Consider the following 64277-nt stretch of genomic DNA (forward strand, 5'->3'; position numbering starts at 1 on the left):
TTCTACCATATTGCAAGATCTAAAATAGACAAGCACAACAAAGAATGTTCTTTCTGCATTAACTCGGAAAACTCAAAACGCCTCAAGGAGCTGCTGATACAGTTCTACAGAGGAATTATTGAGGAATTACTGGGTCTGTCTCTGCACCTCTATAACTGTCTGGTTTGGTTCTGCCATCACTGACCTATATAATCGAACATCTCAAAAAGTCCCTTATAGTTTTGGGGTTTTTTAAAAACAAAGTGCTAAGTTACTCACAGTTGAACCTGGTTTATATATGGATGGGGTACAAATAGGAAATACTGTGCTTGTTGGCTAGACATAGAAATTTAAAAAAAAAACTCAGAGCAGATGAAGATCATTCCATTGCCAAGAAAAAAATGCAGGTCCATTACAAAATAAGAGAGTTGGAAGGGAGGTCTCTAGTCCAATCGCTGCCCAAGCAGACTTTATATCATTCCTGATTAATTGCTGTCCAGTCTCTTCTTTAAACCCTTCGCCTCATTGAATATGAATTAGAACTAAAACCTGAGACTTATTTATTGGGAATAATTAGAGGTCAACATGAAAAGGCTAATTATTGTTTAATAATACATATACTAAGTGGGCTCAATTGGTTTTTGCTCAAAACTGGAAGAAAGAAAACGCACCATCAGAGGATTTACTAATTAGGAAAATATTTGAATGTGCAAAATGGAGTAAACTTACTTTAGAGTTACAGAATTAACAGGATAAAGAATACTGTACTGTGTGGGGTAAATCCTATAATTGGATTGATGGGGAAAAAAAGGAAATACTGTAGAATGACTGTAAATTTAAAGAAAATGGAGAAACCGAAGATGCAGGAATGTAATTATAAATATGTTTTTCATATTTGATGCTTTTGTTACACGTTGCTTTTCTTTTTGTTGTTCTGTTGTTTTTGTTTTAAAATAAATAAATAATTTAAAAAAAAATCCTTCAACTCACAACTTTTTGAGGCACGCTGTTTCCAAGGAATTTACCTAAACTTGAAGGAGACTTTTTTAAATCTGACCACCAGCCTTGAACACCAGTGGACTGAAAATTTGGAAAGGGAAGGGACATGTAGCAGCAGTTGCTTCTCTGCTTCCACATCATGGGGGAAAACAAACAGCACTACTTGCTCCCAGCCTCTCCTCAACTCACCTTCCAGATGTCGTTTCAACACGAGCAGAAAAACTACTCTGCACACCTCTTCCTCCCACGAGTGATACGATCCGGAAGAAGTTCCCCTCTTCCCATCCTTTCTAGCAATGCGCTACTCGGTGGTTTTAACTCCTTTAAGTTCAACTACCGTATGTAGGTCTATTAAGGACTTTTTAGCCACTGATATGTTTTATTTTATTTTATTCATTTTTTTATTTATTTTGTCCAATACACAATACATATAGAAGAGACTAGACATGTAGTAATATATATAAAGAAAAGGGTAGAAGAAAATATATAAAAATAGAGGAGAAGATATACGAAAGGAAGAAAATATATATGATATATGAGATAAAGGAGAGACAATTGGACAGGGGACGAAAGGCACACTAGTGCACTTATGTACGCCCCTTACTGACCTCTTAGGAACCTGGAGAGGTCAATCATGGATAGTCTAAGGGAGAAATATCGGGGGTTAGGGGTTGACACTATTGAGTCCTGTAATGAGTTCCATGCTTCGACAACTCGATTGCTAAAGTCATATTTTTTACAGTCAAGTTTGGAGCGGTTAATATTAAGTTTGAATCTGTTGCGTGCTCTTGTGTTGTTGCGGTTGAAGCTGAAGTAGTTATTGACAGGCATATGTGACTGCAATCTCCCAATAGGGGGCAGAAGAATGTGCTTATGTTTTCACTGATTAAATGCTAAATCATTTTCGACTCCTAAATAGCTTCTGAAAGTTAGCTATGTGCTGAGCTCTTAATGTTTATGAAGTTCTTACAAAATTACATAGAATTGGTAGAGACCAGTTCTCCAAGCCAGGGGACCCTGTAACGTTCCAGACAAATGGCAGTCCAATCTCTTTAAAATAACAACAACAATTGAGCACCCACAACTTCTAGAGGCAAAGAATTTCCACTTATTCTCACTGGAAGGAAATTTCCCCTTTATTCTAAGTTGGATGTCTTTTTGATAAGTCAACCTCTGTTAATTCTTGTCCTGCTCTCAGGTGCATTGGACAATAGGTCCCCTCCCACCCTTTTTTCTGTGTTAACCTCCCACCCTTTTCCACCCTTTTTTCTGTGTTAACCTCCCCTGGTCTCCGGAGAGGAGCGGCATACAAGTCTAATAAATAACAACAACAACAACAACAACAATAATAACAATAATAATAATAATAATAATAATAATAATAATATTGTTTGTTTAGTCAAGTATGCATTGGTAATATACAAAGATATGACTGTAAAAAAATAATAATAATAAAATAATAAAATAAATAAAATAAATAAAATAAATAAAATAAATAAAATAAATAAAATAAATAAAATAAATAAAATAAATAAAATAAATAAAATAAATAAAATAAATAAAATAAATAAAATAAATAAAATAAATAAAATAAATAAAATAAATAAAATAAATAAAATAAAATGGCAAAAAGGCCCAAGAGAAACTTTAAAAATAAAATAAAATAAAATAAAATAAAATAATAAAATAAAATAAAAATAAAATAAAATAAAATAAAGTAAAGTAAAATAAAATAAAATAAAATAAAATAATAAAATAAAATAAAATGGCAAAAAGGCCCAAGAGAAAATTTAAAAATAAAATAAAATAAAATAATAAAATAAAAATAAAATAAAATAAAATAAAATAAAATGAAATAATAAAATAATAAAATAAATAAAATAAATAAAATAAATAAAATAAATAAAATAAATAAAATAAATAAAATAAATAAAATAAATAAAATAAATAAAATAAATAAAATAAATAAAATAAATAAAATAAATAAAATAAATAAAATAAATAAAATAAATAAAATAAAATGGCAAAAAGGCCCAAGAGAAACTTTAAAAATAAAATAAAATAATAAAATAAAATAAAATAAAATAAAGTAAAGTAAAGTAAAGTAAAATAAAATAAAATAAAATAAAATAAAATAAAATAATAAAATAAAATAAAATGGCAAAAAGGCCCAAGAGAAAATTTAAAAATAAAATAAAATAAAATAATAAAATAAAAATAAAATAAAATAAAATAAAATAAAATAAAATAAAATGAAATAATAAAATAATAAAATAAAATAAAATAATAAAATAAAAATAAAATAAAATAAAATAATAAAATAATAAAATAAAATAAAATAAAATAATAAAATAAAATAAAATAACATAACATAAAATAACATAAAATAACATAAAATAACATAAAATAACATAAAATAACATAAAATAAAATGGCAAAAAGGCCCAAGAGAAACTTTAAAAATAAAATAATAAGATAAGATAAGATAAAATAAAATCTATCCTGGTGCTATGTGACCTCTCAGCAGCATTCAATACCATTGACCATTCTATTCTTTTGCAACGATTAATTTCCGTTCACAATTCAAAGTGTTGGTTATGACCTATAAAGCCCTTCATGGCATCGGACCAGAATATCTCCAAGACCGCCTTCTGCCGCACGAATCCCAGCGACCGATTAGGTCCCACAGAGTTGGCCTTCTCCGGGTCCCAGCGACTAAACAATGTCACCTGGTGGGGCCCAGGGGAAGAGCCTTCTCTGTGGCGGCCCTGACCCTCTGGAATCAACTCCCTCCGGAGATTAGGATTGCCCCCACCCTCCTTGCCTTTTGCAAACTCCTTAAAACCCACCTCTGCTGTCAGGCATGGCTGGGCCGTTTCTGTTTTATGTATGGTTTGTCTGAGATGTATGACTGTTTTTTATATTAAGGGGTTTTAAATTGTTTTTACCTATTGGATTTGTACTGTTTTCTTGTTGTGAGACGTTCCAAGTTTCGGAGAGGGGCGTCATACAAATCTAATTAATAATAATAATAATAATAATAATAATAATAATAATAATAGAATAATGATAGATTGTATCCTAATATAGATGTGTATTGTAATGGGAATTTCCTAAGTTGATTGAACATAATAATAATTTGTTGGAAAAATCAAGGGGTTATTGGATCAAACTTTGGACACTTGACAAGTTAGTTATGATGGTGGCCATGTCCCAGGGTTATGTGAGCATCTTTTGGGATGTTCAAGCATCTGCAGGGATTCACTTAACAACTGTGGCAAGAAAGGTGGTAAAGTGAGGCAGAACTCACTGAATAACCGTCTTACTCAGGAGATAGAAACGTTGGCCTCATTTTTTCATTTACTGACCGTTCAAAGTCGCAACGGCCCTGAAAAAAGTGACTTATGGCCCTTTTTAACACTTAGCACCTTCGCAGCAGCCCGATGATCGGAGGATCAAAACTTTGCTGCCGTTTCATTTTTATGACCGTTGCTGTGTGTCCCGAGGCCCTTTTGTTTCTAACCGATCCACGGCCAGGCATGGAAATGTGCCACTCAGACATTATACTTTTCTGCTCACACCGAAAAAAAATTAGAGGGAACACTGGTCCTCCTAGACTCACAGCTAAGATTTATTTATTTATTTATTGGATTTGTATGCTGCCCCTCTCCGTAGACTCGGGGCGGCTAACAACAATGATTACACTAACATCTAGCAGCTGTGAGTAGGAGGACCTTTGTACTGGTTCGTCTGCTGCACCAATTGCAACCTCACTTGGATCAGGGTCTCAGCACAGTCACTCATTATTTATTATTATATTAATATCTCCAGGACTGCCTTCTGCTGCACGAATCCCAGCGACCGGTTAGCTCCCACGGAGTTGGCCTTCTCTGGGTCCCGTCGACTAAACAATGTCATTTGGCGGGTCCCAGGGGAAGAGCCTTCTCTGTGGCGGCCCCGACCCTCTGGAACCAGCTCCCCCCTGAGATTAGAACTGCCCCCACCCTCCTTGCCTTTCGTAAACTCCTTAAAACCCACCTCTGCCGTCAGGCATTGGGGAATTGAGACATCTCCCCCGGTCCTATGCAATTCATGTATGGTATTTTTGTGTGTATGTCCGCTTTGATAATGTGTTTTTTTAAAATGTTTTTAAATTATTAGATTTGTCTTGAATCGTTTTATTGTTGTTGTGAGCCACCCCGAGCCTACGGAGAGGGGCGGCATACAAATCTAATAAATAAATAATTATTATTTATTAGATTTGTATGCTGCCCCTCTCCGCAGATTCGGGGCGGCTTATCACCTCATGGTTGGATTATTGCAGTGCCCTCTACATGGGGCTAGAAACATAGAAACATAGACGTCTGACGGCAGAAAAAGACCTCATGGTCCATCTAGTCTGCCCTTATACTATTTCCTGTATTTTAGGATGGATATATGTTTATCCCAGGCATGTTTAAATTCAGTTACTGTGGATTTATCTACCACGTCTGCTGGAAGTTTGTTCCAAGGATCTACTACTCTTTCAGTAAAATTATATTTTCTCATGTTGCTTTTGATCTTTCCCCCAACTAACTTCAGATTGTGTCCCCTTGTTCTTGTGTTCACTTTCCTATTAAAAACACTTCCCTCCTGGACCTTATTTAACCCTTTAACATATTTAAATGTTTCGATCATGTCCCCCCTTTCCCTTCTGTCCTCCAGACTATACAGATTGAGTTCATTAAGTCTTTCCTGATACGTTTTATGCTTAAGACCTTCCACCATTCTTGTAGCCCGTCTTTGGACCCGTTCAATTTTGTCAATATCTTTTTGTAGGTGAGGTCTCCAGAACTGAACACAGTATTCCAAATGTGGTCTCACCAGCGCTCTATATACCGGGATCATAATAGAAACATTCGGGGCTACCCCTGAAGAGTGTTTGGAGACTACAATTGGCCAGAATGCAGCCACATGAGTGGTTGTGGGTGCACCTAGGTACACTCACATTACACCAATCCATCGCAAGCTGCACTGGCTCCCTATTGGTCTCCAGGCTCAATTCAAGGTGTTGGTTATTACCTTTAAAGCCCTACAGGGCTCAGGGCCAGGTTATCTTCAGGACTGCCTTCTACCTCATAGTTCCCAGCAACTGGTAAGATCACAGAGAATTGGTCTTTCCAGGTCCCGTCAGCTAAACAGTGTCGGCTGGCGAGCCCGCAGGGAAGGGGCTCCTTTGTGGCTGCCCCAGTTCTCTGGAGCCAACTAACGTCTGAGATCTGTCCCCCTTCTATTGCCCTTCTGGAAAGCATTGAAGACCTGGATTTTCTTTCTTTTTTAAAAAAAATATTTTTTATTAAATTGCAAAGACAGACAAAACATACATGACATGTAACATTTAGTGGAGCAACAATCGCTCCTCTCAAAGTAGAACTCATCTTTATATTTATAATAAGTAAAAAAGGAAAAAAAACCCTAACTTTATCATTAATTTTAAAATACTTGAATATATCAATTGTAAGGTAATAAGTAAAAAACACATCTAAAACATTTAAAAATATATAGAAATTTTAAAATTATAACTTGAAATAAACTATGAAGAAAGAGAAAAGAAAAATGGTAGAAGAGGAAAGAAGGAGTTTATCTTTATATTGTTAATAATCACTATCTAATACAATATAACTACTAAGTACAAATATGTTTAAAATAATGTAAAAATAAGGTTATCTCTGTTTCTTTGTATCCCACCAGATATATACCTTTTGCCAAACCTCATAAAATTCTGATTCTTCTTCATTTTTCAACCTTCTTGTCATCATGTCAAGCTCAGAGCATTCTAAGACTTTCTTAATTATACAGTGGAACCCCGACATAAGAGCTGCTCGACTTAAGAGCTACTCGAGATAAGAGCTGGGAGAGGAGAGACATTTTTTATTTTATTTTATTTATTACTTGGATTTGTATGCCGCCCCTCTCCACGATACGAGCCGAGAAGAGCCGGGCTGGCTTACTTTCCTTCCTTCCCGCGCTGATGCAGAGCCACTCGAACAAAGCGTCGCGCCCCTCTGATGCTTTCGGCGGCTTCCGAAGCGACGCTGGGCTCTTTTGCCGCGAAAAGCGTCAGGGGGGTGTGACGCTTTGTTCGAGTGGCTCTGCATCAGCGCGGGAAGGAAGGAAAGTAAGCCAGCCCGGCTCTTCTTGGCTCGTATCCCGGCACTTGGTGAGTGGAGAGGCGGTCGCCTCCCCTGCCGCCCCACTCTGGGGGTCCTTGGCTTCTGCTGGGGGTGGGGGGATCCGAACGCTGTTTTGAATTTCACATTCCGAGTGGCCCAAACGCCAAAGGCGAACTTCCGCACCTCAGGAGTTAGCTCGCAAACGGCGCGGCTGTTTTAAAACATCGCTGCCGGCCTGGGGGGGGAGAGGGAAAGAGGAGAGGGGGGAGAGAAAGAGAGAGAGAGAAAGAGAGAGGGAAAGGGGGGGAGAGGGGGGAGAGAAAGAGAGAGAGGGATAGAAAGAGAGAGAGTGAGAGATGCTCAGTGAGCCTTTCTTTGAAGTTGCCTTTCTTTCTTTCTTTCTTTCTTTCTTTCTCTCTTTCTTTTTCTCTCTTGCTCTCTTGCTCTTTCATTCTTTTTTCTTTCTCTTTCTTTCTTTCTCTTGCTTTCTTTTTCTCTTGCTTTCTCTCCTTCCTTCCCTCCTTCCATTTCTTTCATTCTCCCTCTCTATTTTTATTTCTCTTTCATTTTTTTTCTTTCTCTCTTGCTTTCTTTCTTTCTTGCTCTTTTTCTTTCTCTCTTTTACCTTCCCTTCCTCTATTTCTTGCTTTCCTTTTCCTTCCTCCCTTCTTTCCTCCCTCTACAGGATTGGGTGGCAGTGAAGTTACTCTCCCCTTTCATAAGTTTCCTTGCTTCCTTCCTCTGTTCCTGTCCCTTCACCCTTTCTTTCTTCCTTCCTTTCTTTCCTTCCTTCCTTTCCTCCCTCCATTTCTTGCTTTCCTTTTCCTTCCTCCCTTCTTTCCTCCCTCTACAGGATTGGGTGGCAGTGAAGTTGAATAAATAACTACAGTTTAATGAATAAAAATAAAAGTTTGCCATGTTGATTGTTTTGGGTAAAAAGAGGAAGGGAAGGGAAGCTCTCAGCTTATCATCTTATTAATAAGTAAAGTTACATTTATTCTTGCAATGTGTTTTTGCATAATTTAGACTAACTTTGTGAGTTTTTTGAGGGCTGGAACCAATTAAAATTATTTACATTAATTCCTATGGGGAAAAGTCGTTCGAGATAAGAGCTGCTCGACTTAAGAGCCCAGGTCCGGAACGAATTAAACTCGTATCTCGAGGTACCACAGTTTCTTTTGGGGTCTCAAGGTCTTTCCATTTTTGAGCAAAAGCTATCCTAGCTGCTACTAAAATGTGGATTATTAAATAATATATGTCTTTATTGCATTTCTTATTTGAAATGCCTAATAAAAAGAAGACCTGGATTTTCTGACAGGCTTGGGGGCGTTAATCTTGCAATTTGCAAAGTCCGGCATGAATGCTATGCATTCATGTGATTTTTAACTGTATTTTATTCTTTTGTGAGGTTTTAAAATGTATTTCCTATATATCCTGTTGTAAGCCGCCCAGAGTCCTTCAGGAGGTGGGCGGCATAGAAATACAATAAATTAAATTAAATTCAAAGAGTCAATTTCTCACCGAATGAGATATGAAAAAATGAAATCAAAGCCTACTGCAACTCATTAACTATTCCCTTGTGTGGATTTCCTGATGGGCAATAAAGAAATGCTTGAGAATTATGGACTGTCAACTACAAACTAATGATGGCCACTTCATTATAAGGAAAGTCATTACAAAATGTTCTACAGATGGCACCTGCCACCGGCTAGACTTGCAAAAATGTATCCAAACTTATCGCCACTATGTTGGAAGTGCAGGGGAAAACCAGGCACATATTACCACGTCTGGTGGACATGTGAAACCACCCAAAAATATTGGTATAAAATCAAAACGATACTAGAACAAATTACCTCCCAAACCATACCTGCAAAACCTGAACTATTCTTATTAGGAACCATAAGACAAAATTTTAATAAAGAAAACAGATACATTATAATTCACATTATTACAGCCGCAAGGATTCTATACGCACAATATTGGGAACAGGAAAAAAACCCAACCGTCTTATCTCTTTTGATTAAAATAATGTACAGAATGTACAGAAATGTCCAAGCTAACAATGGAACTGCAAAATAAGGATGAGACAGATTTCTACAAAGCATGGGACAAATGGTACCATTGGTTAAAAAAAAGAAATTACTTAAAAATTATACATCAAGAAAAATGTCTTTTTGTAGACCTCACCTACAAAAAGATATTGACAAAATTGAACGGGTCCAAAGACGGGCTACAAGAATGGTGGAAGGTCTTAAGCATAAAACGTATCAGGAAAGACTTAATGAACTCAATCTGTGTATTCTGGAGGACAGAAGGAAAAGCGGGGACATGATCGAAACATTTAAATATATTAAAGGGTTAAATAAGGTCCAGGAGGGAAGTGTTTTTAATAGGAAAATGAATACAAGAACAAGGGGACACAATCTGTTTTCAATACAGCTCCATCGTATACTCGCCCACCCCTTTATCTTCTCTCTTTTTTATTTCCTTTGTTTTTTCTATCTTTTTCTCCCCTTCTTCACTCTTTTCCTACTTACTTTTCTACCCCTTTCTCTACAAGTTTTTATGTTCATAAATTGTTATACTATACTCTAAGATTTAACTGTTATTTGTTTTGATTATTCTTTTATGTTTTGTACATTTGTAAATAAAATTTATAATAAAAAAATTAAAAAAATTAAAAAAAAAGAACAAGGGGACACAATCTGAAGTTAGTTGGGGGAAAGATCAAAAGCAACGTGAGAAAATATTATTACACTGAAAGAGTAGTAGATCCTTGGAACAAACTTCCAGCAGACGTTGTTGGTAAATCCACAGTAACTGAATTTAAACATGCCTGGGATAAACATATATCCATCCTAAGATAAAACACAGGAAATAGTATAAGGGCAGACTAGATGGACCATGAGGCCTTTTTCTGCCATCAGTCTTCTATGTTTCTGTGTTTCTAAAACAACATGTAAAACCAGTAAACTACGACATGAATCATAATACCAAATTGAAATGATAAACTATAAACATCGATCGACACAAATGTTGAACTACAAAGAAACGGAATGAACAAACCCTTAAACTACTGATAAATGATGGCACTAGCCACTACGTCAAATACATATGGATAAAAATTCAGGAAAATCTACAACACCTACATCATAGTTCCCTCTAAGCTGAGCAGTGAGCAATCGCTCACTTAAAAATCATAATCAACTCAGAGTTTTCCAAACCTGCCCAGAAGCCGAGAGGGAAAGAGTGAGAGGGAAGGAGAGAGAGAGGAAGAGAGGAAAAGAAAGAAACAGATAGAAAAAAGAGAGGAAGGAAAAGAGAAAGAAAAAGAATGGGAGTAAGGAAGAGAGAAAGAAAATCAAAATCTAGTTTGAAACTAGCTCAACTATTTAAGTCGCATTTTGATATTGATAGAGTTGCCCTATTATGAGCTCACTGTTATAGACACACAGTACAGTATTTTATTTTGAAATTATCTGAGGCAAAACAGGGTGGGTTTTTTATTTGTTTGTTTGTTTGTTTGTTTATTTATTATTTCTGTGCCGCCCAGTCCCAAAGGGACTGCAGCTCAGACACTATACTTTTCTGCCCACTCCCCCCGAAAAATTAGAGGAAACACTGACCTACATGCTTAAACCACAGGCCGCAAAACATAGAAGCCCCAGCTCTAACGCTGGCCCCACACACTCTTCTTACTACTCTTTTCTTACTCTATTTTTCCATCCTTCCTCCTCTTGTATTTCTTTCCTTTCTTTCTAAATCTTTTTCCCTTTCTTTCTCTCTCCTTCCCCAATCACGCATGCTATATAAGTAAACTATAATTGTTAGAATGTGCATTATATATATTCCCTTTATTTTTCTGTACCCTGTTTTTAATGTATATAACCAATAAACATTTTTTATAAAAAAAAAGAATTATCCACAGACAAGACATTTAAATGATTTATCTCCAGTGTGAGTCGTCCAGTGCCTCATTATGTGGAAATTTTTAATGAAACATTTCCCCACATTGTGGACATTCATAAGGTTTCTCTCCTATGTTGAGTCCTCTGGTATTTCACCAGGTTCAAATTCTGAAAGAAACTTTTGCCACAATCAACACATGCAAATGGTTTGTCTCCTATGTGAATTTTATGGTGTTTGATCAGATAGGAATTCTGACGGAAATATTCCCAAAATCAGGATACTGGACGGGTTTCTCTTGTATGAGTCCTCTCTTGAGTCACCAGGTCAGAATTCTGACTGAAATAATTCACACATTCAGGACATTCCAAGAGTTTCTCTCCTGTGTGTGTGTCCCCCCCCCCCTGATGTTTCACTAGGTCAGAACCATAACTGGAACATTTACCACACTCTAGACACTAATTTAATTCTTCTCCTTTGTGAGTCCCCTGGTGTATCACCAGATTGAAATTCTTACTGAAACATTTCCCACAATCAAGACATTCATATGGTTTCTCTATTGTGTGAGTCCTCTGGTGTTTTGCCAGGTGAAAATTCTGACTCAAATGTTTCCCACAATCAACACATGCAAATTATTTCTCTCCTATGTGAGTTCTCTGATGTCTTACCAAGTTGGAATTGTGATTGAAACCTTTCCCACAATCAGGAAATTCAAAGGGTTTCAACTCCTATGTGAGTTCTCTGGTGTTCCAACAGATGAGAATTCTGATTAAAATGTTTCCCACAAACAGGACATTCAAACGGTTTCTCTTTTGTATGGGTCCTCTGGTGTATCAGCAAGCTGCAGTGCCATCTGAAACTTTTCCCACAATCAGGACATTCAAAGGGTTTCTCTCCTGTGTGAGTTCTCTGATGTCCTACCAGGTTGGAATTGAGACTGAAACTTTCCCCACAATCAGGACATTCAAATGGTTTCTCTCCTGTGTGAGTTCTCTGATGACTTATCAGGTTGGAATTGTGACTGAACCTTTTCCCACAATCAGGACATTCAAAGGGTTTCTCTCCTGTGTGAGTTCTTCGATGATTCCTCAGATGGGAATTCTGACTGAAACATTGGCTACAATCAGGACATTCAAAGGGTTTCTCTCCTGTGTGAGTTCTCTGGTGTCTTACCAGGTCATAATACTGACTGAAACATTGGCTACAAACATGACATTCAAAGGGTTTCTCTCCTGTGTGAGTTCTCTGATGATTCCTCAGATGGGAATTCTGACTGAAACATTGGCTACAATCAGGACATTTAAAGGGTTTCTCTCCTGTGTGAGTTCTCTGATGACTTATCAGGGTGGAATTGAGACTGAAACTTTTCCCACAATCAGGACATTCAAAGGGTTTCTCTTCTGTGTGAGTTCTCTGATGACTTACCAGATTGGAATTCTGACTGAAACTTTTCCCACAATCAGGACATTCAAAGGGTTTCTCTCCTGTGTGAGTTCTCTGATGTCTTATCAGGTGGGAATTGAGACTGAAACTTTTCCCACAATCAGGACATTCAAAGGGTTTCTCTCCTGTGTGAATTCTCTGATGATTCCTCAGATGGGAATTCCGAATGAAACATTGGCTACAATCAGGACATTTAAAGGGTTTCTCTTCTGTGTGAGTTCTCTGATGATTCCTCAGATGGGAATTCTGACTAAAACATTGGCTACAATCAGAACATTCAAAGGGTTTCTCTTCTGTGTGAGTTCTCTGATGACTTACCAGATTGGAATTCTGACTGAAACATTTCCCACAATCAGGACATTCAAAGGGTTTCTCTCCTGTGTGAGTTCTCTGATGTCTTACCAGGTGGGAATTGAGAGTGAAACTTTTCCCACAATCAGGACATTCAAAGGGTTTCTCTCCTGTGTGAGTTCTCTGATGACTTACCAGATTGGAATTCTGACTGAAGCTTTTCTCACAATCAGGACATTCAAAGGGTTTCTCTCCTGTGTGAGTTCTCTGATGTCTTACCAGGTTGGAATTGAGACTGAAACTTTTCCCACAATCAGGACATTCAAAGGGTTTCTCTCCTGTGTGAGTTTTCTGATGACTTACCAGATTGGAATTCTGACTGAAATTTTTCCCACAATCAGGACATTCAAAGGGTTTCTCTCCTGTGTGAGTTCTCTGATGTCTTACCAGGTTGGAATTGAGACTGAAACTTTTCCCACAATCAGGACATTCAAAGGGTTTCTCTCCTGTGTGAGTTCTCTGATGACTTACCAGGTGGGAATTGAGACTGAAGCTTTTCCCACAATCAGGACATTCAAAGGGTTTCTCTCCTGTGTGAGTTCTCTGATGACTTACCAGGTTGGAATTGAGACTGAAACTTTTCCCACAATCAGGACATTCAAAGGGTTTCTCTCCTGTGTGAGTTCTCTGATGACTTACCAGGTGGGAATTGAGACTGAAGCTTTTCCCACAATCAGGACATTCAAAGGGTTTCTCTCCTGTGTGAGTTCTCTGATGACTTACCAGGTTGGAATTGAGACTGAAACTTTTCCCACAATCAGAACATTCAAGGGGTTTCTCTCCTGTGTGAGTCCTCAGGTGTCCCATGAAGTGGGAATTTCCAATGAAACGTTTCCCACAATCAGGACAACCATATGGGTTCTCCATGGTGTGAGTCCACTGGTGTATCACTAAGTTGTTATTTCCACTAAAGCATTACAACATTGGGAGCATTTGTACTGCTTCTCTCTTTTTGGTCCTTCCATGAACCAAAACTGACTTGTTCTGACCTGAGTTTTTGCCACATTCAGATAATTGTGCTTCTCCGGAGTGGGTTCTCCCTTCACCTGTGGTTTGAAGTCTGCTTTTCTCACAACTTATGGAGTTTTTCCGCCACTGATGAGGTAGAAAATATGTCTGATCCCTTATTAATGGGTGCTTTGATTTAAGCCCTTTTCTTTCTACATTACTATCTGCCCTAATGATTATCCAATTTACTTTCTCCTACTCGCTGACTTCCAGATAGTTCTCTCTTTTTGGGTAATGGAAAAACAATCTCCTTAGACCTTTTTGTGTAATACATATTTTCCAGCTCGAAATCACTTCTTCATTTTCTTTTCTTTGTCTTTCATGTACTGAGGACGAATTGTGGTTTTTCTGAAGGAAATAGATATTTTCATTACTGCCTCAATTTGCTTTGCTTTTCAATGTTGCTTGTTATTCTCACTTTTCCATAGTGCTCTTATTGGCATCCTCTTTGCCTGTAAGATTCAAGTAAAAGGACAACTTTAATTATTTATAAAGTAATTGCATAAGATGTCAAAAGAGGAAAAAAAGCAAACATGATAAAATAATCACCTACGTTAATTGGGACATTTGACTACCATGATCCAAGTTCCGTTATCCATTCTATTATTAAATTCACTTGTTTAGTCAGTCACAAATTCTAGCCTTGCAAAGGCTAATCATCAAATAACAGTTATGTGAAAAGGAAAGTACATCCTCTTTGAGTTATGCAATATACATAACACAACGTAGTAGGAATCATCTGGTTTTTGCTAACACAGAACTGCCAATGCAATATTCAGATTTAGGATTCCTTTTCCCCAAGTGCATTATTTTACATTTGGAAACATTAAACTGCAGTTTCCATTGCTTTGACCATTTATCTAGTAACGCTAAATCATTTACCATATTACAGACCCCTCCAGGAATATCAACCCTATTGCACACTTTAGAGTCATCGGCAAATAGGCAAACCTTCCCTACCCAAAAATAGGATAAAACCTATCAGGAAAGACTTGATGAACTCAATCTGTGTAGTCTGGAGGACAGAAGGGAAAGGGGGGACATGATTGAAACATTTAAATCTGTTAAAGGGTTAAATAAGGTTCGGGAGGGAAGTGTGTTTAATAGGAAAGTGAACACAGAACAAGGGGACACAATCTGAAGTTAGTTGCGGGAAAGATCAAAAGCAACATGAGAAAATATTATTTTACTGAAAGGGTAGTAGATGCTTGGAACAAACTTCCAACAGACTTGGTTGGTAAATCCACAGTAACTGAATTTAAACATGCCAGGAATAAACATATATGCACCCTAAGATAAAATACAGGAAATAGTATAAGGGAATATTAAATGGACCATTAAGTCTTTCTCTTCCGTCAATCTTCTTTGTTTCTATGTAAACATATCCTCAGATGAACAACATATGATATATTACACCCATGTCATCATTTTTTTTTATAAAAAGAAAGCTTCTAAGAAGGAGCCCAGTGCTGCTAATCAAGTGTTGCTAATCACACTTGTGACAGACTACCTCAGGATGGTTCTGTGTTCCTGACCATCTTGTTTGCTGTGAATATAAATATTTTATATAAATCTAAATTCCTAACAAACAAGAAGCAGCAGGTGAAGCTAAGCAGAATCACTTCTGATACCTGTACAATTAGCACAGCCCCCATCAAGACTGTGTGTTCTCTCCACTTGTCTTCTCTGTATATACCAATGACTGTATCTCTAACAAATTGAACTACAGTGGTACCTCATGATACGAACCCCTCGCCATACGAACAACCCGAGATACGAACCTGGGGTTCGGATATTTTTTGCCTCTTCTTACAAACGTTTTCTGTCTTACGAACCCGCCCCCGCCGCCCGGCTATCACCTTTTGAAACAGCTGGGAGGGTTTCCCAGCGTCCTCCAGAACCCGAACGCCAAACCCGAACTTCCGGGTTCGGCGTTCAGGAGACCGCTGAGAAGCCTTCCGGCTGTTTCTAAAGGTGACAGCTGGGCGGCGGGGCTTCTCGGCGGCCTCCCGAACGGCGAACCCGGAAGTTCGGCAAAAGTTCGGGTTTGGGAGGCTGCTGAGAAGCCCCGCCGCCCGTCTGTTGCTTTTTGAAACAGCCGGGGGGCTTCCCAGCATCCTCCTGAACCCAAACGCCAAATCCAAACTTCCGGGTTCGGCGTTCGGGAGGCCGCCGAGAAGCCCCCCCGGCTGTTTCAAAAGGTGACAGCCGGGCGGCGGGGCTTCTCAGCCGCCACCCGAATCCGAACTTTTGCCGAACTTCCGGGTTCGGCATTGGGAGAACGCTGAGAAGCGCCCAGCTGTTTCAATTGAAACAGCCGGGCGGCGGCGGTTTTTTGCGTTGTTTTTTTTGTTGCACACCTTAATTCATTTTTCATTGTTTCCTATGGGAAACAATGTTTCGCCTTACAAACTTTTTGCCTTATGAACCTCCCCCGGGAACCAATTAGGTTCGTAAGACGAGGTATTACTGTATTTAAGTTTACAGATGATACAGAAGAACAGGAACTGGGTATGTCTAGTTTAATGAAAAGAAGGACCAGGGGGAGACATGATAGCAGTGTTCCAATATTTCAGGGGTTGCCATAAAGAAGGAATCCACCTATTCACCAAAGCACCTGAGGGTACAACAAGAAGCAATGGATGGAAACTAAACAATGAGAGAAGTAACTTAGGACTAAGGAGAAATTTCCTGACAGTTAGAACAATTAATCAGTGGAACAGCTTGCCTCCAGAAGTTGTGAATACTCCAACACTGGAAGTTTTTACGAAGATGTTGGATAAACTCTACACTACTATCATGAAGTAGTGTAAGGTTTCCTGCCTAAGCAAGGGGTTGGACTAGAAGACCTCTAAGGTCACTTCCATTGTATTATTATTATTATTATTATTATTATTATTATTATTATCTACAACTACTACTACTACTACAGTGATTGGTCTCATTCGAGACAATGATGAATCCGCATCCAGACTGGAAGTTGAACAACTAACCTTGTGATGGGACCAGAACAATCTGGAACTGAACACACTCAAAACCATAGAAATGGTGGTAGACTTTAAGAGACACTCTCCCATACTTCCACCTCTTACAATAGTAGACAACACAGTACCAAGAGTAGAGACCTTCTACCAACAGGTTCTACCATATTGCAAGATCTAAAATAGACAAGCACAACAAATAATGTTCTTTCAAACGCCTCAAGGAGCTGCTGATACAGTTCTACAGAGGAATTATTGAGGAATTACTGGGTCTGTCTCTGCACCTCTATAACTGTCTGGTTTGGTTCTGCCATCACTGACCTATACAGTATAATCGAACATCTCAAAAAGTCCCCTATAGTTTTGGGGGTTTTTTTTAAACAAAGTGCTAAGTTACTCACAGTTGAACCTGGTTTATATATGGATGGGGCAGAAATAGAAAATACTGTGCTTGTTGGCTAGACATAGAAATAAAAAAAACTCAGAGCAGATGAAGATCAATCCATTGCCAAGAAAAAAATGCAGGTCCATTACAAAATAAGAGAGTTGGAAGGGAGGTCTCTAGTCCAATCGCTGCCCAAGCAGACTTTATATCATTCCTGATTAATTGCTGTCCCGTCTCTTCTTTAAATCCTTCGCCTCATAGAGTATGAATTAGAACTAAAACCTGAGACTTATTTATTGGGAATAATTAGAGGTCAACACGAAAAGGCTAATTATTATTTAATAATACATATTACTAAGTGGGCTCAATTGGTTTTTGCTCAAAACTGGAAGAAAGAAAACGCACCATCAGAGGATTTACTAATTAGGAAAATATTTGAATGTGCAAAATGGAGTAAACTTACTTTAGAGTTACAGAATTAACAGGATAAAGAATACTGTACTGTGTGGGGTAAATTCTATAATTGGATTGATGGGGGAAAAAAGGAAATACAGTACTGTAGAATGACTGTAAATTTAAAGAAAATGGAGAAACCGAAGATGCAGGAATATAATTATAAATATGTTTTTCATATTTGATGCTTTTGTTACACGTTGCTTTTCTTTTTGTTGTTCTGTTGTTTTTGTTTTAAAATAAATAAATAAATAATTTTTAAAAAATAAATCCTTCAACTCACAACTTTTTGAGGCAAGCTGTTTCCAAGGAATTTACCTAAACTTGAAGGAGACTTTTGAAAATCTGATCACCAGCCTGGAACACCAGGGGACTGAAAATTTGGAAAGGGAAGGGACATGTAGCAGCAGCTGATATGCTTTAGCCTAGTTGCTTCTCTGCTTCCACATCATGGAGGAAAACAAACAGCACTACTTGCTCCCAGCCTCTCCTCAACTCACCTTCCAGATGCTGTTTCAACACGAGCAGAAAAACTACTCTGCACACCTCTTCCTCCCGCGAGTGATCCGATCCGGAAGAAGTTCCCCTCTTCCCATCCTTTCTAGCAATACGCTACTCGGTGGTTTTAACTCCTTTAAGTTCAACTACCGTATGTATGTCTATTAAGGACTTTTTAGCCACTGATGTTTTATTGATTTTTTTATTTATTTTGTCCAATACACAATACTGTACATATAGAAGAGACTATACATGTAGTAATATATATAAAGAAAAGGATAGAAGAAAATATATAAAAATATAGAAGATATATGAAAGGAAGAAATGATATATGATATATGAGATAAAGGAGAGACAATTGGACAGGGGACAAAAGGCACACTAGTGCACTTATGTACGCCCCTTACTGACCTCTTAGGAACCTGGAGAGGTCAATCATGGATAGACTAAGGGAGAAATATCGGGGGTTAGGGGTTGACACTATTGAGTCCGGTAATGAGTTCCATGCTTCGACAACTCGATTGCTAAAGTCATATTTTTTACAGTCAACTTTGGAGTGGTTAATATTAAGTTTGAATCTGTTGCGTTCTCTTGTGTTGTTGCGGTTGAAGCTAAAGTAGTCATTGACAGGCAGGACATTGCAGCATATGTGACTGCAATCTCCCAATAGGGGGCAAAAGAATGTGCTTATGTTTTCACTGATTAAATGCTATCAAGTCATTTTCGACTCCTAAATAGCTTCTGAAAGTTAGCTATGTGCTGAGCCCTAAATGTTTATGAAGTTCTTACAAAATTACATAGAATTGGTAGAGACCAGTTCTCCAAGCCAGGGGACCCTGTAACGTTCCAGACAAATGGCAGTCCAATCCCTTTAAAACAACAACAACAATTGAGCACCCGCAACTTCTAGAGGCAAAGAATTTCCACTTATTCTCACTGGAAGGAAATTTCCCCTTTATTCTAAGTTGGATGTCTTTTTGATAAGTCAACCTCTGTTAATTCTTGTCCTGCTCTCAGGTGCATTGGACAATAGGTCCCCTCCCATTTTTCTTTTTTCCACTCTTTTATCTGTGTTAACCTCCCCTGGTCTCCGGAGAGGAGCGGCATACAAGTCTAATAAATAATAACAATAACAACAACAACAACAACAACAACAATAACAACAACAACAACAACAACAATAATAATAATAATAATAATTATTATTATTATTATTATTATTATTGTTTGTTTAGTCAAGTATGCATTGGTAATATACAAAGATATGACTGTAAAAAATAAAATAAAATAAAATAATAAAATAAAATAAAATAAAATAACATAAAATAACATAAAATAACATAAAATAACATAAAATAAAATAACATAAAATAAAATGGCAAAAAGGCCCAAGAGAAACTTTAAAAATAAAATAAAATAAAATAATAAAATAAAAATAAAATAAAATAAAATAAAATAAAATAAAATGAAATAAAATAAAATAAAATAAAATAAAATAAAATAATGAAATGAAATGAAATAAAATAAAATAAAATAAAATAACATAAAATAAAATGGCAAAAAGGCCCAAGAGAAACTTTAAAAATAAAATAATAAGATAAGATAAGATAAGATAAAATAAAAAATAAAATGAAATGAAATGAAATGAAATGAAATAAAATAAAATAAAATAAAATAAAATAAAATAAAATAAAATAAAATAAAATAAAATAAAATAAAATAAAATAAAATAAAATAAAATAAAATAAAATAAAATAAAATAAAATAAAATAAAATAAAATAAAATAAAATAAAATAAAATAAAATAAAATAAAATAAAATAAAATAAAATAAAATAAAATAAAATAAAATAAAATAAAATAAAATAAAATAAAATAAAATAAAATAAAATAAAATAAAATAAAATAAAATAAAATAAAATAAAATAATGGGCTCTGCCAAGTCTCATGAAAATCCAGCTGGTAACCGCTGCCAGATCCTTCAGGGTCACAACTGCCTTGTAGAGGCAGTGAAGGAAGGAGAAGTGCAAATTCCTTGTTAGGACCAAAGCAAGATCTCCCCAACTGACATAGGACACAGCTGCCATTGCTGGCAGTCATGTGGCTGGGACAATTGGGAATCAAGATTGTGCAGGAGTGGTGTAGGTTTATTATCAATCGCTGCCAAGAATGTTGAATGCCTGTCTGGCTGATATAACCAAGCCTCATTGAACAACTATAATCCTATCTCCAGCCTTCCCTTTGTGGGAAAGGTTGTTGAGAAAGTGGTGGTGCTCCAACTCCTACGGACCTCGGAACAAGCAGATTATCTAGACCCATTTCAATCTGGCTTCAGACCCGGTTACAGCACGGAAACCGCTTTGGTCACACTGGTGGATGATCTCTGGTGGGCCCAGGATAGGGGTCACTCCTCTATCCTGGTGCTACGTGACCTCTCAGCAGCATTTGATACCATTGACCATGCTATCCTTTTGCAACGATCAATTTCCGGTCACAATTCAAAGTGTTGGTTATGACCTATAAAGCCCTTCATGGCATCGGACCAGAATATCTCCAAGACCGCCTTCTGCAGCACGAATCCCAGCGACCGATTAGGTCCCACAGAGTTGGCCTTCTCTGGGTCCCAGTGACTAAACAATGTCACCTGGCGGGGCCCAGGGGAAGAGCCTTCTCTGTGGCGGCCCTGACCCTCTGGAATCAACTCCCTCCGGAGATTAGGATTGCCCCCACCCTCCTTGCCTTTTGCAAACTCCTTAAAACCCACCTCTGCTGTCAGGCATGGGGGAATTGATTCCCCTGGGCCGTTTCCGTTTTATGTATGGTTTGTCTGATATGTATGACTGTTTTTTATATTAAGGGGTTTTAAATTGTTTTTACCTATTGGATTTATACTGTTTTCTTGTTGTGAGACGTTCCAAGACTTTGGAGAGGAGCAGCATGCAAATCTAATTAATAATAATAATAATAATAATAATAATAATAATAATAATAATTTGGGATGATGATGTACAAGATAGAAAGTCAGAATTTGTTATGTTAGCATACATACCAGTTGAAAATCTAGAACTAAGACAGGCTTTCTTATATTTTATGTTTGGTATGTACGTGCTATACGGTTTTTAATTGTTGGGGTTTTTATATAATTTTTATTATTAGATTTGTTCCATTGTTATACTGTTTTTTATTACTGTTATGAGCCGCCCCGAGTCTTCGGACAGGGGCGGCATACAGATCTAATTAATAATAATAATAATAATAATAATAATAATAATAGAATAATGATAATCCTAATATAGATGTGTATTGTAATGGGAATTTCCTAAGTTGATTGAATGTAATGATAATTTGTTAGAAAAATAAAGGGGTTATTGGATCAAACTTTGGACACTTGACAAGTTAGTTATGATGGTGGCCAGTGTTCCCTCTAATTTTTTTGGGGGGTGGGCGGAAAAGTATAGTGTCTGAGTGGCAGTCCCTTTAGGACTGGGCGGCACAGAAATAGATAGATAGATAGATAGATAGATAGATAGATAGATAGATAGATAGATAGATAGATAGATAAACAGCAAACAAACAAACAAATAAAAAACCCACCCTGTTTTGCCTCAGAGAATTTCAAAATAAAATACTGTACTGTGTGTCTATAACAGTGAGCTCATAATAGGGCAACTCTATCAATATCAAAATGCCACTTAAATAGTTGAGCTAGTTTCAAACTAGATTTTGATTTTCTTTCTCTCTTCCTTACTTCCATTCTTTTTCTTTCTCTTTTCCTTCCTCTCTTTTTTCTATCTGTTTCTCTCTCTTCCTCTCTCTCTCCTTCCCTCTCACTCTTTCCCTCTCGGCTTCTGGGCAGGTTTGGAAAACTCTGAGTTGATGATGATTTTTAAGTGAGTGATTGCTCACTGCTCAGCTTAGAGGGAACTATGATGGTGGCCATGTCCCAGGGTTATGTGAGCATCTTTTGGGATGTCCAAGCAGCTGCAGGGATTCACTTAACGACTGTGGCAAGAAAGGTGGTTAAGTGAGGCAGAACGCACTTAATAACCGTCTTACTCAGGAGATAGAAACGTTGGCCTCATTTTTTCATTTACTGACCGTTCAAAGTCGCAATGGCCCTGAAAAAAGTGACTTATGGCCCTTTTTAACACTTAGGACCTTCGCAGCAGCCCGATGATCGGAGGATCAAAACTTTGCTGCCGTTTCATTTTTATAGAAACATAGAAACATAGAAGTCTAACGGCAGAAAAAGACCTCATGGTCCATCTACTCTGCCCTTATACTATTTTCTGTATTTTATCTTAGGATGGATATATGTTTATCCCAGGCATGTTTAAATTCAGTTACTGTGGATTTATCTACCACGTCTGCTGGAAGTTTGTTCCAAGGATCTACTACTCTTTCAGAAAAATAATATTTTCTCAGGTTGCTTTTGATCTTTCCCCCAACTAACTTCAGATTGTGTCCCCTTGTTCTTGTGTTCACTTTCCTATTAAAAACACCTCCCTCCTGGACCTTATTTAACCCTTTAATATATTTAAATGTTTCGATCATGTCCCCCCTTTTCCTTCTGTCCTCCAGACTATACAGATTGAGTTCATTAAGTCTTTCCTGATACGTTTTATGCTTAAGACCTTCCACCATTCTTGTAGCCCGTCTTTGGACCCGTTCAATTTTGTCAATATCTTTTTGTAGGTGAGGTCTCCAGAACTGAACACAGTATTCCAAATGTGGTCTCACCAGCATTCTATATAGCGGGATCATAATCTCCCTCTTCCTGCTTGTTATACCTCTAGCTATGCAGCCAAGCATCCTACTTATGACCGTTGCTGTGTGTCCTGAGGCCCTTTTGTTTCTAACCGATCCACGGCCAGGCTCAGACATTATACTTTTTTGCTCACACCGGAAAAAAATTAGAGGGAACACTGGTCCTCCTAGACCCACAGCTAAGATTTATTTATTTATTTATTGGATTTGTATGCTGCCCTTCTCCGTAGACTCGGGGCGGCTAACAACAACGATTACACTAACATCGAGCAGCTGTGAGTAGGAGGACCTTTGCACTGGTTCATCTGCTGCACCAATTGCAACCTTACTTGGATCAGGGTCTCAGCACAGTCACTCATTATTTATTATTATATTAATATCTCCGGGACCGCCTTCTGCCGCACGAATCCCAGCGACCGATTAGGTCCTACGGAGTTGGCCTTCTCCGGGTCCCGTCGACTAAACAATGTCGTTTGGCGGGTCCCAGGGGAAGAGCCTTCTCTGTGGCGGCACCGACCCTCTGAAACCAGCTCCCCCCTGAGATTAGAACTGCCCCACCCTCCTTGCCTTTCGTAAACTCCTTAAAACCCACCTCTGCCGTCAGGCGTGGGGCAATTGAGACATCTCCCCCGGGCCTATACAATTCATGTATGGTAGATTTCTGAGTATGTCTGCTTTAATAATGGCGGGTTTTTAAAATGTTTTTAAATTATTAGATTTGTCTTGAATCGTTTTACTGTTGTTGTGAGCCGCCCCGAGTCTACGGAGAGGGGCAGCATACAAATCTAATAAATAAATAAATAAATAAATAAATAATTATTATTATTTATTAGATTTGTATGCTGCCCCTCTCCGCAGACTCGGGGCGGCTTATCACCTCATGGTTGGATTATTGCAGTGCCCTCTACATGGGGCTAGAAACATAGAAACATAGAAGTCTGACAGCAGAAAAAGACCTCATGGTCCATCTAGTCTGCCCTTATACTATTTCCTGTATTTTAGGATGGATATATGTTTATCCCAGGCATGTTTAAATTCAGTTACTGTGGATTTATCTACGACGTCTGCTGGAAATTTGTTCCAAGGATCTACTACTCCTTCAGTAAAATAATATTTTCTCTTTATCTTTCCCCCAACTAACTTCAGATTGTGTCCCCTTGTTCTTGTGTTCACTTTCCTATTAAAAACACTTCCCTCCTGGACCTTATTTAACCCTTTAACATATTTAAATGTTTCGATCATGCCCCCCGTTTTCCTTCTGTCCTCCAGACCAGTGTTTTTCAACCGGTGTGCTGCGAGATATGGTCAGGTGTGCCGCGAGGCGGCTCCTACAAGTGGGAGCTCCAGGGCTGAGGCTTCAGCCCTAGAGCTCCCACTTGCAGAAGCCGCCCCCCGGCTATTGCCCGCCGCCACCGCCGCCACTATTGGCACCCTCCCACGGGACGCCGGCAAAGGTTGCTTTGAAAGTCGCCCCCCTCGCACTCATGGCTTCTCGTCGCTAATAGCAGCGGCGGGCAATAGCCGGGGGAGGGGCGGCTTCTGCAAGTGGGAGCTCCAGGGCTGAGGCTTCCACTTGTGGCTGTCCCCGCCCGCCCGATCCGTCCTTCTCTCCGGCTTTCTTGGGGTGCGGCTCCTCCCACAGCGGTGGCTGCAGCGGCGCTGGCGATCCGGCTGCTAGCCGCTCCGAGCGCTGTGGGAATGCCCAACCATCTCACAGTCCCGTCCCGGGCTGTCAGTAAAGGGGCTGCTTCCCTTCCCCCTGCCAGCTTGCTCGGAACATTCAAACTAAGGAAAACCTTTGCCGGCCTCCATAGAGAAGAAAGGAAGAGAGAGAACGAGAGAGAGAGAGGAACAGAGAGAGAGAAAGCACAAGAGAGAGAGAAAGAAAATAAGAGAGAGAACAAGAGAGAGAGAGAGAAAGAAAATAAGAGAGAACGAGAGAGCAACACAGAGAGAGAAAGAACAAGAGAGAGAGCATGAGAGAGAGAGAGAAAATAAGAGAGAGAACGAGAGAGAGAAAGCAACAGAGAGAGAGAGAGAACAAGAGAGAGAAAGCATGAGAGAGAGAAAGAACAAGAGAGAGAAAATAAGAAAATAAGAGAGAGAACGAGAGAGAGAGAGAGAAGGAAAACCAGAGAGACAGATAGGGAGAGGAAAGGAGAGCAAGAGAAATGAGAACAAAAAGGGGGGGAAAAAGGAGAAATGAGAAAATGATTGAGGCAGAGAATGAGAGGAGAGAGAAACAAAAGAGAGAGAGAGAGGTGATTCTTGAAGCATATGGTAAAAAGCACCCAAATAATAAGAAACCCCCCCCAGCCCACACCTGTTTTCGAAAAGAATAAAAGAGAAAAAAAACCCCAGCCCTCAACTGGTTTTGGAAATGGTTCGAGTGTGTATACACACACACACACACATAAGGGGGGGAGAGAGACAGGGATGGAAAAAGAGGAGAAGTGAGAGGGAGAAGGAATGAGGGAAAAAGGGAGGAAGAGAGAGAAATGAGAAACATGAGAGAGAAAAGGGAGAAAGACAGGAGAAGTACCCAGAAATGAGACAGTGGTATAAATTTGAGGAGGGATGATTGATGATTGACTGTATTTATAAGGGGATGTTACATGGGATTGTATATATGAGGGGGTTATGTATGCATGTATGTATGTATGTATGTATGTATGTATGTATGTATGTATGTATGTATGTATTTATTTATTTATTTATCTATTTATTTATTTATTTATTTATTTATTTATTTATTTATTTATTTATTTATTTATTTATTTATTTATTTATTTATTTATTTATTTATTTATTTATTTATTTATTTATTTATTTATTTATTTATTTATTTATTTATTTATTTATTTATTTATTTATTTATTTATTTATTTATTAGATTTGTGTCATTTTGGTTGGTGGTGTGCCCCAGGATTTTGTAAATGTAAAAAATATGCCGCGGCTCAAAAAAGGTTGAAAATCACTGCCCTGGTGCACCAGGATCTTTGAATGGCATAGTTCAGTAGTTCTGAGATCTCGTCTGCCAGTTCTTTCACAACCTTGGGGTGTAATCCATCCGGTCCTAGTGATTTGAATTGTTCCTAATCCGTTATTTGTGGTGCTGTTTTAGATAGGCTGGGCTTTTTTTTTCGCCCTTGTGTAAAGGTAGATGGAAAAAACAAGTGAAGGAGCTCTGCTTCCTCCCTTTTGCTTGTCACCTTCTTGCCACTTTCACCAAACAATGGACAAATCCCTTCTTTTTTTCTTGTTATTAACATATTGGAAAAAGCTTTTTGGAGGTTATTTTTTGCTTTTTTCGCTAGCCTTTATTCATTGTGTGCTCTCTTGTCATTAAGTGAACCTTGTGGTCATTAAGTGAACACTGTTAACCTAGTCCATTTTCCGTTATGGGGATTTTTAACCGGAAACCAGAAGAAATTGTGCACACATGTGGTCATTCTAAGCCTAGTTCTGAGAGAGAAACTGCCTTGATGTTAGCTAGCCTGGTCATAAAACCTCCATAAGCAAACATGCACGCTCACAAGCACCGTTCCCCATAGGCTGCGTGCCTGCGCACCCACGCGCCCCAAAATACCCCCCACGCGCCCTTTTCCATGGGTGCGCAGTCCCCATCCCCCTGCCAGCCCGCGGGGGGGCGGGGGGGGGGAGGCGCCGGCAGCAGAAGGGAAGGTAGCCGCGGCCGCCCCTGCCTCCCCACGGTGCCTCTGGCCCCCTCGGCCTTTCCGCGCTGCCCACTGCCCGCCCGATCTGCCCCCTCTGCTCCTCCGCCACCTCCTGCCTTTCAGTGCAGCTTCTCCCGCACCCGGAACGCATGCCCTGCCCGTCTCACCTTTGCCGAGAGCACTTTCGTCCCTGGCTCTCAGCAAGGGGGGCAGTCATTCTCTCAGCGGAGGCCGGCAAAGGTGATATTCAATGTCGGGGGCACGCAGGCGGTTGCGCGTGCTCCCTATCTCCCTGCTAGCCCACTCGGAATATTTAAAATAAGGAAAACCTTCGCCGGCAAAGGCTTTTCTTATTTTGAATATTCCGAGTGGGCTAGCAGGGGGATAGGGAGCGCGCGCAACCGCCCGTGCACCCCCGACATTGAATATCACCTTCGCCGGCCTCTGCTGAGAGAACGCCTGTCCCGTCTCTCCTGCAACCCCCTTGCTGAGAGCCCGGGACGAAAGTGCTCTCGGCAAAGGTGAGACAGGCAGGGCGTGCGCGCGTCACCGCTGAGAAGAACGGAGAGAGAACGAGAGTGAGTGAGAGCAACAGACAGCAAGATAGAGAGAAAGTGAGAAAGAGAGAGAGAGAGAAAGGGGGAGAGAAAGAGATAGCAAGAGAGAGAGAACAAGAGAGAGAAAGAGTGTGAGAAAGAAAACAAGAGAGAAAGAGTCTGTTGAATCCTATGTAAATAGTTGGTTCCATGAAAAAACGCTGTCTGTGCTGAAACGGAAGTCGCGCCTGATTGGCTCAGACGCTGACTGCTCTCTTTTGGCGGGAGCCGCAAAAGTATAAAAGAGCGGCTGCTCTCCATGTAAAGCCAGACGTGTTCCCGCTGATTGTCACTTGCCTTTAAGAGCTGAATAAAGGAACCGTCTTTGCTTAAGCCTTTGTCTCTGGACTCTTCACTGGCGACGACGGACGGAAGAACCACGCATGCAAGATGAACAACCTTCAAATCGGCCGGGCTCCTGAGTACTTCGATCCGGAGAAATCCTCCTGGGATGCCTACATGGCCACGTTCGAGATCTTCCTCGAAGCTACCGGAATGAGGGACGCCGACACCGAATGGAAGCGGGCAATTTTCCTGAATTACTGCGGCCCAGAGATATTCGATCTCGCCCAGACTCTCACCGATCCGCTTCCAGCCAAATCCGTCGCTTGGGACGTCCTGCAAACCAAGCTCGCGAGCCACTTCAAGCCTACGAAACCAGCCGTCGTTTTCCGGCACCAGTTCTCAAGAATGGCCCAGCTCGAATCTGAATCCATTAACCAGTTCGCTACGCGTCTTCGAACGGTGCTTTCAAAATGTAAGTTTGATAGCCCGGAAGCTCGCCTCACTGATGCCCTAATCTTCGGCATGAGAAATGCCATGGTCCGAAACAAGCTCCTCACCGAAGACGAGCCGTCTCTCCAGGCAGTAATCAAGCTGGCACAAACCGCAGAGGTCGCCGACGCTGCTGCCAAAGAGCTGAAGGAGCATGACAAGCGGGAAGTCGTCGCCAAGATCGACTCCACGGTTTCCCGCGCAGAGGCCCCAGATGACCTCAGCCCACCTGCCCTCAACGAGGACAGCTGTTTTCTGCTGCAACAGGACCAGCCAAGACAACCCAGATACCCTCGCCCCGTCGCCCCCTGCTCCGGCTGCCGAGGAAACCGTCCGCGCCAACGCTGCCCTTTCCGGGACGCCATTTGCCGCCGCTGCAACCGACGCGGCCACATCGCCGAAACCTGCAGAGCACCCTTGCCTGAGGAATCTTTTTCCACACCTCGTCCTCCTCGGTTCCAGACCCAAACACCTCAACCGCGCGAAAACCAGTTTCCTCGGTTTTCCGGCCGCAAGAACTACTCAACCGCTAACCGCGACTACTCAAGAGGTAACAATCAATTTTCTGTAAATAGCACGGCAACAAAAAATGGGAGCAAGATTGTAATCTCACTGCTCCTAAACAACAAGCCATGCACTATGGAACTTGACACGGGGTCTAAATATTCCATTATGCCATGGGAAAAGCTTATAATGTACATGCCTAGCCTCTCAAAGTCTGACCTTTTACAAACTTCATTGGTAATTAGAGATTTTCAAGGGGGGATAATACCTGTTCTGGGCCAAGTGAATGTACCTATTATGTTTAAAACTGTTAAATGTACCCTTCCTATGGTTGTTGTTGCAGGGCTAGACACTCTTTCTTGGGGTTGGCTTGGATGGAACCATTGGGAATTGAAATTTCTGGTATTTGTACTGTTAACTCTGATAGCATTCCAAATTTCTTACAGGAATTCCCAGAGGTGTTTAGCCCCACCTTGGGATCGTATAAAGGGCCCCCTATCTCCTTTTCTATTGACCCCAAGGTTCCTCCTGTCCGGCTCAAACCACGCAGGGTACTCCTCCCGCTCCTTCCCAAGCTTGACCTACAGCTAGATAAGCTCATAAGCCAGGGCATTTTAGTTCCTGTAGAGCAGGGCCTTGGGAAACACCCATAGTCACGCCTCTTAAACCTGATGGCTCTTTGAGGGTTTGCGCTGACTATAAGTCAACGCTCAACAAAGCCCTCCAACATCACCCTTACCCCATTCCAGTGGTACAACAGTTCTTTCACTCCCTGGGGGAAGGGAAAGTGTTTGCAAAAATCGATTTAGCCCAAGCTTACCAGCAACTCCCTGTCGATGAACTGACAGCACTCGCACAAACCATTGTCACCCACAGGGGTGCGTTTAAATGTACCAGATTACAATTTGGAATAAGCATAGCCCCTGGGATTTTTCAAAGCATAATGGAATGTTTGTTGTCAGGAATTAAAGGGACCATTCCCTATTTTGATGACATTTTAATTTCAGGAGAAAACCAATCTCAACTCAACAAAAGAATAAGAGAAGTATTACATAGGCTACAAGATAAGGGGCTAAGGATCAAACCTGACAAATGTGTGTGGGGAACCAGCAGTGTAGAATTCTTAGGATATAGAATCAATGGGGAAGGCATCCACCCCACTACTGAAAAATTAAAAGCCATCAGGGAAGCCCCAGAGCCACAGAATAAAACAGAATTGCAGGCATTTTTAGGCCTTCTAAACTTTTACTCTGTTTTTTTAAAACAGAAGGCAACAGCAGCAGAGCCTCTACACCGGCTGCTTCAGAAAGGAACCCTTTGGACATGGGGGAGAACTGAGCACGAAGCCTTTTTACAAACAAAGCAGTTGTTAACTTCCACAAGTGTAGTAGTCAGGCTTATGTGCGATGCGTCCCCATATGGCGTGGGAGGGGTCTTGGCACATGTTTTGCCGAATAATACAGAGGCCCCAATTGCTTTCTTTTCCAGAACAATGACCAATACTGAGAGAAATTACAGCCAACTAGATAAGGAGGCTCTAGCGTTAGTGGCTGGGGTGAAGAAGTTTCATAACTATCTTTTTGGCAGGAGTTTTGAATTGGTTACCGACCACAAGCCTTTACTAGCCTCCTAGCCCCTAACAAACCAACTCCCCCATTTATGTCTCCAAGACTAATTAGGTGAGCCTTGTTTCTCTCAGGGTACCAGTACGAGCTCATTCACAAAGGGGGTAAAACCATCAACCACGCAGATGGTCTTAGTAGGTGCCCAATGGCAGAGTTAGTAGAGGACCCTGCCCCATCTGCTGATGTTTTAATGATAGAACTCGAAGATAACCCACTAACAACAACAAGGGAGGTGGCTGTGCACACGCAGCAAGACCCAATTTTGAAAAAGGTGGTAAACTGTGTACTCAAGGGGTGGCAAAATGACTCTGTAGAAACAAACTTAAGTGAATTTAAAACCAAAAGATTGGAATTGTCATATGTTAAAGGTTGCCTGTTGTGGGGTGATAGAGTAATCATTCCTGAAAGTCTAAAGACCAAAGTACTCACCATGCTACATGTGGGCCACCCTGGTATTGTCAGGATGAAGGGTCTAGCTAGGGGGCACTTATGGTGGCCAGGTCTGGATACTGATATTGAAAAGTGGGTAGCCAAGTGTGATCCATGCCAAGAGTCTCGGCCAAATCCCCCCCAAAACAACTCCAGCTGAGTGGGAGCAACCTGCAGGGCCTTGGTCCAGGGTCCATATTGATTTTGCAGGGCCAGTGGGGTCACAATATTTCTTAATAGTGGTAGATGCATTTTCCAGGTGGGTTGAAATCATTGCAATGAATAATATAACCACTAGTGCTACAATTAAGGTTCTGCGCCATTTGTTTGCCACCCATGGCAGTCCTGACATCTTAGTGTCAGACAATGGGCCCCAATTGACAGCCAGGCAATTTGAATTGTTTTTAGATAACTTGGGGATCAGACATGCTCTCATCTCGCCTTACTCGCCCTGGGCTAACGGGTTGGCAGAACGGTACGTTCGGGTTGCAAAAGAAGCTTTGCGCAGGTCAGGCCCTGGAGATGTACAACAGCATCTGGACCAATTTTTGTTAACACGACATATTACACCAAATTCCCACACACACATAAGTCCTGCTGAAATACTAATGGGAAGGAAACTTAGATCCCCACTGGATAGATTACACCCAAGGTATTGTACTCATAATTCTATGTATGTAAATCCTGAAAGACAATTGTACTTGGGTCAAAGTATTTTTGCAAAGAATTTTGATGGGGGTTTGAATTGGATGAAGGGAACAATTGTACAACAAACTGCTCCTAAAACATATATTGTAAAATTGGAAGATGGTCGAATGTGGAAGCGGCACATTGACCATTTATGAAGGCGCATTGAAACCTCCCCTGTGCAAACCGCTAATACAGACTCTTCCCCTCTAATAGACTGTAACGCGCAACCCGCTTTAATGGACATTCAAATGGACTTACCGAGCCAGGAAAGGTCCTCCAGCGACGCCGAGCCATCTTCGTCCTCAGAGGCCGGTGTTGTGCCTACCCACTCGACTCAGCGGGCTGGAGCCCAAACTCGGCCCCAGCCGCACTGGGGAGGTACAGGCGAACTGACCTCCACCGTTGGAAGCGAGGACTCAAATGATCTGCGCAGGTCGGAGAGAACCCTGCGTAGACCGAGCAGATTGGAGGATTTCGTCACATGGCTTACTTGATTGATGTATTCTTGACTAAGGAGGGAGGGGTGTTGAATCCTATGTAAATAGTTGGTTCCATGAAAAAACGCTGTCTGTGCTGAAACGGAAGTCGCGCCTGATTGGCTCAGACGCTGACTGCTCTCTTTTGGCGGGAGCCGCAAAAGTATAAAAGAGCGGCTGCTCTCCATGTAAAGCCAGACGTGTTCCCGCTGATTGTCACTTGCCTTTAAGAGCTGAATAAAGGAACCGTCTTTGCTTAAGCCTTTGTCTCTGGACTCTTCAGAGTGAGAGAGAGAAAACAAGAGAGAGAAAGTGAGAAGAAGAGAGAGAAAGAGGGGGAGAGAGAGAAAGAGAGAGAGATGAGAGAGGAAGGAAGAGAGTGAGAGAGACGAAGAAAGCAAGAAAGAGAGAGACAGAGAAAACAAGAGAGAGAGAAGAGTGGAAGGAAGAGATAGAGAGAAATAATAGAAAAAAGGGGAGAAAAGAGATATGAGAAAATGATTGAGGCAGAGAATGACAGGAAAGAGAGAGAAACAGAGAGAGAAGTGACTCTTGATTTAAAGCATATGGTAAAAGCACTTAAATAATAACAGAGAAAAAACCCCAGCCCTCACCTGTTTTTATTAATAGTTATGTTTTTGGTTTTGCTGGTTGATTTAGTTTTAATAGTAATGGATTTTGGTTTTTTAAAATTATTAATTTCTTTTAATAAAAAAGAAGGGATTTTTTTCTTATTTATTTATTTGTTTGTTTGTTTGTTTGTTTATTATTCTGTGCTGCCCAGTCCCAAAGGGACTGTCGCTCAGACACTATACTTTTCCGCCCACACCGAAAAAAAATTAGAGGGTACATTGCTCACAAGAGCATTAAAATACCCACAGTTCAAATTAGGGCTACTGTACATATATTCTCTTCCATCAATAAGAAACAGCTTGATCTTTCATTCCTAGATTTTTCTAGGGGTGCTTAAAAACTCTAGACCAAGGAAGAGCTGATTATTAATTTCAGTTACTGTGGATTTACCGACCACGTCTGCTGGAAGTTTGTTCCAAGCATCTACTACTCTTTCAGTAAAATAATATTTTCTCACATTACTTCTAATCTTTCCCCCGACTAACCTCAGATTGTGCCCCCTTGTTTATGGTCCCTAGGCAGACTCATCAGATCAAACACTTTCTACCTTTGTAGTACCTGGAACTCTACATCCCTGGCCTTCTTCCATTGTCTCACTTCTTCTGATGGTCTGGTTAACATTTCCTCATAGCTCTGTGGCTGACATATTACGTTGCATGATACACCCGGTGTATATCCGAAACTTTCTGGTGATTTTCTTTTACTAGTTCTCTCTGACCTTCTTGGTAGCGGTCTCTCACAATCACTACTTTTTCTTGGCTCTGACTGCAATACTTTCAGTGTGTATCTTAATGCTATCCTGCAAAGCCTTTGAACTTCCACCTTCCTTATTTATTGTGGCCAAAATCGGTTTTCTCCTGGCTAAAGAATACTTCAGTGTTGCAATGTATTCTTTCCCCTCCAATGTGCACTCCTACACGCAACCACTTTAACACATGTAACATTCCCCATATTACCTTTGTTAAGCATAAAATACAGTACGTCTTTTACAATTCCTTCAGCTCAAACTATAAATGGGTGAACAGTGCGGTCTGGTGGTAGGGAAAGCAAGTAGAACACTTGGCTGCATAGCTAGAGGTATAACAAGCAGGAAGAAGGAGATTGTGATCACGCTATAGAGCACTGGTGAGACCACTTCTGGAATACTGTGTTCAGTTCTGGAGACCTCACCTATAAAAAGATATTGACAAAATTGTACGTGTCCAAAGACGGGCTACAAAAATGGTGGAAGGTCTTAAGCATAAAACCTATGGTACCCAGCTTTTACTTAACGAGGACAAGAAGATGTATGTTTTGTGTTCCTCTGGAAATGTCAGGCCTCGGCATTCTAATTCTGCAAACAAACTTTTTATCTTATTCACTCATTCAATTTGGTACATCACCAGAGGATTCACACAGGAGAGAAACCTTTTCAATGTTCTGATTGTGGAAAAAGTTTCAGACTAAATTCCCACTTGGTGGCACACCTCCGGACACACACAGGAGAAAAACCATTTCAATGTAGTCTTTGTGAGAAAACTTTCCATCTCAATTATAGGTTGGTGATCCACCAGAGGACTCACACAGGAGAGAAACCGTTTGAGTGTCCTTATTGTTGGAAAGGTTTCAGTCTCAATTCCCAGTTAGTGGTACAGCAGAGAATTCACACTGGAGAGAAACCGTATGAATGTCCTGATTGTGGAAAAAGTTTCACTGAGAATTCCAGCCTGGTAAGACATCAGAGGACTCACACAGGAGAGAAACCCTTTGAATGTACTGACTGTGGGAAAACTTTCAGTCAGAATTCCACCCTACTGGTACATCAGAGGACTCACACAGGAGAGAAACCATATGGGTGTTCTGATTGTGGGAAAGGTTTCAGTCAAAAATCTAGCCTGGTGATCCACCAGAGAACTCACACAGGAGAGAAACCGTTTGAGTGCCCTGATTGTGGGAAAGGTTTCAGTTGCAATTCCCATTTGGTGACACATCTGAGGACACACACAGGAGATAAACCATTTCAGTGTAATCTTTTCCCACCTTCTGATCCATCAGAGGACTCACACAGGAATAAAACTATATGAGTGTCCAGTTTGTGGGAAAAGTTTCACTGAGAATTCCAGCCTGGTGACGCACCAGAGGACTCACACAGGAGAGAAACCCTTTGAATGTTATGATTGTGGAAAAAGTTTCAATCAAAATTCCCACTTGGTGTCACACCAGAGTATTCACACAGGAAGCCCTTTTAATGTCCTGATTGTGGAAAAAGTTTCAATCACAATTCCAACCTGGTAAGACATCAGAGGAGTGACATGGAAGAGAAATTATTTGAATGACTGTGGAAAGGTTTGCATTTCATTTGGAAAAAGGTGGCGCGAAGAATGAAGCTCTCCTTTTCCCCGCCTTCCTTCTTTGGGGCCCAGCAGGAGAGCGCCGGAAACAGTGGCATCAGGCAGTAGCCGGGAGACAGCTGCGAGTGGGAGCTCCAGGTCGGAGGCACCAGCACCGGCAGCGCCCCGCCCAGCTCGAGCTTCCCTGGTATCGGCGGTAAGTGTCCTTTGGGGCCCAGCGGGAGGGCACTGGTGGTGGGAGCGGGAGGGTGCCGGCTGCAGCGGCCCCAGGCAGTTGCGGGGAGATGGCGGCGGCAAGAGGGAGTCCAGGGTGGAGACACCGACAGTGGCGGTTGGACGAGCTGCTGGAGACGTACATGCTGGCGCTGTGGGGCTGGCACTGGCTGGCTGGCTGGGCCGGAGGTGCCAGCCCCACGCCCATGCCCAGCGCAGCGCCAGCATATACAGCGTCCAGCAGCACGTCCAGCTGCCGCCGTCAGGGCTCCCGCTCCCAGTCAGCCGCTCTGCTGCCACCCTTGGCTACTGCCTGATGCCGCTGTTGTCGGCGTGGTAGAAAGAGAGAGAGAGACAGAGAGAGAAAGAAAGAGACATAGCAAGAGAGAGAGAGAGAGAAAGAAAGAAAGAGATAGCAAGAGAGACAGAGAAAGAGAGAGAATGAAAGAGAGATAGCAAGAGAGGCAGAGAGAGCAAGGGAGAGAAAGACAGAGGGAGGGAAGGAGGGAGAGCGAAAGATCAAAAAAGAGAGGAAGAAAGAAAGAGGGATGGAGAGAGAGAAAGAAGGGAAGGAAGGAGGAGAAAGAGGGAGGGAGAAAGAGACATAGCAAGAGGCAGAGAGAGAGAGAAAGAAAGAGACATAGCAAGAGAGACAGAGAAAGAGAGAGAATGAAAGAGAGATAGCAAGAGAGGCAGAGAGCAAGGGAGAGAGAAAGACAGAGGGAGGGAAGGAGGGAGAGCAAAAGAGAGCAAAAGAGAGCAAAAAAGAGGAAGAAAGAAAGCGGGATGGAGAGAGAGAAAGAAGGGAAGGAAGGAGGAGAGAAAAAGAGGGAGGGGGAGATATTCTTTTTTGTCCAAACTTTTTTTTAGCCGCCCCCCGCCCTTCAGTGTTCTCCAGGATTTTGAAAATCTGAATAATGTGCCGCGGCTCAAAAAAGGTTGGGAAACACTGCCCTAGGCGATAGGGATTTGGCATTCCCGGGGTGTTTGTGAGAAACTCCGTGTCACAGCTGCGCTTGGCCATGCCCCTCTCCTCCATAAAAACGTGTTGTTGAGACACTGGAAATGTTCAGGAAATAGCAACAAATCCCCATGAACCTCTTGTAAAGTGGCTTTTTGGAAAAAGAAATGTTTCATTCAGAAAATTAATTTAAATTACAAACTCAAATTTCTTTTTAAAACAAAACAAGGTTAAACTACTTTTAAATAGAAGAAAAAATGTGCATGAAGAATACAGAAATAAATTTACATATATTGAGTATCCATAAATATATTGGATCAATATCAGTTTCCTCCCCTTCCGAAGCAGGCCCAAAATTTATGACGTTTTACCTCAATTTACAACCAATTTCACCTTTATCTACTACTCTACTACATAGAGAGGCAAACTAGTTAACAGGTGAACCAGCAGCAATGTTAAAACAGCAAAACATTAACACTCTAATTTTACATTTAACTTGTGCAAAGTCTAGAATGGTTTATTTAACATATGCCACCATAATTATTGTCTCTGATCTCTTCCAGATGGTCAGGTGGTGTCTCAATTAATGTCCACAGTAATTCATTTAATGACTTTGGGCAAAGTGAGGTCAAAAGCCTGTTACAATCAAGGACAATTAAATGCTGTTTTTCAATCATCACCCTCTTTAATTCTGTCTGTGTAATATGCTTCTTATAGTCCAGTTTGATAAAAAAAATTCCCGTTCTCCAGGTGTGCTACAATGTTCTTCGTTAGGGGCAGCAGGTAAGCATTTCGAACATAGATATACCATTTAGCCCTCTATAGTCTACCCACAAATGAAGGGACCCATCTTTTTTCCCCAGAACGATTGGGGCATCCACCTTGGGCCAAGCCAATTAGATGATTCTTTAAAATTTTTGTCTATCAAAGCCCATAAGTCCCCCAATTCCCTAGGAGTCATTGAATAGATTCCCTAAACTCCACTGAAGATGTTACAGCCTGGTAACAAAACAGTCAGAAACTAACCCACAAACTTCACTTCAACAAGACTTCAGACTTAAAGAGCTGTCAGTTTGCACTTCTAGGTGAGGCACTTACACCTGGGCACAGGGCTCAGGTGTGTGAACTACACTACAGCTTGATCTAATAAACTTAGAAACAGCAACTAAGGTGTCCACCCTCTTCCTGGTCCTGTAAGACTACACTTTGGATACTGCATCTCGTTTTGGTCACCAGGATATAAAAAAGATGTTTGGTCTGTAGGAAGACCATAGAGTAGAAGAACAAAGACATTTAAGCGAGTGGAGGGTAAAACATACAATGAAGGATTGTAGGAATTGGGTAATAGAGAGAAAAATGGGTGATATGATAGCAGTCTTTCAGTACTTGAAGGACAGACACAGAAAAGAAGAATCATCTGTCTGTCTATCCATCCGAGTCTGCACAGAGGGTGGCATACAAATCTAACAAATTATTATCTATTCATCCATCCATCCATCCAATGTACAAGATAACAGGTTTTGGTATGAACATAAAAGCAAAGTAGGTACAGGTAGATTTGGACAATAGGACAGGGACCGTAGGCACAATGGTGCTCAGACTTTAGAAAAAGGGAAGAAAAGAACAACAAAGACATTTACAGGTTTTATTATATATAATTAACAAATAAAAAAGGTCTTCCACTTAGGCAAGAAAAGCTAAATGCACATCAATAGATGAGATTGTATTGGCTCAAGAGTCTGAAAATGGCTTGATAGCATGTAATCTGGCAAATGCCATCCGTTGAGAAGGGAAAAGCCTCCCCCCCCCCCTCCAAAAAAATAAAAATCAGATAGGCAACATCTGTGACTGGAAATTCAACAATGCAGTAGTAGCCTCTCTGGTTGATCTTGAAGGAGTTAAAACCATCGAGTACTGTATTGCTAGAAAGGATGGAAGGAGAGAAACTTCCTTTTCCGGAAAGGAAACCGAGCGGAGAGTGTGGTGCAGAGAGGCGCTCTCGCCTCTTCCAAGGATCGAAACATCAGTTGGTAGGTGAGTTGAGGGGAGCAGCTCAAGCTATTTGGTTCCCTCCACGGCGTGGAAGCAGAGAACCAACTAGAATTGCGGAAGAACAGTTGGAAGGGATCTTTGGGGTCATCCAGTCCGGCCCCCTTTTCCAGCAGGAGACCTTATGAATTTCAGGCACATGGCTGCCCAGCCTTTTCCCGAAAGCCTCCAGTGGTGGAGCAGCCACAACTTCTGCAGGAAAATCGGTTAATTGTTCTCACAATCAGAAAACGTCTCCTTGTTTCTAGGTTGCTTCTCTCCTTGATTCGCTTCCACCCATTGTTTCCTGTTTTCCCTTCAGATGCTCTGGAGAAATGATTGAGCCCCTCCTCTTTGTGGCAGCCCCTCAGATATTGGAAGACTGCTGGCATTTTAACCTCCTCCTTCTATTCTATAATCAATTCCTGCAACCATCTTTGTATGTTTTAGCCTCAAACCTCCAAAGACATTTGTTGCTCTTTCATTTCTTCCCTTAGTAAGTAGTAAGTCCAGTATAGTTGATCCTCTAATTCAGTGTTTCCCAACCTTTTTTGAGCCGCAGCACATTATTCACATTTACAAAATCCTGGGGAACATTGAGCGGGAGGGGGGGCACTAGAAAAAAGTTTGGACAAAAAAAATCTCTCTCTTCCTCCCTTTAGCTCTATTTCTCTCCCTCTTTCTCTCTCTCCCTTCCTTCCTCTTTCTTTACCCCTCTCTCTCCATCTCTTTGTTTCTCCCTTCCTTCCTCTCTTTTTTGCCCTCCTTCTCTCTCCCTCCTTCCCTCCCTCTATGTCTTTCCCTCACCCTCCTTCCCCCTCTTTCTCCCTCTCTCTCCATCTCTCTTTGTTTCTCCCTTCCTTCCTCTCTTTTTTGCCCTCCTCTCTCCCTCCATGTCTTTCCCTCACCCTCTTTCCCTCTCTCTCTCCCTCTCTTTGTTTCTCCCTTCCTTCCTCTCCTTTTTGCCCTCCTTCTCTCTCCCTCCCCTCCCTCTATGTCTTTCCCTCACCCTCCTTCCCTCTCTTTCTCCCTCTCTCTCCCTCTCTCTTTGTTTCTCCCTTCCTTCCTCTCTTTTTTGCCCTCCTTCTCTCTCCCTCCTTCCCTCCCTCTATGTCTTTCCCTCACCCTCCTTCCCCCTCTTTCTCCCTCTCTCTCTCCATCTCTCTTTGTTTCTCCCTTCCTTCCTCTCTTTTTTGCCCTCCTTCTCTCTCCCTCCTTCCCTCCCTCTATGTCTTTCCCTCACCCTCCTTCCCCCTCTTTCTCCCTCTCTCTCTCCATCTCTCTTTGTTTCTCCCTTCCTTCCTCTCTTTTTTGCCCTCCTTCTCTCTCCCTCCTTCCCTCCCTCTATGTCTTTCCCTCACCCTCCTTCCCCCTCTTTCTCCCTCTCTCTCTCCATCTCTCTTTGTTTCTCCCTTCCTTCCTCTCTTTTTTGCCCTCCTTCTCTCTCCCTCCTTCCCTCCCTCTATGTCTTTCCCTCACCCTCCTTCCCCCTCTTTCTCCCTCTCTCTCTCCATCTCTCTTTGTTTCTCCCTTCCTTCCTCTCTTTTTTGCCCTCCTTCTCTCTCCCTCCTTCCCTCCCTCTATGTCTTTCCCTCACTCTCCTTCCCCCTCTTTCTCCCTCTCTCCATCTCTCTTTGTTTCTCCCTTCCTTCCTCTCTTTTTTGCCCTCCTTCTCTCTCCCTCCTTCCCTCCCTCTATGTCTTTCCCTCACCCTCCTTCCCCCTCTTTCTCCCTCTCTCTCTCCATCTCTCTTTGTTTCTCCCTTCCTTCCTCTCTTTTTTGCCCTCCTTCTCTCTCCCTCCTTCCCTCCCTCTATGTCTTTCCCTCACTCTCCTTCCCACCCCCCTTTTTTTTTTTGCAAAACCCGGGAGTCTTTCTTCTGCAAATGGGGAGCAGACTGAGGATCAGGCAGCAGCTACAAAACGTAAAAGCTATTGAAAACGGTTCAGTCTTTTTTTAAAGCGCTGGCGAAAAGATGCAGCTTTCTCAAAGGACGGTTCCGTCGAACCGCGGCAGAACAAAAGGCTCTTCCCGCGCCGAGGCTTAAAACGGGAAGAAATTGGGGTGGAAAGACCCCCAAAAGTGTTAACTCCTGAACTATTCGCACCCAGGTCAAATGTGGGAAGGAGGTGCTCGCTCCAAAGGGGCCCAAATACCAGCTCGCGAGTTTTGTTTCCCCTCCACATCTCTATTTGAAGCTGCGGGTGGGGAGAAATGGGGTCTCGCATCCCGACCCCATCGCTGAGCTGCTTTTCGGAGGCAGTGGGACCTGCCTCCCCCCCCCCCCCCCGGCTCTTTTCCTAGGGTGAGATGGAAAGGGGGCGGCCGCCCGCGCACTCGAGCGCTTCGGCGCTTCACTCATCTCATCCATTTCAAAGTATAACCAACCACCCTGCGAACAGGGCTTGAAGGGAGTAGGTTCTCAGGCCAGTGGGCTCCAGCAGCTGCAGCGCCCTGCCCGGCTGGAGCTTCCCTGGCAGCGGCAGCAGGTGAGCTTTGGGGCATGGTGGGAGGGTGGCGGCAGCGGCCGCGGGCAGTAGCCGTGGGGCGGCGGCAGGGTGGTCAGCTGTGAGGCAGAGCTCCATAACGGAGGCACCGACGGCGGTGGCTAGACGTGTTGCTAGACGGCGTACATGCTGGCGTTGCACTGGGCATGGACGTGGGGCTGGAGTCTCCATCCTGGCCCAGCCAGCAGGCAAGTGCCAGCCATGCAATGCCAGCATTTCCAGCCGCCGCCGTCGGTGCCTGTTTCGGAGCTCCGCCTCACAGCTGACCGCCCTCCCACCAGGCCCCAAAGCTCACCTGCTGCCGCCACCACCAGGGAAGCTCCAGCCAGGCGGGGCGCTGCAGCTGCTGGAAAACTTGGAAGGCGCAAAGAAGGAAGATCAACTTCCGGTCTCACAACTTTTTGCTCTTCACAAAATGTTGCGAGACCAGAAGCTGAGCTTATTTCTTCGCGGCACACCTGACCATGTCTCGCGGCACACCAGTGTGCCGCGGCACACCAGTTGGGAAACACTGCTCTAATTCAGTGGTTCTCAACTTTTCTAGTGCAGGGACCCCTTAATCCAGTTCCTCATGTTGTGGTGACCCCCAACCATAAGTCTAGTGCCAATTCTCCCAACAGAGCTTTAAGCTGATTGGCAGGAAGGTCAGAGGGACACCCCTACTGTATACGCCTGATTGGTCGGGTTGTAAAAATATGTTCCAAGGTGCCAGAATAGAAGCTTTAGTTCCTAACACTGGGAGGGGGGGGGGATTGGTCTTTTCCCTTTATGTCTTAGGCGACCTCAGTGAAACGGTCATTCGACCCCCAAAGGGGTCCCAACCCCCAGGTTGAGAACCACTGCTCCAATTCCATCCTGTATCTTTTGAGTGATCAAGTTGTGGTTTTTATAATGGTTTCCTACTCAATCAAGGGAATTTCTTCTCTTAGTAAGTAGTAAGTCCAGTATAGTTGATCCTCTAATTCTATCCTGTATCTTTTGGGTGATAAAGTTGTCCTTTTTGTCAGGGTCTCCTGCTCAAGCAAGGGATTGAACTACTAGAAGATTTCCAAGGTCCCTTTCAACTCTCTTGACAATAATGGATTAATCTGCCACTGTGTTATTTTGATTTTTTTTAAATTTCCATGTGTACCCAACAAGCACAGTGTATTTACTATTGCTTAATCCATGTATGAACCAGGTTTCAACTAAACAGATCTTATTGAAGATGTTTTGGGATGTTGTGAATATAGAATAACAGAGTTGGAAGGGATCTTGGAGATCTTCTAGTCCAACCCCCCTTTAGGCAGGAAACCCTACACCACTTCAGACGAGAGTGCTGGTCTGAAGAGAATGGTTGTCCACTAGGACCCCAAGATTCCTCCCACAGTTATTTCTGTTGAGCAAGGTACCACATATACCCTACCTGTGCATTCTGTTTTTCTTGCCTAAATGTAGAAGCTTACTTTTTTCACCATTGAATTTCATTTTGTTGGATAGCATTCAATGTTCAAGTCTGTTAAGATCCTTCTGCTTCTTGGGCCTATCTTCTGGAGAGTTGACTATTCCTGCCAGTTTGGTGTCATCTGCAAATTTGATGAGTTCCCCATCTATCCCCTCGTCCAAGTCATTGGTGAAAATGTGGAAGAGCCTTGGGGTACTCCTCTACTTACTTCCCTCCATGTACAGTTCCATTGAGCACTACATGTTACTAGGGTTGGTCAGCCAGTTTTGAATCTGTATAGTGGTGTTGCTATCTAACCTAAATTTTTCCCCTTTATCTAATAGTAGGTTATGGTCAAATGCCATACTGAAGTCCAAATAAATGATTTCGACAGCATGCCTCTGGACCACAAATTTTTTCACTTTGTCAAAGTACGCAATAAGATTAATCCCCTTTTTTGAAGATGGGATCTTCCTTAGCAGTTTTCCAGTCCTCTGAAGAGTTTCCTGGTGCTCCAGGGTCTTTGAATGGCATAGTTCAGTAGTTCTGAGATCTCGTCTGCCAGTTCTTTCACAACCTTGGGCTGTAATCCATCTGGTCCTAGTGATTTGAATGGTTCCTAATCTGTTATTTGTGGTGCTGTTTTAGATAGGTTGGGCTGTTTTTTTCGCCCTTGTGTAAAGGTAGATGGAATAAACAAGTGAAGGAGCTCTGCTTCCTCCCTTTTGCTTGTCACCTTCTTGCCACTTTCACCAAACAATGGACAAATCCCTTCTTTTTTTCTTGTTATTAACATATTGGAAAAAGCTTTTTGGAGGTTATTTTTTGCTTTTTTCGCTAGCCTTTATTCATTGTGTGCTCTCTTGTCATTAAGTGAACCTTGTGGTCATTAAGTGAACACTGTTAAACTAGTCCATTTTCTGTTCTGGGGATTTTTAACCGGAAACCAGAATAAATTGTGCGCACATGTTGTCATTCTAAGCCCAAAGACGGGCTACAAAAATGGTGGAAGGTCTTAAGCATAAAACCTGTGGTACCCAGCTTTTACTTAACGAGGACAACAAGATGTATGTTTTGTGTTCCTCTGGAAATGTCAGGCCTCGGCATTCTAATTCTGCAAACAAACTTTTTATCTTATTCACGTATTGACTAACACAGCCATTTGGCTACAGTTTTAAATTATATCATTGCTGAGGCAAGAAAAACTAAACAACAATTTTCCCTGCCTATGTCTTCCTACCAGCTGGCCACCAATCCTGGCTTCTTCCAATTCTTTCTCCAGCTCTGGAACCCTGGAACCTTTTCACTCCAGTACTTGTCCTGTCATGCCAAACCTAGTTATGCCAGTTTACTCCAGCTCTGGGCCCATAACCTGTCCGATTTGCATTCAAAGGTTACTGGCTAGGAGTTTGGAGGAAAAAAATATCTCTCTTCCTCCTTTTCGCTCTATTTTTCTCTCTCTCTCCCTCTTTCTCACTCTTCTTGTTTCTTTCCCTCTCTCTCTCCATCCCTCTTTGTTTCTCCCTTCCATCTTCTCTTTTTTGCTCTCTTTCTCTCTCTCTCCCTCCTTCCCTCCCTCTGTGTCTTTCCCTCACCCTCCTTCCCCCCTCTTTCTCTCTCTGTCTCTCTTGCTGTCTTTCTCTCTCCCCCTCTCTCTCCCTCTCTGTTGCTATCACTCTTTCTCTCTCTCTCTTTTGCTTTCTCTCTCTTTCTCTCTCCCCCATCTCCCTCTCTCTCTCTTGCTACCTCTTTCTCTTGCTATCTCTCTCTTTCTCTCTCTTGTTTGCTTTCTCTCTCTTTCTCTCTCCCCCCTCTCTCTCCCTCTCTCTCCCTCTCTTGCTATCTCTTTATCTCTCTTGCTATCTCTCTCTTTCTTTCTTTCTCTCGTACACAACGCCGCAGCAGCGGCTTTGGTCAGTAGCCGTGGGGTAGCGGCAGGGTGGTCAGCTGGGAGGTGGAGCTCCGGAACGGAGGGACCGACGGCGGCTGGACGTGTTGCTAGACGCCGTACATGCTGGCGTTGCGCTGGGCATGGGCGTGGGGCTGGAGCCTCCATCCCTGCCCAGCCAGCAGGCAAGTTCCAGCCATGCAATGCCAGCATGTATGGCGTACAGCAACATGTTCAGTCGGTGCCTCTGTCCTGGAATTCTGGCTCGCAGCCGACCACCCTGCCACCGCCCAGCGGCTACTTCCCGGGGCCGCTGCTGCCGCCGCCCTCCCACTACTGCCGCCCTCCCGCCGGGCCCCAAAGCTCACCTGCTGCCACCGCCAGGGAAGCTCCAGCCAGGCCTGGTGCTGCAGCTGCTGGAAAACTTGGAAGGCGCAAAGAAGGAAGCTCAGTTTCCGGTCTCACAACTTTTTGCTCTACGCACTCTCAGCAAAAAGTTGTGAGACCAGAAGCTGAGCTTCCTTCTTCGCAGCACACTGGTTGGGAACCACTGGGCTAGAAGACCTTCAAGGTCCCTTCCAACTCTGTTATTCTGTTATATGTTGTATTCATCTTAATTACAGAAATTCTATCCAATAATTGGTATACTACTGTGTTTCCCTGAAAATATCTTATGCCTAGAAAATAAGCCCTATTGAAGAGGGGGGCATCACCAGCACAGGAAGCAGCCCTTCAACTAATGGCAGCTGAGCCCCTTAATCACAGAACAGCTGAGCTGATTGGGAGCTGCCTTTGTGTTCTACCTCTCCCCAGTTTTATTAGTGCTCGCCAGCCTCCCATCCATCCATCCATCCCTCTTGCCTGCAAAGTCCCACCCCACTTGCAAGAGAGCAACCACCAGGCACCTCTTGCCCACCCAGCAAACAACCTTGCCTGTGACCGGGCAGACCACCACTCACCAACCGAGCGGCAAGAGGCCGGTTGGGCCAGCCACCTGCTGTCGAGTCTTGTGGGACCTGGAGCAGAGAGTCTTCCAGAAGTGAACACTCTCGGAGTGCACTTCCCACTCTTGGTTTGTGCAGTAGTACTACGCGAGGTTCAATATACCAGCACAGCCACAAACAACAGGACACTAGCTGTGCTGGTATGATGAAGCTCACGGCAGTGCTGCAGTTTGTTCTTGGAATGGCAAAACAAGCCTTGCCAAGTTTGCTCCATGAGGCAGTGCTGATGGGACACGTAATGTATATAGTTTTCTTTTTTGACATCTTCTGCAATCATTTTATAAACTATTAAAGTTACTCTTTTCTTTGAATCATATAGACAAAGAAGATGGCAATAAGAACACTCCAGACAACTGAGAACAACAAACAACATTGAAAAGGAAAGTCCATCAAGCCAGAAAACACAATATTTTTCATTTTCTTCAGAAAACTCGTAAAATTCTCCCCCTTCCCCAGCAGATGATGAAGAAAAGATTTTGAAAGAGTTGAGTATGTGGAATGGAAGGATGCTCTACAGGTGATCCTCAACTTACAACAGTTCCTTTAGTACCTGTTTGGAGCTACAGCAACACTGAAAAAACTGACCTGTGACCATTTATCATGCTTTCATGACTATTGGAGCTTTCCCATGGTCACGTGATTTATATTTGAATGCTTGGCAGCTAACTCACATTTCAAATGACAGCTGAGTGTGCACGAAATGATCCACATTGGGGAGAACCAATACTAATGTGGCCAAAGCTTTACTCAGAACAGCTCCATTGTGGTTCACGGAAGGACCCACATAGCAGAGGAGCCCTACAACATCTCCCTATATACTGAGCATGGCAATTTGCTGATATATTAGAGATCTCACAGCCGGGAGAAATTTTTTGAATGCTCTGATTGTGGGAAAATATTCGGTCTGAACTCCCACCTCATGATACACTACAGGATGTACAAAAAAAAGAAATCATATGATTGTTCTGATTGCAAGAAATGTTTCACTACAGATCGCCTGCTTTTGATGCACCAGGGAACACATACAGGAGAAAAACGGTTTGAGTGTCTGGTTTGTGGGAAACGTTTCAGTCACAATTCTCACTTGATGAGACACCAGAATATTCACACAGGAGAAAAACCCTTTGAATGTCCTGATTGTGGGAAACGTTTCAGTCATAATTCCACTCTATTGGTACATCAGAGGACTCACACAGGAGAGAAACCCTTTGTATGTCCTGATTGTGGAAAAAGTTTCAGTTTTCATTCCAACCTGGTAAAACATCAGAGGACTCACACAGGAGAGAAACCCTTTGAATGCCCTGATTGTGGGAAATGTTTCAATCAAAATTCTCACTTGGTGCTACACCAGAGTATTCACACAGGAGAGAAACCCTTTAAATGTCCTGATTGTGGGAAAAGTTTCAATCAAAATCGTCACCTGGTTGTACATCAGAGGATTCACACAGGAGAGAAACCCTTTAAATGTCCTGATTGTGGGAAAAGTTTCAATCAAAATTCTCACCTGGTTGTACATCAGAGGATTCACACAGGAGAGAAACCTTTTCAATGTTCTGATTGTGGAAAAAGTTTCAGACGAAATTCCCACTTGGTGGCACACATCCGGACACACACAAGAAAAAAACCATTCCAATGTAGTCTTTGTGGGAAAAGTTTCCGTCTACATTCTAGGCTGGTGATCCACCAGAAGACTCACACAGGAGAGAAACCATACGAGTGTTCTGATTGTGGGAAAGGTTTCAGTCACAAATGTAGCCTGGTGATCCACCAGAGAACTCACACAGGAGAGAAACCGTGTGAATGTCCTGATTGTGGGAAAAGTTTCAGTCTAAATTCCCAACTGGTAAGACATCAGAGGACTCACACAGGAGAGAAACCCTTTGAATGTCCTGTTTGTGGAAAAAGTTTCAGTCAGAATTCCAGCCTGCTGGGACATCAGAGGACTCACACAGGAGAGAAACCCTTTGAATGTCCTGTTTGTGGAAAAAGTTTCAGTCAGAATTCCAGCCTGCTGGGACATCAGAGGATTCACACAGGAGAGAAACCCTTTGAATGTCCCGATTGTGGGAAAAGTTTCAGTCTTAATTCCATCCTGGTAAAACATCAGAGGACTCACACAGGAGATAAACCCTTTGAATGTTCTGATTGTGGGAAACGTTTCAGTCAGAATTCCACTCTATTGGTACATCAGAGGACTCACACAGGAGATAAATCCTTTGAATGTCCTGTTTGTGGAAAAAGTTTCAGTCAGAATTCCAGCCTGCTGGGACATCAGAGGATTCACACAGGAGAGAAACCCTTTGAATGTCCCGATTGTGGGAAAAGTTTCAGTCTTAATTCCATCCTGGTAAAACATCAGAAGACTCACACAGGAGATAAACCCTTTGAATGTTCTGATTGTGGGAAACGTTTCAGTCAGAATTCCACTCTATTGGTACATCAGAGGACCCACACAGGAGAGAAACCCTTTGAATGTCCTGTTTGTGGAAAAGGCTTCAGTCTTAATTCCATCCTGGTAAAACATCAGAGGACTCACACAGGAGAGAAACCCTTTGAATGTCCTGATTGTGGGAAATGTTTCAGTAAGAGTTCCACTCTATTGGTACATCAGAGGACTCACACAGGAGAGAAACCCTTTGAATGTCCTGATTGTGGAAAATGTTTCAGTCAGAATTCCAACCTGGTAAGACATCAGAGGACTCACACAAGAGAGAAACTCTATGAATGTCCTGACTGTGGGAAAAATTTCCGTCTAAATTCCAACCTGGTAACACATCAGAGGACTCACACAGGAGAGAAACCCTTTGAATGTCCTGATTGTGGAAAAGGCTTCAGTCTTAATTCCATCCTGGTAAAACATCAGAGGACTCACACAGGAGAGAAACCCTTTGAATGTCCTGACTGTGGGAAAAGGTTCCGTCTAAATTCCAACCTGGTAACACATCAGAGGACTCACACAGGAGAGAAACCCTTTGAATGTCCTGATTGTGGAAAAAGTTTCAGTCAGAATTCCACTCTATTGGTACATCAGAGGACTCACACAGGAGAGAAACCCTTTGAATGCCCTGATTGTGGGAAATGTTTCAGTCAAAATTCTCACTTGGTGCTACACCAGAGTATTCACACAGGAGAGAAACCCTTTAAATGTCCTGATTGTGGGAAAAGTTTCAATCAAAATTCTCACCTGGTTGTACATCAGAGGATTCACACAGGAGAGAAACCTTTTCAATGTTCTGATTGTGGAAAAAGTTTCAGACGAAATTCCCACTTGGTGGCACACATCCGGACACACACAGGAAAAAAACCATTCCAATGTAGTCTTTGTGGGAAAAGTTTCAGTTTCAATTCTAGGCTGGTGATCCACCAGAAGACTCACACAGGAGAAAAACCATACGAGTGTTCTGATTGTGGGAAAGGTTTCAGTCAAAATTGTCAACTGGTGGTACACCAGAGAATTCACACTGGAGAGAAACCTTTTGAATGTCCTGATTGTGGAAAAAGTTTCAGTCTATATTGCAACCTGGTAAGACATCAGAGGACTCACACAGGAGAGAAACTCTTTGAATGTCCTGATTGTGGAAAAAGTTTCAGTCAGAATGCCAGCCTGCTGGGACATCAGAGGGTTCACACAGGAGAGAAACCCTTTGAATGTCCTGATTTTGGGAAAAGTTTCAGTCTAAATTCCCACCTGGTAAGCCATCAGAGGACTCACACAGGAGAGAAACCCTTTGAATGTCCTGATTGTGGAAAAAGTTTCAGTCAGAATTCCAGCCTGCTGGGACATCAGAGGATTCACACAGGAGAGAAACCCTTTGAATGTCCTGATTGTGGAAAAAGTTTCAGTCTTAATTCCATCCTGGTAAAACATCAGAGGACTCACACAGGAGATAAACCCTTTGAATGACCTGATTGTGGAAAATGTTTCAGTCAGAATTCCGCCCTACTGATACATCAGAGGATTCACACAGGAGAGAAATCCTTTGAATCTCCTGAGTGTGAAAAAGATTTCAGTCGCAATTCCCAGTTAGTGGTACACCAGAGGACTCACACAGGAGAGAAAACGTTGGAGTGTCATTATTGTGGGTAAAGTTTCAGTCGCAATTCCCAGTTAGTGGTACACCAGAGTATTCACACAGGAGAGAAACCTCTTCAGTGTTCTGATTGTGGAAAAAGTTTCAGACTAAATTCCCACTTGGTGGCACACCTCCGGACACACACAGGAGGAAAACCATTCCAATGTTGTCTTTGTGGGAAAAGTTTCAGTCTCAATTCTAGGCTGGTGATCCACCAGAGGACTCACACAGGCGAGAAACCATATGAGTGTTCTGATTGTGGGAAAGGTTTCAGTCTCAATTCCCACCTTCTGATCCATCAGAGGACTCACATAGGAGAATAACTATACAAGTGTCCGGTTTGTGGGAAAGTTTTCACTTAGAATTCCAGCCTGGTGACGCACCAGAGTATTCACACAGGGGAGAAACCCTTTGAATGTTATGATTGTGGAAAAAGTTTCAGTCACAATTCCTGTCTTTTGACTCACCAAAAGACTCACACAGGAGAGAAACCCTTTTAATGTCCTGATTGTGGAAAAAGTTTCAGTCACAATTCCCCCTTGGTGGCACACCAGAGTATTCACACAGGAGAGAAACCCTTAGAATGTTATGATTGTGGAAAAGGTTTCAATAACAATTCCAACCTGGTAAGACATCAGAGAAATTATTTGAATGACTGTGGAAAGATTTGCATCTCATTTGGAAACCAAGGACCCAGAGTATGGAGGAAAAATGGGGAGCAGGATGCTTGAAGTCCAGTGTGAAGTTTCCACAGTCTGTGCTGATTTGTGAAACCATGTCCACTGGGCTTCATTAACTCCAAGGTCAACACAGACCAGGAGATTTTGGAGCACTTCATGTTTCCTTCCACAGAGGAGATTTATGGGGATTCTGACTTCAGTTTTCCACCAGAACTTGGCACCTGCCCACACTGCCAAAAGCACAAATCTGGTTCTATGACCATGGGATTACTGTGTTTGATTGGACAGCACTCTCGTCTGACCTGAACCCCATATAGAATCTATGGGGCATTGCCTAAAGAAAGGTGAGAGACATGTGTTCTGTCGGGCTGTCTGGTAGAATCCTTCCAAAAATTCACAGGTACAAATTTTAGACACACACAGATTTGAAAATTCAAAACAATGTTCTTTATAATGAAAATTCACTTAAACTAAGCCCTCTTTTTGTATAGCCAAGAGCACTCGTCTCCAAACAAACTGGTAATTTGTACAAGTCCCTTATCAGTTCTGTGATACTTAGCTTGCAGCTGTGAGGCAATTCACAGTCCTTCTTCTTTCACAAAGTGAAACATACTTTGCTCTGGTTTAGTTTCAAAGTGGGGAAAAAGCAGCACACAAAAAGTCAAAGTCCATAAAGCAGTCACGAAACACGATCAGATAATCCTCCACAATGGCCAAACCCACAGGCTGCTATTTATAGCAGCCTCACTAATTACCACAACCCCACCCAACCACAGGTGGCCTCATTTTCTTTGATAATAATCTCTCAGTTGTTGTTGCCTATGCATCACTCTCCGCATGCGTGGCTGTATCATTAACTCTTGTTCTGAATCCAAGGAGGAGCTAGGTAATTGATCTCCTTCTTAGCTGTCTGCCACACTCTCCTCCTCCCTGTCACTCATGTCTTCTTGGTCAGAGGAGCCTTCATCAGCAGATCCCACCGGGCGCAAAACAGGCCTGCAGCATGTGGATGTCTCCCCCACATCCACAGTCCTTGGGGCAGGAGCTGGGCCAGAGCTAACCACAACAGACATGAGACTGAACAATGCAGAAGAGCTGAAGGCCACAATTGGAGCATCCTGATCTTCCACAACACTTCAGCAGTGCCAGGAGCTGAGAGCTTCTATGCCACACCACATTAAGGCAGGAACTGCTATAAAAGGGACCCAGACCAAGTACTTGTGCATGCTTATGGTTTTCAGAGGTCCTATATTGTTCTATGTACACTCCTTGTTTTATTGATCACATGTAAAATTCTTATTTTCTGAGATGAGAGATTTGGGGTTTTCATTATTACTGATATAAATGAACCTTTGCACTATATTGTAATTTTTCGAGTGTCACCTGTACATTACCGTATTTTTCAGACTGTAAGACACACTATTTTTTTGGCCTCACCAGGCTTTGGGTTTTTGGTCTTTTTCAGGCCTATTTTTTTGGTGCCTTTTCCATGGCTTTTTCAGCCCATTTTCTTGTCTTTTGGGGGGCATTTTTGACAGTTTTTCAGAAACCCTTGAAAATGGGCTGAAAAAAACCTCAAAAACTTCTTGTCTTCCAGATTATGAGTGCCTCTTCTGACCCAGGTCCCGTCAACTAAACAATGTCGTTTGGCGGGACCCAGGGGAAGAGCCTTCTCTGTGGTGGCCCTGGCTCTTTGGAACCAACTCCCCTCAGAGATTAGAATGGCCTCCACCCTCCTTACCTTTCGTAAACTTCTTAAAACCCACCTCTGCCGTCAGGCATGGGGGAACTGAGATATTCTTTCCCCGTAGGCCTTACAATTTACGCATGGTATGTTTGTATGTATGTCTAGTTTTATAATAAGGAGTTTTTTAGTTGTTTAGTATTAGATTGTTACATGCTGTTTTTTATCAAATAAATAAAAGACCACAGCACAAACAGTATCCCTACAAACCTCTTTTTAAGAATAATGGCTGGTAATTGTCTTACTTAGCAGTCATCCTACGTTCAACTAAAAGATAAACCAGTCTTTTCTGTGGAACGGCTGTTAGTCTCATTAACAGTCGGCAATATTCCAAGCGAAGGGACAGAAGTTTGGCAAAAAGTCTTTCAGATAATTTTTTTCAGAATTCCCTTGTTTCTGGGCATAACCACCATATGTGGTAATAAGTACCATGCGTTGACTTACATTTCCATCCATTGCTTTTCACGTTTGGGTAAATTTTTGCTAATCTTGCTGGGGCCTAATGCCACCGGTAAAACACCTTATATAGATTCTCTCTATATGGAACAGGAATTGTTAATTTTCCAAATCTTTTCCCATTCTTCTAGTTGAACAGTGTAGCCAAAGTTGGTCATCCAGCCAATCATGTTTTCCTTTACCACTTGATCTAAATTTTCATAATTTAACCAAAAGTTGTACATCTTAGTAAAGAATTTCCTTTCTAGTCCTAATAAATGTTAGTTTTTCCCCACAAGTGTGCATGCCAACCCTCATGTATATTATGGCCTTCCAGGGTTAGAATTCTTTCATTATTTAAAGTAATCCATTCTTTTGCTCCCTACACCACTCCAAATTGTCCCCAAAATCATTCCCCCAAAAGCTTCCTAAGCCACCCTAAATTGCTTCCAAAGTCTTCCAAACTCACCTCTCCTTTCAAAATGCCCCGTTTCTCCTTGCTGCCTTTCTTCACTCCATTAACCTTCGTTAGGACCTCGATTTGGGTGGCATAGGAAGCGGCTGGATGGGCGATTTTAGAAGCAATTTGGGACAAGATAGGAAGCTTTTGGAGTGGCGATTTTTGGAGAAATTTGGGGCAACGTAGGAAGGTTTGGAGGCAATTTTGGGAGAGCTTAATTCATATATGCAGTAGTACCTCTAGATATGAGATATGAGCTAGTATGTCGAACAACTCGTATCTGGAACAAATGGCTTTAGACTTTGTTTTTCCCCTCCGAGATAACCAGAAGCAAGGATTCTTGCGCCATCTAATGGACACTCGGCTCGTATCCCGAATTTCAGCTTGGGTCTCGAAAATAAATTTCTCTCCCCTCATGGCTCGTATCTTGGAATACTCGCATGTGGAGGTACTACTGTACTACTATTCAATAACCAACCAAAATTTAATCTTAATAGTATTAATGTAACCTTTCACTTTCCTATTACTATGATATTATTCTTTAATACTAGCTTTTATTCCTTTGAAACAAATAAAAATACTTCTTAATAAAGATGGAAACAATAGTGACATTGATTGTATCAGTAAATTAATTGAAAAATGCTTAATAATACTTACAATCTATGATATCTTATGTAATTTATGTTATCTATATTACGTCTATACAATGCAAAATTTAATCTACTATAAATGGTAGAAGCAACAATTATAATATATATATATATTAGCCCTCTATAGTCTACCCACAAATGAAGGGAAACGTTTCAGTCAGAATTCCACTCTATTAGTACATCAGAGGACTCACACAGGAGATAAACCCTTTGAATGTCCTGATTGTGGAAAAAGTTTCAGTCTATATTGCAACAAGGATAGACATCATAGAACTCACACAGGAGATAAACTCTTTGAATGTCCTGATTGTGGAAAAAGTTTCAGTCAGAATGCCAGCCTGCTGGGACATCAGAGGATTCACACAGGAGAGAAATTTCCCCTTTATTCTAAGTTGGGTGTCTTTTTGATAAGTCACCCTCTGTTAATTCTTGTCCTGCTCTCAGGTGCATTGGACAATAGGTCCCCTCCCATTTTTCTTTTTTCCACTCTTTTTTCTGTGTTAACCTCCCCTGGTCTCCGGAGAAGAGCGGCATACAAGTCAAACAAACAAACAAATAATAAATAAAGTTTGTTTAGTCAAGTATGTATTGTTAATATACAAAGATATGACTGTAAAAAATACGACTAAAATAAATAAAATAGAATAGAATAAATAAAATAGAATAGAATAAATAAAATAGAATAGAATAAATAAAATAAAATAAATAATAAAATGAAATATAAAATGAAATAAAATAAAATAATAAAATGAAATAATAAAATAAAATAATAAAATAAAATAAATAAAATAATGGGCTCTGCCAAGTCTCATAAAAATCCAGCTGGTAACCGCTGCCAGATCCTTCAGAGTCACAACTGCCTTGTAGAGGCAGTGAAGGAAGGAGAAGTGCAAATTCCTTGTTAGGACCAAAGCAAGATCTCCCCAACTGACATAGGACACAGCTGCCATTGCTGGCAGTCATGAGGCTGGGACAATCGGGAATCAAGATTGTGCAGGAGTGGTGTAGGTTTATTATCAATAGCTGCCAAGAATGTTGAATGCCTGTCTGGCTGATATGACCAAGCCTCATTGAACAACTATAATCCTATCTCCAGCCTTCCCTTTGTGGGAAAGGTTGTTGAGAAAGTGGTGGTGCTCCAACTCCTACGGACCTCGGAAGAAGCAGATTATCTAGACCCATTTCAATCTGGCTTCAGACCCGGTTACAGCACGGAAACCGCTTTGGTCACACTGGTGGATGATCTCTGGTGGGCCCAAGATGGGGGTCATTCCTCTATCCTGGTGCTACGTGACCTCCCAGCAGCATTCGGTACCATTGACCATGCTATCCTTTTGCAACAGCTGGAGGGGTTGGGAGTGGGAGGCACCGTTTTATGGTGGTTCTCCTCCTACCTCTCTGGCTGATCGCAGTCGGTGTTAGTGGGAGGATAGAGGTGACCCTTAGGCCTCTCCTTTGTGGAGTGCCTCAGGGCTCGGTCCTCTCTCTTCTCCTATTCAACATCTACATGAAACCCATTGGGTGAGATCATCCGGCATGGGGTGAGTTACCAACAATATGCTGATAATACTCAGCTGTACATTTCCACCCGACGTCAGTTCAGTGAAGCGGTGGAAGTAATGTGCCGGTGTCTGGAAGCCATAGGGGTCTGGATGGGAGTCAACAGGCTAAAGCTCAACCCTGACAAGACTGAGTGGCTGTGGGTCCCTTCCTCCTAAGGACTATTCCATCCGTCTGTCTGTGGTATTGGGGGGGGAAGAGATTTCCCCCTGAAATAGGGTTTGCAACTTGGGTGTCCTTCTAGATCCCCAGCTGAGGTTAGACTGAGGGAACTGGGCATGGATAGCCTAGAGAAAAGGAGGGCCAGAGCGGACATGATAGCAGTCTACAGATATACGAGGGGATGTCACAGAGAGGAGGGGATCACGTTATTCTCCAGGGCACCAGAGGGCCGGACGAGGAACAACAGCTGGAAGCTGACCAAGGAGAGATTCAACATGGAAATAAGGAGGGAGGGGGATCTGGAAACAAAAAGGTAAAAAAGGACCCAGAGATACAGACAGCATGGAAAAAAGCCCAAATATTTGAAAGTAATTTTAGGGAGAAATTGTTTGTTTATTTGAATTTCTAATCCCCTTGGATTTACCTAAATCAGCTGTTTTTGATAGATTGCTTATATTGGATCGGGATACAAGAGAGCCATCTATTGGAGAAAGGGAAGTACTACTGCTTGAGTCCTCTGCTGTTTCACAAGGTTCAAATTCTGGAAGAACTTTTTGCCACAAACTTGACATTCAAAGGATTTCTCTCCTATGTGAGTCCTTTGGTGTTTGACCAGATAGAAATTCTGACTGAAATATTCCCACACTCAGGATACTCAATGGGTATCTTGTGTCCTGTACGAGCCCTCTGATGAGTCAGCAGGTCAGAATTCTGACTGAAACAGGTGTTTCTCACCTGTGTGACTCCTCTGGTGTTTCATCAGATCAGAACAGTAACTGAAAGTTTCCTCACACTCTGGACGCTAACAGGTTTTTCTCCTTTGTGAGTCCTCTGGTGTATGACCAAGTTGGAATTCTTATTGAAACATTTCCCACAATCAAGACATTCATATAGTTTATCTTTTGCATGGGTCCTCTGGTGAATCACCAAATGGGAATTCTGACTGAAACTTTTCCCACAGTCAACACATGCAAATAGTTTCTCTCTTGTGTGAATCTTCTGATGTCTTACCAGATTGGAATTCTGACTGAAACTTTTCCCACAATCAGGACATTCAAATGGTTTTTCTCCTGTGTGAGTCCTCTGGTGTTTCACTAGGTAAGAATTATGACCGAAACTTTTCTCACAATCAGGACATTCAAAGGGTTTCTCTCCTTGTGTGAGTCCTCTGATGATTTACCAGACAGAAATTCTGACTGAAACTTTTCCCACAAACAGGACATTCAAAGGGTTTCTCTCCTGTGTGAGTCCTCTGATGATTCACCAGACAGAAATTCTGACTGAAACCTTTCCCACAATCAAGACACTCAAAGGGTTTCTCTCCTGTGTGTGTCCTCTGATGATTCACTAGATTGGAATTCTGACTGAAACTTTTCTCACAATCAGGACATTCAAAGGGTTTCTCTTCTGTGTGAGTCCTCAGGTGTCTCATCAAGTTGCCAGTTTCGCTAACGCATTTACCACATTGGGAGCACTTGTAGGGCATCTCTCCTGTGTGGGTCCTTCCATGAACCAAAAGTGACTTGTTCTGACCTGAGCTTACCACATTCAGATAATTTGTATCCACTCTTCTTCAGAGTGGGTTTTTCCCTCACTTATGATTTGAAGTCTGCTTTTCTCACCATACGCACATCTGTGCAGCTTTTCCACCACTGATATTCTTGAGAAGATCGAAAATATATGTGATCTCTTATTTAGGAATGCTTTGATTTAATCCCTTTTCTTTCTTGTAGGGCAATGCCTCCATTACTATCTGCCCTATGTGACTATCCAATTGACCATTTCCTCCTCATTGACTTTCAGATATTTCCATTTTTTTCCCTGAAATTAAAAAATAATCTCCTTTGATCTTTTGATGTAATGTATCTTTGAGTTTCACATACTTTTTCCAGCTCAAAATCTCTTTCTTTCCTTTGTCTTTCACCTACTGAGGAAAGAGAAGAATTGTGTGGTTTTTCTGAAGGAAATGGATACTTTTATTTCTGCCTCAATTTGCTTTGCTTTTCAATGTTTCTTGTTATTCTCAGTTGTCCAATGTGGTCTTATTGGCATGGTCTTTGTCTGAAAGATTCAAATGACAATGTAGTTTTTAAATTATTTGTAAAAGGGTTGCAGAAGATGTGAAAAAAAAGAAGTACCCTGTTTCCCCGAAAATAAGACGTACCCCGAAAGTAAGGCATGTCAGAGGTTTTGCAGAATTTGCTAATATAAGGCACCCCCCGAAAATAAGGGGTAGTCAAGTTTACATACAGTACGGTGGAAAAACAAACGGTACCATTCAAAGCTGTTCATAGCGGTACCGTAATAATGTGGCGTCCCCTGCTGGCCCCTTCCATCGCTTTGTACCGTCCAGTACAGCAGACATAGTCTGCTGCTGTCTCACCGCCATTACAGTCTCCACTACAGTGCGTAGACTGTAGTTCCTCTGGTGGCCAGAAGCTGTAATAGCGGGCGTATGCTGTTGTACCATATAAGTGCTGCCGTTTGTGTGTGTGGGTGCCATACTGACAAGTACCGTACCATAATCAGTGTACCGTACGGTACTCTTTCTTTGGAGTTGTCAGCTTTTCTGCCTGTGAATTTGTCTTATTTGAGAGATATAAGGCACCCCCCAAAAATAAGACATAGCACAACCTTTGGAGCAAAAATTAATATAAGACAGTGTCTTATTTTCGGGGAAACACGGTATATATTACAATGAAAAAACAAACAATCCACAATGCTAGAAAATCTCTTACATTAATTGACTACCGGGATCCAAGTTCCAATATACGTTCAATCATGAAATTCACTTGTTGACTTGTGACAGTCACAAATTCTTAGCCCTGCAAAGGGTTATCATCAAATACAAAGAAAGTATACTCTATTTGAGTTCTATGATTTTACATATCGCAGTGTAGAAGAAATTATCTGGTCATTTGCAGTTCTTAAAAATGGGTAAATATAGCAGTAGCAATAGCATTTAGATTTATATACCGCTTCATAGTGCCGTACCTCTCTCTCTAAGTGGTTTACATAGAATGAGCATATTGCCCCCAACAATCTGGGTACTCATTTTACCGACCTTCGAAGGATGGAAGGCTGAGTCAACCTTGAGCCTACTGAGATTCGATCTGCAAACAGTTGGCAGCTGGTGATCAGCAGAAGTAGCTTGCAGTACTCTTAACCACTGCACCACCGAGGCTCAGGTGAACAACGTATGATATATTACACCCATATCATCATTTTTTAATAAAAAGAAAGCTTCTAAGTAGAAGCCCAGTGCTGCTAATCAAGTGTTCTTGATCAATTAACCCCAGCAAGTGTGACTGCATCTAAAAAAGCTGAAGTTGGCTGGTTTCTAGCACTCTATAGCACATTCAGAAAGTATTTAGGCCTACTTCATGTTGTCAATTTTGTTTTGCTGCAGCCTGATTCTAGTTATTGAAAATCGTTTTTTTAATCACAAATCTACACTCAGTACCCCATATTGATTAAATTTATAAAAGTCTGTAAATTTATTAAAAGGAAAAATCTGAAATTTCACTTTGGCATAAGTAGTCAGATCCTTCCCTCAGTACTTTGTTGAAGCATCTTTGGCAGCAATTACAACCTCGAGTCTTTTTAAATGCTTCAACATTGGAAGTTTTTAAGAAGAAATTGGACAATCAGTTGTCTGAAATGATATTGGTTTTCCACCTGAACAGGGGCTTGGACTAGAAGACCTCCAAGGTCCATTTCAACTCTGTTATCTGGGAAGTGTTATAACAAAATCCCCCAACTCCAACATTCTACATTCCACTGTCAATTAGTAAAGCATTCCAGAGGAGGGGGGACAACAGGGTCACATGGGGACTGTAAATTACATTGAGGCAGAACTGACTCCGCATGGGTAATTGCTGAGATGTTGCTCTTAATAAATAAGTGGATTTCTTTTGAAACTTGGCTCAAGGCCCATGAATTAATTAGGGCATCCTTCAGAAACTTCATATCCAGAGTCACAAGGAAAGGAAAACATGGGAAACAATTGCCAATCTTCCCAGAAGTGGAAGTTTTAAAAAATTCATTCCAGGTTCAGAACGTGAAATGCTCAGAGAAATTACAAAAAATTTCAAGCATTAAACCTCAGCCTCTGCAGCATTAAGATTTGAAAAGTTGCATCTGAACAAATTACAAGACTTCTGGAGCTCTGTCCTTTGAACAGATGAGACCAAAGTCAAGATATTTGCCATAAAGTACGGTGCCATTTTGATGAAAACCAAATAAAACATCGGCAGAAACATCTCATATCAACCATCAAGCACATTGATGAAGGGGTGATGATTTGGACTTGTCTTGCAGGCACAGGACACTGCCACTTTGCAGTCATTGAATCATTGCATTGGCAGTTCTGTGTTAGCAAAAACTTCAGAAGAGAAGGATTTAGGGGTAGTGATTTCTGACAGTCTCAAAATGGGTGAACAGTGTGGTCGGGCGGTAGGAAAGGCAAGCAGGATGCTTGGCTGCATAGCTAGAGGTATAACAAGCAGGAAGAGAGGGATTGTGATCCTGTTATATGGAGTGCTGGTGACACCACATTTGGAATACTGTGTTCAGTTCTGGAGACCTCACCTACAAAAAGATATTGACAAAATTGAACGGGTCCAAAGACGGGCTACAAGAATGGTGGAAGGTCTTAAGTATAAAACGTATCAGGAAATACTTCATGAACTCAATCTGTATAGTCTGGAAGACAGAAGGAAAAGGGGGGACATGATCGAAACATTTAAATATGTTAAAGGGTTAAATAGGGTTCAGGAGGGAAGTGTTTTTAATAGGAAAGTGAACACAAGAACAAGGAGACACAATGTGAAGTTAGTTGGGGGAAAGATCAAAGGCAACATGAGAAAATATTACTTTACTGAAAGAGTAGTAGATCCTTGGAACAAACTTCCAGCAGACGTGGTTGGTAAATCCACAGTAACCGAATTTAAACATGCCTGGGATAAACATATATCCATTGTAAGATAAAATACAGGAAATAGTATAAGGGCAGACTAGATGGACCATGAGGTCTTTTTCTGCCGTCAGTCTTCTATGTTTCTATCTATAAATTCTTCTTATACTAAAGTACAGTGGTACCTCGTCTTATGAACGCCTACTCTGACGAACTTTTTGAGATACGAACCCGGTGTTTAAGATTTTTTTGCCTCTTCTTCTGAATTATTTTCACCTTACGAACCCAAGCCACCGCCGCTGGGATGCCCCGCCTCCAGACTTCCGTTGCCAGCCAAAGCGGCCATTCTTGCGCTGCTGGGGTTCCCCTGAGGCTCCCCTCACTGGGAAATCCCACCTCCAGACTTCCGTTGCCAGCCAAAGTGCCTGTTCTTTTGCTGCTGGGATTTCCCCGAGGCTTCCCTCGCTGGGAATCCTCGCCTCCAGACTTCCGTTGCCAGCCGAAGTGCCCGTTCTTGTGCTGCTGGGATTTCCCTGAGGCTCCCCTCACTAGGATTCCCTTCATTTTTGCCGGCGCTGCTTTGAATCCCAGCGAGGGGAGCCTCAGGGAAACCCCAACCCCTATGTCGCCAGGCATGGGGTGAATAGCTATCTCTTCCCACCACCACCACCTTTTTTCTGACTGTAATACATAAGAATGGTGTGATTGTGCAGTAACGATTGTTTTTAATATTTATGGGTTTTAAATTTAGCTTTTTATCTAATATTGGATTTGTATTCTGTATATTGTGTTGTTGTTGTTGTGAGCCTCCCCTAGTCTTCGGAGAGGGGCGGCGTACAAATCTAATACATATAAATACAATATAAATATATAAATATAATATATAATAACAGTTAATACATGGAGGAGGCACAATAGGAAATACTGTGCTTGTTGGTTAGGTGTGGAAGTTAAAAAAAAATCTCAAGAGAGCAGCTGAAGATCAATCCGGTATCATTGCCAAGAAAAAAAAAACAGGTCCATAACAGAATAAGTGAGTTGGAAGGGATCTTGGAGGTTTTCTATTCCAATCCCTACTCAGGCAGGAGGCTATCTATCTATCTATCTATCTATCTATCTATCTATCTATCTATCTATCTATCTATCTATCTATCTATGCATCTATCTATCTATCTATCTATCTATCTATCTATCTATCTATCTATCTATGCATCTATCTATCTATCTATCTATCTATCTATCTATCTATCTATCTATCTATCTATCTATCTATGCATCTATCTATCTATCTATCTATCTATCTATCTATCTATCTATCTATCTATCTATCTATCTATCTATCTATTGGATTTGTATGCTGCCCCTCTCCGCAGACTCGGGGCAGCTAACAACAACAATAAAACAGTATATAACAAAATCCAATACTAAAAACAGTTAAAAGCCCATTATATAAAAACCAATCATACATACAGACATACCATGCATAAAATAGTAAAGGCCTAGGGGGAAAGTGTATCTCAGTTCCCCCATGCCTGGCGGCAGAGGTGGGTTTTAAGCAACTTTCGAAAGGCAAGGAGGGTGGGGGCAATTCTAATCTCTGGGGGGAGATGGTTCCAGAGGGCCGGGGCCACCACAGAGAAGGCTCTTCCACTGGGTTTGGTTGATGGGACCCGGAGAAGACCCACTCTGTGGGACCCGACTGGTCGCTGGGATTCGTGCAGCAAAAGGCAGTCCCTGAGGTAATCTGGTCCAGTGCCATGAAGGACTTTATAGGTCATAAGCAACACTTTGAATTGTGACCGGAAACTGATTGGCAACCAATGCAGACTGCGGAGTGTTGGTGTGACATGGGCATATTTGGGGAAGCCTATGATTGCTCTCGCAGCTGCATTCTGCACGATCTGAAGTTTCCGAACACTTTTCAAAGGTAGCCCCATGTAGAGAGCGTTACAGTAGTCGAGCCTCGAGGTGATGAGAGCATGAGTGACTGTGAGCAGTGACTTCCGGTCCAAATAGGGTCGCAACTGGTGCACCAGGCAAACCTGGGCGAACGCCCCCCTCACCACAGCTGAAAGGTGTTTCTCTAATGTGAGCTGTGGATCGAGGAGGACGCCCAAGTTGCGAACCCTCTATATATCATTCCTGATTATTGCTGTCCTATTCTTTAAATCTTTAACTGATGGAGAACTCACAACTTCTGGAGGCAAGCTGTTCCCAAGAAATTTAGCTTAATTTGATGGAGACTTTTTAAAATCTCTCCACCAGCAGAAAATTGTAGCCACCAGTTTAACAGCATGTAGCAACAGTGGATTCAAAATTTGGGGAGGGAAGGAACATGTAGCTGCTTGGGACATGCTTCAGCCTAATTGCCTCTCTGCTTCCACATCATGAAAGTAAGCTAAACCCTACTTGCTCCCTGCCTTTCCTCCGACCTGATCTCAACTCACCTTCCAGAAGCCATTCCGACCCTGGGAAGAGCACAATAGCCACTCTGCACATCACATTCCTCCCATGGTGATCAGGGAAAGAAGTTCCTCTCTTCCCATCCTTTCTAGCAATGCTGTACTCGATGGTTTTAACTCCTTTATGCTCAACCACATATGCCTACTAAGAGTTTTCTAGTCACTGATATGTGACTGCCATCTCCTGATAGGACAAAAGAACACTCTTGTTATGTCTCTAACTTTTTTGTAAGACGTTTTCGCTGATTAAATGCTATCAAGTTGTTTTTGACTCCTAGCAACCTACCTTTGCAACAAATCCATGTGAAAGTTAAATGTGACACTAACTAGCTCAGGTGTAGGCAAAGTTGGCTCTTCTATGACTTGTGGACTTCAACTCCCAGAATTCCTAACCCAATCATGCCAGCTCAAGGATTCTGGGAGTTGAAGTCCACATGTCATAGGAGAGCCAACTTTGCCTACCCCTGAACTAGCTTATGAAATTAAGCTATGTGCTGAGCCCTAAATGTTTATGAAGCTCTTATAGAATTGCATAAGAGTTGGAAAAGACCAATTCTCTAAGGAGGAGACTATACCTGGGTGGCGCAGCAGGTAGAGTGCTGTACTGCAGGCCACTGAAGCTGACTGTAGATCTGCAGGTCAGCAGTTCAAATCTCATCACCAGCTCAAGGTTGATTCAGCCTTCCATCCTTCCGAGGTGGGTAAAATGAGGACCCGGATTGTGGGGGCAATAGGCTGGCTCTGCTTAAAAGTGCTATTGCTAACATGTTGTAAGCCGCCCTGAGTCTGAGGAGAAGGGCGGCATTAAAAAAAATTGAATAAAATAAAATAAATAAATACCGTTACCTCTACAAAGAAAGAAAGAAAGAAAGAAAGAAAGAAAGAAAGAAAGAAAGAAAGAAAGAAAGAAAGAAAGAAAGAAAGAAAGACAGACCTTGGAATACTAATATCAAATGACCTAAGTGCCAAAACCCACTGCAACAATATTGCCAAAAAGGCTTCTAAAATTGTCAACCTGATCCTACGTAGCTTCTGCTACGGCAATCACACACTACTCACCAGAGCTTACAAAACTTTTGCCAGACCCATCCTCGTATACAGCTCACCTGTCTGGAACCCACACCGAATTTAGGACATCAACACCCTAGAAAATGTCCAACGATACTTCACCAGAAGAGCCCTTCGCTCCACCACTTGAAACAGAATACCCTACGAAACTAGACTTACAATCCTGGGTCTAGAAAGCTTAGAACTAACACGCCTTAAATATGATCTAAGTATTGTCCACAAGATCATATGCTGCAACGTCCTGCCTGTCAACGACTACTTCAGCTTCAACCGCAATAACATAAGAGCATGCAACAGGTTCAAACTTAATATCAACTGCTCCAAACTTGAGTGTAAAAATTATGACTTTAGCAATCGAGTTGTTGAAGCGTGGAACTTATTACCTGTATCCACGCTAAAGATGCAGCATTATAGTAATCTTTCCAGATCGGTAAAGCTACGTAGCTTCTGCTCCAGCAATCTCACACTACTTTCCAGAGCCTACAAAACTTTTGCCAGACCCATCCTTGAATACAGCTCATCTGTCTGGAACCCATACCACACCTCGGACATCAACACCCTCGAAAATGTCCAAAGATACTTCACCAGAAGAGGCCTTCACTCCTCCACTCGAAACAGAATACCCTACGAAAGTAGACTAACAATCCTGGGTCTAGAAAGCTTAGAACTACGACGCCTAAAACACCATCTAAGTATTGCCCACAAGATCATATGCTGCAACGTTCTGCCTATCAATGACTACTTCATCTTCAACCGCAACAACACAAGAGCACGCAACAGATACAAACTTAATATTAACCGCTCCAAACTAGACTGTAAAAAATATGACTTTAGCAATCGAGTTGTCGAAGCGTGGAACTCATTACCGGACTCAGTAGTGTCAACCCCCAACCCCAATATTTTTCCCTTAGACTATCCACGATTGACCTCTCCAGGTTCCTTAGAGGTCAGTAAGGGGCGAGCATAAGTGCACTAGGGTGCCTTCCGTCCCCTGTCCAATTGTCTCTCTTATATTTTATATATCTTTTCTCCCATTCATATATACTTTCCTCTACTCTTCATTGATGTATTCTATTCTCATATCTCTTCTTCTATCCCTTCTCTGATATTTACTACTACGTTTTTATTCTCTTTAACTTTCAATTTGTATTGGACAAAATAAATAAATAAAATAAATAAATAAAATAAATTGCTTTGAAGTCTCCTCTTAAAAACCACCAAAGAGGAGACTGGACAACCATTTGTAAGGTATAGAATAGGCTCCCCTCCCTGCTTGAAGAATTGCTACCTTCCAACTCTTATTCTGTAACCCTGTAAGAACTTCATGAAAGTTTAGGGCTCAGCATGTAGCTAGCCTTCCCAAATTAAGTAGTGTCACGTTTCATTAAT

General features: G+C 41.9%; 2 protein-coding genes and 2 pseudogenes across 3 annotated transcripts; 3 read left to right on the forward strand and 1 right to left on the reverse strand.

Moving 5' to 3' along the window:
* The window catches only part of LOC139163219 (zinc finger protein 208-like), a 32103-nt pseudogene extending 18405 nt beyond the window's left edge, over window positions 1-13698 (reverse strand).
* Window positions 13699-27584: 13886 nt separating this feature from the next.
* On the forward strand, window positions 27585-34599 carry LOC139163220 (zinc finger protein 180-like). Its single transcript, XM_070744178.1, has 3 exons — window positions 27585-27719; window positions 33711-34286; window positions 34360-34599. Exons 1-3 carry the CDS (start codon window positions 27585-27587, stop codon window positions 34597-34599), a joined length of 951 nt encoding a protein of 316 aa, XP_070600279.1.
* A 3190-nt stretch (window positions 34600-37789) lies between these two features.
* On the forward strand, window positions 37790-48595 carry LOC139159900 (zinc finger protein 850-like). Of its 2 annotated transcripts, none has more exons than XM_070737346.1 (2): window positions 37790-37863; window positions 44999-48595. In XM_070737346.1, the coding sequence occupies exon 2, from the start codon at window positions 45599-45601 to the stop codon at window positions 48581-48583; it is 2985 nt and encodes a 994-aa protein (XP_070593447.1). In that variant the 5' UTR covers window positions 37790-37863; window positions 44999-45598; the 3' UTR covers window positions 48584-48595. The 2 variants fall into 2 exon arrangements, with proteins under 2 accessions (XP_070593447.1, XP_070593448.1); XM_070737347.1 differs by having other exon boundaries at window positions 37791-37859.
* Window positions 48590-49483, forward strand: LOC139163221 (zinc finger protein 436-like; annotated as a pseudogene).
* Window positions 49484-64277: the final 14794 nt, after the last annotated feature.

Source organism: Erythrolamprus reginae, chromosome 2 (assembly GCF_031021105.1).
Source record: "Erythrolamprus reginae isolate rEryReg1 chromosome 2, rEryReg1.hap1, whole genome shotgun sequence".
NCBI lineage: Eukaryota > Metazoa > Chordata > Lepidosauria > Squamata > Dipsadidae > Erythrolamprus > Erythrolamprus reginae.

What these genes read in the sequence shown, in the direction of transcription:
- LOC139163220 (XM_070744178.1), top strand. Translation starts at nt 27,585, where the DNA reads ATGAACAACCTTCAAATCGGCCGGGCTCCTGAGTACTTCGATCCGGAG. An exon ending in CCGACACCGAATGGAAGCGG is followed by an intron (nt 27,720 to 33,710) that starts GCAATTTTCCTG and finishes GTACATCACCAG; the next exon opens with AGGATTCACACAGGAGAGAA. An exon ending in TCAGTTGCAATTCCCATTTG is followed by an intron (nt 34,287 to 34,359) that starts GTGACACATCTG and finishes CTGATCCATCAG; the next exon opens with AGGACTCACACAGGAATAAA.
- LOC139159900 (XM_070737346.1), top strand. Translation starts at nt 45,599, where the DNA reads ATGATACACTACAGGATGTACAAAAAAAAGAAATCATATGATTGTTCT.